Source organism: Juglans regia, chromosome 5 (genome assembly GCF_001411555.2).
Source record: "Juglans regia cultivar Chandler chromosome 5, Walnut 2.0, whole genome shotgun sequence".
NCBI classification, from domain to species: domain Eukaryota; kingdom Viridiplantae; phylum Streptophyta; class Magnoliopsida; order Fagales; family Juglandaceae; genus Juglans; species Juglans regia.
Window position 1 is genome coordinate 8,680,668 of NC_049905.1, and position 72,089 is coordinate 8,752,756.

The 72,089-nt window shown below is 33.4% G+C and overlaps 4 protein-coding genes and 2 pseudogenes across 4 annotated transcripts in view; all 6 read left to right on the top strand.

Annotated features, from left to right (window-relative positions):
• Positions 1 to 297, top strand: part of LOC109021963 (UDP-galactose/UDP-glucose transporter 5-like) — a 2,440-nt gene extending 2,143 nt beyond the window's left edge. Inside the window, exons 6-7 of the mRNA XM_019004718.1 lie at positions 16 to 86; positions 175 to 297. Coding sequence (XP_018860263.1) covers positions 16 to 86; positions 175 to 297 — 194 coding nt within the window. The remainder of the gene's footprint in view (positions 1 to 15; positions 87 to 174) is intronic.
• A 7,966-nt stretch (positions 298 to 8,263) lies between these two features.
• On the top strand, positions 8,264 to 8,932 carry LOC109021962. The gene has a single exon (XM_019004717.1). The coding sequence runs from the start codon at positions 8,264 to 8,266 to the stop codon at positions 8,930 to 8,932; it is 669 nt and encodes a 222-aa protein (XP_018860262.1).
• Positions 8,933 to 15,171: 6,239 nt separating this feature from the next.
• On the top strand, positions 15,172 to 18,993 carry LOC109021965 (licodione synthase-like). The gene is made up of 2 exons (XM_019004721.2): positions 15,172 to 16,065; positions 18,304 to 18,993. Exons 1-2 carry the CDS (start codon positions 15,172 to 15,174, stop codon positions 18,991 to 18,993), a joined length of 1,584 nt encoding a protein of 527 aa, XP_018860266.1.
• Positions 18,994 to 39,032: 20,039 nt separating this feature from the next.
• Positions 39,033 to 41,453, top strand: LOC108999708 (licodione synthase-like). Its single transcript, XM_035689996.1, has 3 exons — positions 39,033 to 39,161; positions 39,399 to 40,294; positions 40,478 to 41,453. The coding sequence occupies exons 2-3, from the start codon at positions 39,401 to 39,403 to the stop codon at positions 41,162 to 41,164; spliced, it is 1,581 nt and encodes a 526-aa protein (XP_035545889.1). The 5' UTR covers positions 39,033 to 39,161; positions 39,399 to 39,400; the 3' UTR covers positions 41,165 to 41,453.
• Positions 41,454 to 54,730: 13,277 nt separating this feature from the next.
• Positions 54,731 to 58,369, top strand: LOC108979186 (annotated as a pseudogene).
• A 10,414-nt stretch (positions 58,370 to 68,783) lies between these two features.
• The window catches only part of LOC108979178, a 9,632-nt pseudogene continuing 6,326 nt past the window's right edge, over positions 68,784 to 72,089 (top strand).

A 72,089-nucleotide genomic window follows, 5' to 3' on the forward strand; every position in this document is an offset into this window, starting at 1 on the left:
TTTCTTTGGTGATGAAGTTGATGAGTATCATGCTGTCATGCATCTGGTTCTTCCATCCCCTTAGCTGGGAACAGTGTATTGGAGCTGTAAGCATCAACATGAATTTCTTCACTCATTCGTTTATTTTTCATATTTTTGGAGTCCAACAACACTAACATTTGATATGTTGATCAGGTTATTGTCTTTGGTTACCTCTATGCAAAAAGCTACTTGAGAAAAGCACCTCAAAGATCTTCACCTTCAGAAGCTACAGAAAATGGAGCTTCTAGGCCGGGCCGGTGTAGTAATCGACGATGAGTACTGTCAGTCTTACGGCTACTATGAGATATGACACTCAACTCGGTCTCTAACTTTAATTTTAATTATAAAGCTGCATATTGGACACCAAAATGGATAACTTAAAACCCGGATCATCGCATGCACCCAAAATTATATTCTGAGTTGAAAGGATCCTACGCGGCCTCTCATTTGGATTATTTATTTATTTAATTGCTTTTTTCTTTAATAGGAATTACTGAAAACAATGTACATGTTTGCTTTTCCTCTCTCAAGGAGAATTAATTTAATTGGTTGATCTCACTCCTTTGGCTACCTCTACAACATTGAACATCAATAAATAGTCATGTGCCAATTAAACATCAGTTGCATTCAGAGGCCGAAACATGAAATGTTTGGTCACATCCCACAGTACTCTTTTTCAAATTTTAAAATAAAAATAATATTAAAAATTTATATTATAATAATATTTTATTCAACTTTCAATAATTATCTCATTTCATCTGAGCTGTGTAACCAAACGAGGCCTAACTCGGATGGAATAATCTGTCGGATAAATTGTGATATATAACCCAATTTCAGTTCAGACCGGATAATATTCAACCCACATAAACAGTCCTCGAGGATGGTTGGAACGATTAAATCGGATGGTATTAAAAAAAGTTAAAACAAAAGTTGAAAGGTATGTGATAAAATAAAAACAATTTAAAATATCATAATATATTTTTAGTTTATTTATAATTAAATATGGACATTTATTTAGGAATAAAAAATCTTTAATCAACTATTAATTTTATTATCGTATATTTTAAGTGAATTCATAGAAATGCTGCCATAAGTATAGAAAAGTGATCAGCTATTATAATAATAATAAAAAAAAGACTGGTGTTACATATAGTTAGACTAGTACCTGTATCGTGTTGAACTTGAGCCTACACTGTACCGTGTTGAACTTGATTATGGCTTCGTGTCGCGGAATTAATCCTCTGAGGTGGGTTGGGGTTCACACTTGCATTTGATTGCCTTGGACAATCTTTGACGAGGTGGCTATGCTTTCCACATCGAAAACAGCATCTGGTTTATCTTCTACATTTTCCAAAGTGTACCATATTGCATGAGTTACAGGGGTTATTTCTTTGATTGTCTTGAACTTGTCTTTGACCCGAGTTGCTCGCTACATACCTCCTCTTCCATGGTTCTCGATTCTCGCTAGAGGTGAACTCTAATGGTGTCGACCTCTTCCTCTGTTCTTGAAGATCAGCACTTCTCTTGAGGTTTCGCTCGACTATTGTTCCCTTATCTACTAACTCTGAGAAATTCTGGATCTGAGAGGCCACCACTCGCTCATTTATCTGGTTATTTAGTCCCTCCTCAAACTTCTAGGTCTTTTTCTCCTCATCGGGTATTATATATGAGGCAAAACGTGATAGTTCAACAAATCTGGCCGTATATTGGTGCACTGTCATAGTCCCTTGCACTAAGTCAGCAAAATCCTTGGCCATAGCGTTCCTATCCGATCTTGGAAAGAAACGGTCAAAGAAAATCTGCTTAAAGTGGGGCCAGCTAACCACTCCCCTCTCATCAGCTTCCTTGATGGTTCTCTCTGATATCCACCATCGTTTAGCCTCACCAATCAGCTTGAAGGCGGAGTACAATACTTTCTGTTTGTCAATACAATTCAAGACACGGAGTACCTCCGCAATGTCTTGGATCCAATCCTCAGCTAAGGTCGGGTCGCCACGACCATCAAAAGTGGGAGGATGCATCTGATTGAACTGCTCTATGGTGCATCCGTCCCCTTCATTTCTTGCATTCAAGCCCCCAAGATTTCGAATATGACGTCGAGCAGCCATCCTGGAAGACTCATCCTTGGTTAAACGTTTCAAAGGAAGAAAATAATAAAGTAATAACTGCGCGAAAAATATAACTACCAATTAATCTATAAGCTACGAATCAATAATCTATTTCTTGTAATTCGTAGAATTCTAAACCCCAATTCAAAAATTTATTTCCTAAAGTCCAAAATTTCAAGACCTCATATATCAGAGTCTACAGAACTTCAAACTTGGCTTTTGATCAAGCTTATTTACACTTATAAAATCTCAACATTAAAAACCGAGTGGATCTAAGACCTTAAACGTCATGAAGATCGGTTCTTGAAATTTACAAACTTTAATACCTCAAATTTTCTAGAATATATTCCCAAAAGCCTATCAGATTCTAAAACCTTAAATACAAATTTCATCATCTCTTAGTCCTGGAATTTCTACACCTCAAATATGAAGTTTCTTCCTAAACCCCACAGATATCTAAAACCTCAAATTCCAGCCAACTCCTTATTATAGTATGCAGAATCTCAAACTTAAATATCCACATGACCATCCTTAAATTCCTCAAGTTCCTACATTGAAATCTTTACATCCTATGAACCCACAGAAATCTAAACCTCCAAGGTTTATAGTATGCAGAATCTCTAACCTGTCTCTGATACCGACTGTAACGCCCCATCCCCAAGGGCCCGGAGAGTTAACTCTTATTCCTCAAGAACATTTCCAATAATCAATAATAAATAAACAAAAACTACATAGAATACTTAACTTATTTGTTCGATCCAAAAATTTGTATCCTTTCGCATAAATACTAAACAAAAACCTAAATATAACAAATAACATCTCCACAAAGACCCAAATTAATAATAACTTGACGTATCAAAATAACCGCTATAGATAAAACTACTAAATATGATCCTCCAAAATACTCGTACCCTTAGCACTCATTCATCTATGATCATCAGACTGTTCCAATACTTCATATTCTTGTTCTCCAGCCGGACCATAAAAATATCTGAAAAATGTTATGGAGATAAGGGGTGAGTTATCAACAGCTCAGTAAGTAGTGAACATATGCTAGTATGTAAACATGAGCATTTTCACAGAGTTCAGAATGCAGAAATAAAACATTTATGTTTTCAATATGCATATCTCAAAAATATATATTGTTAGAAAATCAGAGCGGCTTTTCAAACATTTCATATTCAGAAACCAACTTTTCATATTCAAAGACTCCTTTGGCACAACATGACTGAACAACTTCTTTTTATCATATCATATCAGAGCATCATATCAGAACAAAGACCATGTTTAACCCTCGTGGTAGGGTTGTGCATCATGCGGAAAGCCAAGCAGAACATAAATCACCATGTTACCAAAATGATTGCACTCAGAACAGAAAACCACTATTATATCCCGTGGCAGGCCGGAGGTCACTATTATCTCCCGTGACAGGGCCAGAGGTCACTATTGTATCCTGTGACAGGGCCAGAGGTCATTATTATATCCCGTGATAGGGCCAGAGGTCACTATTGTATCCCGTGACAGGACTAGAGGTCACTATTATATCCTGTGACAGGGCCAGAGGTCATTATTATATCCCGTGATAGGGCCAGAGGTCACTATTGTATCCCGTGACAGGACCAGAGGTCACTATTATATCCCGTGACAGGACCACATATTAGAGCAAAACAAAATCAGAATCACCATATCAGAATCAAAATCAGAGTCAGAACAGAATCAGAAAGTCATGCCAAAGGTTTTTCAAGTGCCACATCTTATCAACACAAAGTACTGAATATAATCAGATCACAAAAACATAACTTATACACAAAATTTCATATTCGCTCTCTTTTTCAAAGTTTAGAAATAGAATGTCAAAAATAAGCTCATGTCTACACCAGTCATGACAGAAAATACTTCTTCTTAAATAGAATCTCAAGAATAATGCAGAACAAATAACTGATGTTGTTTTCAGATTTCTTTTCATAGTAAAACATGCACATCTTCCAAAAAGGACCTCAGTTTATTTTATTTAATGCAAAGTATAACATAGGAACCCTGCTTACCTGGACTTCTTAGCTTTTCAAAAATTTCCTCAAAAGTGTCGAACGAATATTAATCTTCACCTATAAGATAATCACGTGAATTTACATAAATTTCCAATCAATTTCGTATTTCGATATTCAAGCCTAAAACTTCTAAAATACACCATTTTTAATTCCTCAAACCTGAACTTCTCATTATTCCTGAAATACTAACATCACTTCCTAACTCATCAGTATCCATCTTAATAGCTTCGACTAAAAGTATTTAATTCTAACTTATTTACGATAGATATCTTACTATAATTTATAATGCTAAATAATATAACTATATCGAAATCATCATAAGTAGGAAACCATATTTGTTTTCTACCATACTTGTGTTTAAATAAAAATATTCTTTAAAAATGATTCAAAATAAGATTTTTTGCACTTACCACTTAAAAAATTCATCAATATTTACATAAAAAATATTCCGTTAAAATATCAGTCTCTTATAAAAATCAACTGAACAATATAAATCCACACGTCTACATCCAAATAAAAAGATACTTTACAACTCACGTAATATACTCACGCTTTCAAACCCAAAGTACATAATATAAACTCTTTAAACTAAATACCCGAATCAAAAAGGTAAAAACTAAAACACCCTCTTCATCTTACTGGGTTCAACGATATATATACATATATCATATGTTTCTTATTTAATCCACTAACAACAAATAACAAAAAAATAACACACAGAGGCTTAATGGAAGCGGCGACAGAAACTCACCCACGAAGGACCAAGGCAGTGGCACCGTGGAAATGCGACGGAAGCTGGGCTGAGGTGGTGGTGATGTCTTCGACGGCGTCACACGGAGAGGGAGAGAGAGAGAGAGAGAGAGAGAGAGAGAGAGAGAGAGAGAGAGAGAGAGAGAGAGAGAGAGAGAGACGGTGAGAGAACGAGAGAGAGACCGAAAGAGAAGGACCATCAACCGGAAGTGGCGTGAGCTTACCGTGGGAAAACTGAGGCAACGTGCGGCGGACCGGGGTGATGGGAAGTACACGCCGGCAGTTTCTGTGGAGGCACCGCGCGGTGAAGCTCTCGGTGGGGGGAATTACAGCGGCTGAAGGTTGCTCTGTTTTGGACAGTTAAAACTGGGGATTTTCAGGGCTTGGAATGGAGGCTACGGAGGCGTTGGGAGGCCGCTTCGAGGTTGAGGTTCCGCGTGGACTAAGTCCGGGGGAAAGTAGTGACTAGTTGGCTGGGCTGGTGCTTTGTTTTTCGGTGGTGCAAATCCGAGGTAGTGTTTGCACGAAGAGGGTGATTTCACCGGCTCAAGGTGGCTGAACATGCTTAGTTTTTGGATACCAAAACAGAGCAGTCCGAGGCTTGCAGTAGGGGCTATAGGGTGTTGGGCTGCAGCTCCGTGTGGCTTGGCACGGTGGGAGGTCTGGATAGAGGTTCACAGTGGAGAGTGGATGAGTTGTGCGGCAGCAACGAGTGGGTACAATGGGTGATGGAGGCTGAGACGTGAAGAGAAAAATAATGGCAGTGAAACTTGCTAGCGCAGTGGAGTCTAGGGTTGAGGTTGCTTCACATATATATAGACTATAAATAGAAAATAGATCAAACCTAAATAAAAGGGAAGAAGAGCGTGCATGAAAATGGAAACGGCTTGAAGCCGTGCGACGAGAGTCTGGGCAACGGTTCCACGGGCTGGGCTCTTACGTCCAAAGAAAAAAAAAAAAAAAATTTAGCCCACGTCTTGGATCTTGAATTATTGCATGACTTTTACCTTTTAAGTCTCGGGCCTCGACTCAACCTAAAACAAATGCATTTGTCCCTTAAATTTTTCGAGTAAACGACCGGTCCATTCAAAGATTTTAAACCTAATTATCAAGCCTGTTAAATTATTATAATCTACCAAAAAATCTTAAGCTCAAACTCTCTAAAACAAATATTTACTCATAATCCCAAATATTTACTCATAATCGCAAATAATTTTTCATAACTATAAATCCAAAAATTTTGTAAAGCGGCTTGGTTGGCCGGGTGTTACATTATAAACACTTCTCGCTTCGGTGTTTGGATTCCCAAAACACTTCTCGCTCCGTAGAGGCTATTCAGCAGTACTTGAAGCACTCAACTCAGGTTTTTTTCCTTCTAAACTAAATCATACTCATATCACTTTGATTCCTAAGAAGAAGTGTGCTATTAAAATGGGTGACTATCGACCCATCAGTTTATGCAATGTGGCCTATAAACTTATTGCAAAGGTTATTTCGAATAGACTTAAATCTGTATTGCCAAGCATAATTAGTGAGAGTCAAAGTGCTTTTGTTCCTGGGCATTTGATCTCTGATAATGTGTTGATAGCTTATGAGTTGATAAATTTCCTAAAGCATAAAATGAAAGGAAAAAAGGGGTTTATGTCTTTAAAATTAGACATGAGCAAGGCATATGACCGAGTTGAATGGGGTTTTATAAAGTCGGTTATGGAAGTGATGGGGTTTCATTCGAAGTTTGTTGAGCTGATTATGTACTGTATTGGATCTGTCTCTTTTTCTGTTTTGATCAATGGTGAGCCAAGGGGTCCCATTTTGCCAACTAGAGGGTTAAGAGAAGGCGACCCATTATCTCCATACCTTTTTTTACTATGTATCGAAGGACTGATTTCTTTATTAAGAATCGCGGGGTTGAGAAATGAAATTTCTAGGTTGAAAATTTGTAGAGGGGCACCAACTATAAATCATCTACTCTTTACTGATGATAGTGTTGTCTTTTGTCGAGCGGAGGTGGAAGAAAACAGAAGAATGCAAGTGTTACTGGAGAGATATGAAGCTTTTTCTGACCAAAGAATTAATAAAGAAAAAAAAGCCATTGTGTTTAGTAGTAATGTGAGTGTGGAGAATCAAAATGAGATCAAGAATCTTTGGAGTAATGGTGAAATACAGCAGTATGAAAAATATTTGGGACTTCCACCTATTATAGGGAGGTCAAAGAAGAGTGCCTTTCAGTCTATTAAACAACGGGTATGGCAAAAGCTTCAAGCTTGGAAGGAGAAGTTGTTGTCACAAGGTGGTAAGGAGATTTTGTTGAAAGCAGTAGCCCTATCCATACCAACTTATACAATGTGTTGCTTCCTTTTACCTTCTAGTTTTTGTGCTGAGTTAGAATGCATGATGTCAAGGTTCTGGTGGGGCCACAAAGGAAATGAGAGGAAAGTGCATTGGTTGAGTTGGAACAAGTTGTGTCGGACAAAGAATTCTGGAGGGTTGGGTTTCAAAGATTTAAGAGTCTTTAATCTCGCTCTACTTGCAAAACAAGGGTGGAGGTTATCCCAAGATGAAGGTTCCTTATTGCATAAATTATTAAAGGCTAAATATTTTCCCCATACCTGTTTTATGAAGGCTGGTTTAGGCAAATGTCCTTCTTATACGTGGAGGGGGATATGGGAGGCTTGTAAATGGCTAGATGCGGGATGTAGGTGGCGAATAGGGAATGGGAGGGCTGTTAATATATGGCAAGATCAATGGATTCCAGGGCACTTCTCCTTGTTGGCAGAAGGGGTGGGCGGAAGTGAATGTATTAACTCGGGTTTGGTGGATTCTTTATTGGTTGGCAATGACAGAATGTGGGATATTGAAAAGCTTAGATCTCTCTTCAATCCAAGTATAGTCTCAGATATTCTAAAAATTCCTTTATGTTCTGATAATGTAGAAGATAGAAGGGTCTGGGCTTATGAACGTACTGGGTTGTTCAGTGTGAGAAGTTGCTACATATTTATCTATGCTCAGGTTGGATTTTAGTGTGCTGAATCTTCAAACATGCATGCTCAACAGAAATTGTGGAAGAACTTGTGGAAGATGAAAGTGCCAAATAAGATAAAATTTTTTGCATGGCGAGCATGCAAAGATGGCCTACCTACTGCTGTGAATTTAGTAAAGAGACATGTCTTAACAGATGCAACCTGCAGACTTTGTTTATCAGAAGAAGAAAATATCACTCATGCAGTAGTTTATTGTGGGGCAGTGCAAGGTTTATGGCGGTTTTATCTCCCTGAATTAATAATGAATAAGCAGTTGTCATTATTTGAGATGGCCCTGCAACTTTGTGAAAGGAATATGGCTGAAAAATTGTCTACGTTATTTGTTTTGGCATGGGGTTTCTGGTATCGCAGGAACAAATTTGTGAATGAACAGGAACTGTTAGTGTCTGAAAGAGCTGCCGAGAATGCCTATGTTCTGTTGAGAAGTCATGCTCAAGTCAGTATTAAGACACGAAGTCAGACTCTGAAACATTATAAATGGCATCCCCCTTCGGCTGGTTGCTTGAAATTAAATGTGGATGCTGCAGTATTTCCTGAGTGGGATAAGGCAGGTGTGGGGCCAGTGCTGAGAGATGAAAATGGCAGAGTCATCATGGCTCTTAGCCGTGCAGAAATTCCCATGGAGGGTTCAGAAGGAATAGAGCTCCTAGCCATTTTTAGAGGCTTGCAACAATGTGCTACTATGGGTGTTTCCAATATTGTAGTGGAAAGCGACAGTTTGTTGAGTATTGATGCGCTAAATGATGATAACATGACTAATTCAATGTTAGGTGTGCTTTATTATGAGATTAAGAAACTTGCTACTTGTTTTGATGCTTGTCTGTTTTCTCATGTATATAGGGAAGGCAATATGGTAGCTCATAAGTTGGCTAGAAATGCTTTTAAGATTGAAAGTATGGAGGTTTGGTGGAATTGTATTCCAAACTGTATTTCTCAAACCGTATGGTTTGATGAGTGTCTGTAATCGTTTGATTTCCGATTGATGAATGATATTATCATTTTCTATCAAAAAAAAAAAAAAAAAACAACATATGCTATGGGAATTAATTAGTACATATCGGTTCTCCCATTAATATCACTTCTTCTTGGCCAAACTTTTTAGGGACTTCCTAGGTACAAGTGGTTTAGTACATCAAACCGCGTACCAATAATATTCACATAGTTTTTTTTATTACAAAAAAAAAAAATTTTTTTTCAGAGAAAAATAAGGTCTTCTATCTCACGAAAGTCATTTTCATCTTCAATTCACATTATTTCATTAAACGAATGCCTTACATTTAACATTGGTGAGCGATTTGATACGGGAAATCACTTATAAGAAGACTTTTCAAATTAGGGGTTAATAGGTTCAGTTTAGTTTGGGTTTTGAAAAATTTTGGAATTGAACTAGTATGCATCGGTGTTGATAATTTAAAAATCGAAATGGACCATTTTATCACCAAAACTAGAACTTTTGATTTTTTCGATTTTGGTCTAATTTTTCCTGTTTACCGTTTACATATGTGGCACTACATAAATTTAGTATTATAATTTTTTGAACTCTCAATTAATTATTAGAATTTAGTATTTATTATTAGCAATGACTTATTTTTTAGTGTCTAATTATACTAATATAGTATAAGTAGTATCTAACATATATAAAATATTATATTAATTTCATGTTATAAGATTAATAGACTTGAATAATACAATTAAAATTTTATATTATATTAATTAACAATTTAGCATATAATATATATAATATAATATATATATTGATCTAGTTCGGTTCAAAACGATTTTTAAAATATGAAAACCATACAGCATACAGAATCGGACTGCTTACAATCAGACTGGTTCAACTATTTTTTCATTTCTTTTACACCCCTACTTCTAACCGCCTTTTGCAATTGTGAGTCTCAACGTACAATATCAGTGTCATATATTTAGGTGTCATAAATTTACTTCCAAGTTAGATTTGAATTAACTAATATAATCGAATATCTATAATTTGACACGATCCGAATTATCAGACCAAACCACTACCATAAAATAAACATATTTGAAATTTAATGCATCTTCTCCACCGCAAACCACAACTACTCGCCCTATTATATATGTATGTATATATATATATATATATATATCTTCTTATATAATGTATAACATGAACAGTAATAAAAAATTTTAAATAGTATTTGAGGATCTGCAAACACTATTTATATATCTTCCTATAGTGTTATATATTTTACTTCTTCGTTCGGTCACAATTTTTCAGCATCTGTAGAGCTTTCAGACTCAAGTGACTCAAGTGGTGGAAGGAAAAAAATTCTCCCGTGCTGTTTGAGAATTCTTCTTCTCGCCGTTGGTATGCAATAATTTTCTAATTTCACTTCTGCATCTTGTTTTTCTTTTAGTCTTTCTCACATGTTTGCTTTCTTTCTACGGCTCAACAATAGAAATATATTTGTTCTTCGTTTCCCTTCTTCCCTGTATGGTTTCTTCTTCATTTCAGATTTATTTTCGCATCTTTGTTTTCTTTCTTCTTCGTTTCTTTTTGGTTTGAAGAGAGAGAGAGAGAGAGAGAGAGAGAGTTGCCGTGAGAAATGGGTTCGTGCGTGCTAATGCCAGTGTGCGACGGAGAGGGAAATTGAGGTTCATGGTGGCTGGGTCTGCTAGAGGTTGTCGCCAATGTGAAGTGGTGGGACATCGGTGGTGGCTGGGTTGGTCGCCGACGCGAGGGGGAGTCACCGGTGATGGTCGTGACGCTAGGTGGCTGCGTACGGTGGCGCAAGTTGAGAGAAATGGGAGAAACCCATTTCGGATGAGTTTCTGCGGGGAAGAGAGAGTGCAGCGCGTGGGGGACATCGATGGTGGCTAGGTTTGTCATCGGCGTGAGGAGGACTTGCCGGCGGTGGAGGTGAGGTTGGCCAGTGCACGGCGGCGCAGGGCTGGGCTGAAGGAAAACGGGCCGTGGGGAAGAATCGGGCCAGAGGAGGAGAGAGATAAAGTGAGGAAAAAAAAATTAATAAAATCACTATAAAATCACTAAAAAAAAAAAAAGATCTATTGCTATATTTTACAATTTCTCATCTGAAAAAATATCTAACTACTTGTTATTAATAGATAATAGTAAATTCCTTTTTATTGGGGGTAAAACTGAATAGAACAAATAGTAAGAAAATATTATATAAAATCAAATTGGAAAAAATATCTTTAATTATATATATAGCTAATTATATATATATACACACACACCAATGCATGCAGTAATGTCACCATTGACCAGGATTTTCTCTTGATTACATTTGTGTGAAGGATCTTGCCTGGACCTTCACATGAACAAATTATTATTAATTTTGATGACACTGACCCTTCAATTATTTTTCAAATTATATTATTATTATTATTTTAAAATTTTGCTTTTGTTTGGCAAAATTATGACAATGACCTTGAAAGCTCTCGAATCTTAAATATTATATAGTCGTATTAATTAATCTAATAATCTAAAGGCATGCATATTGAGTACAAGGCTGACCTTCAACGATATAACTAATTAATTAATTAATTAACAAAGAAATAAAAATTAAAAAAGTTGAGATTCTAATTGGATGGAGAGTATTGATTAATTTGATCCATGCAACATGTTTAGCATACTTTTTATTGGAAGATAACATCATTAATGATCGAGATCAAGTGTAGTGGTGATGAGGTACGACGTATGTGATCATGATGATCAGTGATGATGAGTTGCATTGTTTCTTAAGCAAAATCTTTTTGTTCCAATCTCCGGCCAATATTATCCACTAATTTAAAGTGATTAGAAATTAAAGTTTATTTATTTATTTATATGTGTATTATTAATTAACCGACACCATGTTATAGTCTTTAGCAAGATTATGATACGATAAGACTGTAGTACACCATGTCAAATACATGTAGTACACCATGTAACTGTAGGTTGCAACTTGACTAAGCTATATTATTCTCATTTACTTGAATTTTTTTTCTTGTGCACTAGATGTTTATATTTTTGAACAATTTATTTTATAGTAATACAGGGCAAAGTGCCTCGCGCATAGCTCTACCGCTAGTATATATATATATATATATGTATATATATTCTTTCTCTGTTTTCTTTTCTTAAATGATGAATCCGATTTTATTAAAACAATTAAAAAAAATCAATTGCCTTTTAATAAGCATGATGATCATATTCGTCATCATCGGCATAATATATAGGTTTCGAGATGAAATTAAGGTTGCGTTTGGTTGTGAAACTCAATTAATCTCGGCTAACCTCAGTCTAATCTTAAGCTGAGTTTAATATCCAAACACCCAACTTCTCAAATTACTAAACTTATCTCAACTCAAAACCTCCTTAACTCTCTCTACTACTCAACTCACTACTATTCATAAAGAACTGAGCTCAGCTCAACATCCATACACAGCCTAAGTCTGATTGATTCTTGAGCATGCGTACTCTAACTTTGAATACTCAGTAAATGTGTAATGTAGGACTGCTGAATGAAATTTATATATATATATATATATATATATAGAATAAGATTGTCCTCTAGGTCGAGATTAGCATGCAAATGCAGTTGAGGATATATAAATAGGGCACTGTTATCTACTTCCCTTAAACAATATTTAGGAAGATGCTAAACTAGAGAAGTTTTACGTGAAGCCTTACACTACACATCTCTTCCAAATTAATATGTGATTTTCATTTTTTTCATTCTATTTTAATACTTAAATATGTGTGTGTTTAAATGAAATGGCAAAAATGATAAATTACATATTGGTTAGGGATGTGTGTTGTATAAGAGTTTCTTGTAGCATTTTAAAGCTAAAATAATACAACCAACAAGGATTAAAATTGGTGTACATCGATTTATCTAATTGTTAGCTGATTTTACATTTAACATAAGAGTAATATATACTAGATATAGTCCTATGATGTGTAAGATCAAAGTGAGTTTTTTCATGTGGATTTTGAATTTGTCTACTTTTGCCAAAGGAGATGCATGAGGCTTATATACTCTAGAATTGTACAAATCATTTCCCTTTTATGTATGTAATCCAATGCGAATGCTAATTTGTTACCCTTTTTGTCACTATGTGAATGTAGATTAATTCTAAACAAATGTAAAACAAATTTTCAATTTAATTTCACTGTAAAGCATTGCCCAATTAGATGATCATCATTCACATATTGTACATACAAATACAATCAACTAACCAGGAGATGCTTGGAGAATGAGATGAGATGAGATGAAAATTTTATGTATAGTAATAAGATAGTTTATGAATAGTAGCAAGATAGTTTGAGTTAAGTATTTATTCAGGAGTTTTGGAAAAGGAGAGAGAAAAAATTGAATAAAGAATATTATAAAGTTAAAAATATGGTTAGAATATAATTTTTTAAGATAATTTTTATTTTGAGATTTGAAAAAGTTGAATTAGTTTTTGTTTTTTGTTTAGAAGTTTGAGAAAATTGTAATGATTAGTTTGAAAAATTTATAATGATTAATTTGAAAGTGTTTATATTTGAATGATATTTGAGATGAAATGAAAATTGTTTCCAAACATCCCCTAAAAAAGATTACATATTCTGCATCATATAACATCAAAAGTGTTATATATCAAGAGTAATCCAAATTATATAAATTTTAACCGTGGACTAACCTTTGAATTAAGTCATGTACGGACTCCTTTCATCAAGCTGCTACATATAATTGCTAAATCCCAATTTCTTCTAAGAAAAGTACTATAACCACAAATAGATTATACAAAAATAAACATAGAAACTAACATGGTTTTATGTAATATATTATATCTATTTTATAATAAAAGTAGTTTTATAATTTAATATATAACATTAAATCATGTCAATTTATGAATTTACTTTTGTAACTAAATCAATTATCTTTTCTTCTAACAAAATGGCAATAATGAGAAACTACAAAAGAAAAAAGAAAAAAAGAAAAAGAAAAAATCAAACAAGAAATAGCAGGTCAAATAGGTTTTGATCATAGTTGTAAAGGTATTTCCCCCTCACTCATAAGCCCACTAGGCGCTTGGTCGAGAGTAATGAGTTTCGCACCGATACCCGACCCCAGTACCCAAACTTGCCTAAGAAGCAATTCGCCTGAGTAAGCAATATTAATGGTTGATGGGACAGACAAGCCTGACGCCACTCGGCCGCATCACACTCATGGGGACTCGTACAGGATAGGACGGAAAAGACGAAGAACTTTTGATCTTCTGACAAGAGAACATTGATGGACCACCGAAGACACTAGTAGAGTAAAGCAAATCAGAGAACCACGCTACATTAATGACACCACTATTTGAGCAACATGCCATATTAATGGTGCCATTGCAGGGGCACGCCGCATTTAAATGACTCTGACAAAAGGAATAGTAAAAATGACATGGGTTCTACGGGGGCAGGCACGATCTGTTCTCTCATACTCTCGGTATAAATTGCAATTTTCAGGAACGAAAAAGCTCTTGAGACTCTATCATTATTTACAAATTTCTAAAATACTTTATTGACTTTGGCAACAGAGAACTTCTTGGCTCGAAGACCGCCCTCTCCAATTTTTTTCTCCTTCGCTTTTGCATGCTCAGTTTTGAAGACCCGAGTTACTGAAACCTGACCTAAAAACGTAAAAAGATTCGGTGTTAACCATAGGTGTGGTTAATTAATCATTAAATAATTTCTGCTTCCCCTATGCAATTAATGCCCTACGTCAATTCCGTGACATTACTCACGATCATCATGCCTAGTACATGATGAGCTGCATATATAATATTATGGCCTGCAACTGTATATAATTAGGATTGGAATCCACAAATTATAATTGCATGCTAAGAATTATAAGATCGATCGAACAGCGCCTGGCCAACCGTCGAAGGCCTCAGCTCGAAATACTGTTCTATCTCTAAATTATCCTTTAATTAAGTGGTAAGCACTTATTTAAACTTGTTAATTTTAAAGATGTGCATGACATGGGGTACTGCATGGTTTATGATCATCATCATTGAAATTAATGATCATAAACGGATAAAGAAATTTTTCTACTGATTTTTTTATTTTCATTTTGTGAAAGTTATTTTAGTTTTTGTGTTCATGTGATCATCTTCTAAATTATGAAATTAAATTATATTGATGCAAAGTTTTTTGTTTTTGTTTTTGTTTTTTGTTCTAAAGCCATGATTCTAGATCAGCTCCTAATCCTCCCCCTCTTCCTTCTTTTTCTGATCTTAACCATTCTCTTTAAAATTTACCCATTTCAATCCAAGCTGCCACCAAGCCCTATAGCATTACCAATAATAGGGCATTTCCATCTCCTCAGCCCTCTCATCCACCATTCTTTCCACAAACTCTCCCTTCGTTATGGTCCTTTGTTTTCCCTCCGTCTTGGCTCAGTCCCATGCATCGTAGTCTCGACACCAGAATATGCAAAATTGCTTTTGAAATACAACGATCTTTCTTTCAGTTCACGTAAGCACACCATCGCCATTTCCCGCTTTACCTATAACTCTTCCTTGGTATTTGCGCCATATGGATCGTATTGGAAGTTCATCCGGAGGTTGAGCACAAATGAGCTCTTGGGAAGCCATACTATGAAGAACTTCCGCTCACTTCGAGAAAGGGAATACCGCCGGCTCTTGCAGGTTTTCGCCAGCAAGTCTGTGGCTGGTGTGGCTGTCAATTTTACAGAGGAGTTGTTGAAGTTGTCCAACAATGTCATCTCTGAAATGATGTTTGGTCGGGCTGAGGAGGCTATGTCTGTAGTGCGTGACGTGACGTGGATTTTGGGAAAGGTTAATGTGTCTGATTACATATGGTTTTGCAAGCATCTGGATTTGCAGGGATTTGGGAAGAGGATTGAAGACATTCATGGGAGGTTCGATGCTTTGGTGGAGAAAGTTATTGCAGAGCGTGAAGAGTTGAGGAAAAAGAAGGAAAATGGAGAAAGAAAATATATTGGTGATGGAGATCAGCCTCGGGTCAAGGATTTTATTGACATATTGCTTGATTTTTCAGAGGATGAAAGCTCGGAGATAAAGCTCACTAGGGTTCATATCAAAGCCCTCATTACTGTAAGTTCTTTTACGTACTCAAATGAGATTTTTGAATTCAAATTCTTTGAAGTTTGTTTCCAAATTTTACGGCCTACACTCGGAAAACTATATATATATATATATAGTCACATGAAATTAATCATAAAGTTAGGGACAAAGCCATAATTAATTATAAGTTTGGAGGGATCGGATATTTTTAGGTTTAAAATAAATAGTTGAATTGAAAATTTTTAGAATACCTTTAACAAATTGATAAAAAACCAAGAAAAAAATAAAATTAAAAAATAAAATTCAAACTTGCATTCTTCTGTAAATATCGATAATTTTACTTTTAACATTTTCACATGTTGAAATTAAGAGAAAGGGTTCAACTATGGAAACAATCTATATAGGACTAATAAAAAGGGGATAATATATGTAAACCATAAATTATGTTTTGTATTTTGTTGAATAATCTATAACTGTAATATCATATATTTAAAAAGCTTTGAAGTAGTACGATTGCATACTACGTAGTCAACATTCTAGTGACATGGGATTTTTTGTTAAATATGTTTGAAAGAGAAATAATCTAATGTGAATATTATATTTTAATTTAATTTCTTGAAATAAATAGAAAAATAAAATGTAGTTACGATAAAATTCTAAGTGAGACCAAATTCTAATCTAGTATATTTTGTACAATTTGCAATGCACCATTAAAACTGACCCTTTAAGGGTATTGGCTAGTGCCATTAATTATGAACTATGGATAAGAACAAGAACAAAAGTACAAAAAACTAAGAGAGAGATACAAATTACAGAGTTATAATATTATTATATATATCTCCCTTACATATAAAAGAGTCTATCAAGAAATGAATAGTGTAATTTTGTCCGACGGTTTTGTATTGCTATTTTTTTTTTATTTTTTTATTTTTATCTTCTCATCTTATTTGTTTATGAGTTTTTTTATAAATCAAGTAACGGTTCAAATCACACAAATTACATATAATATAAATCAATAACTGTTCATATCACATAAATTACATTTAATATGAAAATATAAGAATATTTTTTATAAAATATAAGGTATAGGATACTAAATAAAAAATAATTTTTTTTTTTATTTATACATGACACACTCTCTGTATCTATGCTACTAAAAAAGGCTATAGCCTCTGTCCCTCGGGAATAGTGATTTGTATTTAAGTTCACAATATCTCATTTGCACAATTACATTTTTGTGCTCTAAGCCTCTAATTCATTATTAAAAATACAATTAAATGCCGAGAAAAAAAAATAATTAAAATTTATATTATTTTAATATTAATTAGAATATAATAGTAATCAGAATGAAATATTAATATCTTACAAATAACTTCAATTGAGGATTTTTATATATTGAACATTTGCGGAACAAATTAGCAGCTTAGATTTTTTTTTATATTTCTCTTGAGTAATGCTACATACAGTTGTAAAATGCGTAGACGCCGTACAGTGGTTTTGAAAAATAATGCTACATAATTATTCATTTTTTTTCAAAGCGACTGCACAGCATTTACACACTCACGATTGCAAGTATCATTTCTCTTTCTTCTTAGATTTAAAATAATACTATTTTTTGCATATAATATTATTTGAATAAAAAAAATTATCTTAATATTATTTTTTATAGTAAATTTTCTATTAATTTAATATTAATTAGAATATAATAATAATAATAATAATAATAATAATAATAATACTAATAAATATATTTATAATTTACAAATAATCTAAATTGAAGATTTTGGTTTATTGAACTTTTGTGTAACAAATTAACCACATGGGATATTTTTTTATATTTCTTTTTAGATTTAAAAATAATAAATTTTTTTGTAAATAATATTATTTAAAAAAATAGTAGTTATCTTCATATTATTTTTATAGTGACTTATATAAATAAATCATATTCATTAGACTAATAATACTTTTAATTTACAAAATACCATTATTATTTTTAGGTTCCAATTTATGTATCAGTTTATGATTAGTGTTTAATTTATCATATTCACTCTTATACTCATGTAGTTTTATGAAATAATTAAAAATAATAATATTTTATTATTTTATTTATAATAAATTTTATTATTATTATTATTATTATTATTATTATTATTATTGTGTAGATGTCTAGCTGGTCTTATAACGAGTGGATGAATGCATATATATCCTATTATGATTTTAATCTAAACATTTGATTTGTTTAATATAACCTTTGTACAACCTTTCTAGGATTTCTTCTCAGCAGGCACAGATACAATAGCAATTGCAACTGAATGGGCATTAGCAGAGCTTATCAACCATCCCGAGGTGATGAAAAGAGCGCGAGAGGAGATTGAGGATGTTGTCAAAAGTAAAAGATTAGTGAACGAAACAGATGCTACAAATCTTCCATACATCCAAGCCATCTTAAAGGAAACCTTTAGGCTTCACCCACCATTGCCTTTGGTCACAAGAGCATGTGTACAAGATTGTAAGATTGGAAACTATGTCATCCCAGCAAAAACTTTACTGTTTGTGAATGTATGGGCGATTGGAAGGGACCCCACTTGTTGGGAAAATCCACTGGAATTTCAACTCGAGAGGTTTTTAAAATCTAATCATTGTGATCATAATCATGGTCAGAAGAATATGGGTCCCATCGATGTTAGGGGACAACATTTCCAACTTTTGCCATTTGGGTCTGGGACGAGGCTTTGCCCAGGCCTCAACTTGGTCATGCAAGAGTTGCCTACATTGCTTGCGGCTATGATCCAGTGCTTCGATTTTAAGGTGGTTGGGAAACATGGCAAGTTAATTAATGATGACGAACAAGATAATATTGCTATGGATGAGCGGCCAGAATTGACAGCCCCAAGAGCCTGTGATCTTGTTTGTGTACCAATAGCGCGCTTCAAGCAACTTAACATCCTTGACACATAAAGACATCATGATCTAATGTGGTGGTTGCTACGCCCTCGAGCGGCGGCGAAGTTGAAAATTCATCTTTGAAGTGGCGACCTTATTTTATAAGTCGTTATTGTTGCTTATGATTTATATTTTTCAAATATAATAATAATACAAAACTAATTATCACACAAAACATATATAATCAAAGATGTAACAACAAAATCAACACATATTCATGACTTGAATATGCGTGCATGCTTAAGGCATGCACGTATATCATGGTTGTAACAAATCATGAATTACAAATTATCACAAAAGAATTCCATGGGTATTGAATGCAAACCAATTTCACTTAGACAGAAAACCAGCTTGAAGCCACACCACTTCCTTGTAACCTTCTTAAGACAAACAAAGATCAAGCAGGCCAGCATATCACACTACAACACTATTGTTTTTTAGTGACAGTTGGAAAATTGTGACAGTCCCCAAACCGTCATTAAAAGGCATTTTCTGTGATGGTTGCTGGAAACTGTAACTAAAGACAGATGAGATTTTTTTTTTACGTTCCAAAATATGGGAAATTTTCGTTCGAACGTCACATATACTTTCGAACATTGTGGCCACTTACGTGCGAACGTTAGTAATTAACGTTCGAACGTAAAATGTTTTGCGCCAACTTTCGAACGTTAATTGTAAATTTAAATTAAATATGACTGTAATTTAAAAATTATGTGATTTTTATAGTGCATAATTTGTGAACAGGTCTAAAAAATTGACTTGTATATATTTATATATACACAACTTGTAATATATAAATATATATTTATGTTTATATATATTTGAAGTGTAGTGATTTAGAATTAAAGATGGAAAATATAACATTAAAGAAGATTAAGAATTGAAATTAAAAACCATAGAAATATTAAATAACATTTTCTTTACATATAATAAAGCAAAATACAAAATATGATCGAATTTCTTAAACAACATTGAGATGATAGCGTTGTTCGCAAAATTCGAACTCCGTACCCTCTCAGTCAAGGTATCAACCTCGTCATTGAGGATATCTACACGATGGGCGATCTCGGAGACAGATGCCTTTATAGCCACGGGCGATCAATCGATCTTACGATCGATATGCGCAGTCAGCTATAAGATCACCGCATCAAACCAAGTAGGCCGCGCATCTCTCTCAGATGTACTCGGCGGCTGCTGACTACTACTCCTCACATGACCTGGCTCAGGCTGCGTCGGAGGAACTAGATCCTCTACATGGGTGGCTGACGTCCCATCGCCTGTCCAATGCTACGTCGATGCGTGGTCATGTCGAGGGGGCTCATTTGATCTTTGACCAGCTCTTCTGGCTGGGTTGGCACTCCCCGTGTAAGTATAGTTGGCTGATCAGAACACCGTATGAGAGATTATCCGTGGAGAGCCTCGTAACGGATCCTCTCAAAGATGTGTAGTGACAAATCTATGGGATCTCCACGTGCCACTCGTATAAAAAACTATGCCCGAAGCCTACTAAATTTGGTTTTACGTGCCACAGGATCCACGTTTATTGCAATGATAAGGTGCAACATGCGAAAAAAAGGTAGCAGATGGTTCTGCTTGAAGGCGTTCTTCGTCTCGATCTACATGCGGTCCCTCCAGGTGAGGGTGTAGAAATCCTTGTCTCGGTCATCATCCCAAACCTCGAGGCCAGTATCCTCGGCCTCTGATCGATCTGCATCTCTGGCTGATGTTGGCTCAAATGGGCGGCCAGTAGATGATGCAGAAGTGCCTACATCCTCACGGGGTGTAGCATGTGCAGATGTCTCAACTCCTCGATGAATCCCGAGGTGCTCAGCGATGACATATGGTGAAATCTTAATGAAAACACTGCGTACAGTCACGGTGTGAGAGGATGCGACCTGAGGCATGTCACACATCCCCATATAGAAATTCTGAACCATTGAGGGTATACCTTCCCCCTCAATGTGCAAATATTTCTCCAGCATCTACTGAAAAAAACATCTCTCAGGTTCGTCTGCTCCCATGTGAGTTCGTCGAACTCATTAATCAGAACCTCTCGCTCTACCATAAAAGTACGAGCCCCGATACGAGCAATGTTCGGAGTGGCTCATTCCCTCCCTTGTTTCCTAGTATGCAGAGGATGAGCTATATCCTGAAAATAGAAAAGGAAAAAAAAATTATTTACTTTGATGCATTTTTTGTGTTAATTTTAAGCTGCTCTGCATTAACGTTCGAACATAGTAAAATAAACGTTGGAACGTTAAGATAAAACGTTCAGATGTATATCATTTACGTTCGCACGTAAAACACATATGTGCGAACGTATAACATACACATTTGAACGTAAGAAGTAAATAAATTTAAATGACGTACGTTCGGACGTTTATGTTATAAGTTCAAACATATGTGTTTTATGTGCGAACGTAAATGATACACATCCAAACGTTGAAGCATAAATAAATTTAAAAAGTAGTATGTTCGAACGTTACGACATAGAATGGCTGAGTCGACTCAGCCATTATTGAAATCTCAAAAATTAATCTACAAGGTTCTAAATGTTGAAATGTCACCGTAGAAATGAAGTATACACTTTAAGAAACTTTTCTACCGTGATTATTTGGCCAATGGCAAGTCGTGGTGGCCGGAAAATGGAGTTGAAAATTTGGCCACCACTTGGCCAATTTTAAACAAAATTGAACCCAAATCTCAAATAAAATAGGTGTTATTTGATTAAAGATGAAAGCATACCTTTTAGTAACGGTTGTGGCAGAGTTGGACGGCGGCAACGATGGAGGAGTGGTGGCGGCAAACAGGAACGAAGTTAGATAATGGTGAAAATGACATTTCGCTGTTCTGTTTTGGCCTTATATACACAAAACGTTCGAACGTAATTCTTAGCACATTTGAACGTTTTTCTATTTATTTTTCAAAATATTGACTATAATATATTATATTATTAATATAAATGTTATATATTATAATGTATACTATAACATATAGCATACTATATATAATATTATGTTATAATATATAGTATATTATAGCATACTATATATAATATTATATTATAATATATATAGTATATTATAGTATATATATACTGTGTATTATATATATAATGTATTATATAGTATATTATATATATACTGTATATAGTACAATATATATCTAATATTATATTATATATTATAATATAATATGTAATATATTATATATATATGATCCATTATAAACTAATGAAAACAACATTAGAACCACAAGCTCTTTTTACTAGCCCAAAATGATATACTTTATTATTACAATCTAGTATCCAAAATTCTAGTGTACAAATTCTTAAATTTATTAATTGGAATCAAATTGCTCTCCCTAATGAATGACAATTAGATTAATTGGTTTGTTTTGAATTTGTGAGTGTTAGTTATATTTCTAAAGTTTAGCAATATATTTGTATATGTTGTTGTGATTTTATTCTTACTCTTGAAATAATTGTGATTATTGTTTGTGAATTTTGTGAATAGTTTATGAGTTTATGGTGTTCATTGATGAATTAATATGTGTAGAAATATTGTTGTGATAATATTGTTTTTGTTGTGATATGTATTTGAAATATTATGATTATTGTTTTTGAATTTTTATTGAATATGTTTAATAAGAAAATTATAAGTTTAGGATCTTAATTTAAGTAAAGATTAAAGACGGGGCTGGCCGTTGAATCAGTAAATAGCAAGACAATTTTAGTGGGAGGATCGATCCTTTTTGTTTTCAAAGTAATGTTCAAACATCCTCCATGATTGTGTTACAAGTAATAAATATATAGAGGACTGACTAGCTAGCTAGCTTGGTGATCACGTTGTAGTTGCGTACCTTCATTTGTTGTGTTTGTGGCTATGAAATGAGCTGTACGTATCTTCAAACATCGATATAAGTGTCCATTAAGTGAGTCCTAGCCGTACGGGCCTCTGCTGATAGTCATGGTTACATTAAGTGTCTATGTCGATAGTGTTAAAATTTGTGTACGATAGGGTTGAATGAAGTTGAAAGTCATATATTTATGAACGGTATAGATCTGGGTTGGATGAAGTTGAAAGTCATATATTTGGATGAAGTTGAAAATCATACAAATTATGACCCTCAGATGATGTGATTCCAGAAAATCATTACTATATAGTATATATAGTGCATTATATATATAATGCACTATATATATACTATGTAGTGTATTATATACATATAAGTTTTGTTGTTAGTTTTATTAATTATATATTATTGATTTATATATATAGTATAGTATATATACTATATTATTATGTTTTCATTTAAAGTATTATGCTATCATACTATATATATATAATATAATATATATATATACACTATAATATAGTATCTTATATACTATATATAGTATACTATATATAGTCCAGATTACTCACCTTAGCATCCACCTCTCATAATTTTAAAAATGAACATTTATCTCCAACATACTCACAAGTGATTGGAGATGATGTCCAAATACACACATTGAGTAAAGAAGAATTTAATAAGTAACAAAGAATATCTCGAACAAGCGGGTTATATGAAAGAAGAAAATAGTGACAAAAAGTTAGTATTTTTCTCAATTTTTTTTAAAAAAAAGAGATTATATTGAAGAGAAATATTATGAGTATCTAGAAAAAAAAATACATATGAATAACTCTTATATTAACAAATACTAACTATTGAATAAAAGTAACGTTCGAACATGATTTTTTAACGTTCAAACTTTATAATGTATTCCCGCTGGATTTTTCTATATCTGTGATGATCTTTCCACGTTCGAACGTTAATGGAGGTGTATGAGAGTTCATTTTCATGTTCGAATGTACAATTATAATACGTGAGAACACGAGAAGAAAGATGCTGGAAATTTTCCGCTCGATTTAGGCATCTTTGTGATGATCTGAAATGTTCAGATGTAGAAAATGTACATTCGAATGTGAGAGTAAATGTTTGAACGTATATTTTCTAACGTTCGAACATGAAAATAAAAGTGCAAAAAATTCCCCGCTCGATATAGGTATTTCTATGATGATCTGAACGTTCAGACGTTGAAATTTTATGTTCGAATGTTAGTCGGTGAAAATCACTGGGAATTTATAAACGTTCGAATGCCAAATTTCTTAATGTTCGAACATGAAAATAAAAGTGAGGGAAATTTCCCGCTCGATTTAGGTATCTCTGTGATGATCTGAACTCGGACGTTGAAATTTTACGTTCGAATGTTAGTCGATGAAAATCACTGGGAATATATAAAAGTTCGAATGCTAAATTTCTTAACATTTGAACATGAAAATAAAAGTGCGGGAAACTTTCCGCTCAATTTCAGGCGCTATCATAGGAAGATACGTTCGAACGTGGATAGAAAACGTCCGAACATTTTTCGCAGAAAATTTATCCAATTTTTTTAACATTTGAACGTTATCTAAAAATTGTGCGGGATAATATAACGTTGGAACGTACAACTTAAACGTTTGAACGTTTTATTTAAAAATTTTATTATTGAATGAATACACTCACGGGAGGTAGCAAACTCATTTCTGCTGCTTCTCCCATGCGCACAACAGAGAGAGACATGATAGAGAGTCTTCGTGGGTTAGAGAGAGAGAGAGAGGGTTAGAGTGGGAGATAGTTGAGTGAGAGAGGGATGTGGGTTAGAGAGAGAGAGAGTTAGAGTGAGAGAGAGCTGAGTGAGAGAGGGACGTGGGTTAGAGAGAGAGAGTTAGAGTGAGAGAGTGTTAGAGTGAGAGTTGAGTTGAGCTTTGGTAAGGAAAAATTATTTTTCTTTTGTATTTTCTTGAATTTTATGATATTTGTCTTGTATTTTTGTTATATATATTTCTAATAAGTTAGTGTCGTATTTTTTTGAAGGATTGATTGTTTTGGCAAGTTGGAAGCTTTTGATTTATAGGAGGATATTGTGAGTGCTAGGTATATTTCTAAACTTTAGCAATGCGTTTATACATTTTATGCTTACTCTTGAAATATTGTAATTATTGTTTGTATAGTTTTTGATTAGTTTGTGAGTTTATGTTATTCCTTGATGAATTAACATGTGTATAAATATTATTGGGGGAATATTGTGAATATGTTGTGATATGAATTTGAAATATTGTGAATATTATTTGTGAATTTTGTTTGAATATGTTTATATGGTTAGAAATATATTGTCTTTAGGTTTTGGATTTATGTGAAAATTTTGATATAATATGTTTTGGTTTTGAAGAATTTGTGAGTGCTAGTTATATTTCTCAAGTTTAGGAATATGTTAATACATGTACATATGATTTTATGCTTACTCTTGAAATAATTGTGATTATTGTTTGTAAATTTTGTAAATAGTTTGTAAGTTTATGGTGTTCATTGATAAATTAATATGTGTAGAAATATATTACTGAGAATATTGTTGTTGTTGTTACGATATGGATTTGAAATATTGTGATTATTGTTTGTGCATTTTTATTGAATATGTTTATATGGTTAGAAATATATTGTGTTTAGTTTTTAGTATTTATGTGAATTTTTTTGTATTTTTTGAATTTGTTCTTTAACAAGCAAATTATAAGTTTAGACTCTTAATTTAAGTAAAGATTAAAAACATTTAATATACATTTAATGTGATACTTAATATTTAACATTTAATAAGTATATATAATATATTCATACTAATTTAGTTAGAATTTGATTATTATTCAAGTTATAAGTATAGTATAAAATTTAATTTAAAAAAGAAAAAGAAAAAAAAAGTATATAACTTAACTATATATAAAGTATAATATATACATACAATGACTATAATTAATAATTAGTTATTAAATATTCTTACCATTGTGAGGTTCCAAACCATTATATTATTAAATATATATATATATATATAAATAAAGAAAGTAAAATACTCTTCAAGAAAAAAGTGTTGAACCTACCAAATAAATAGAGAGTTGGAATAAATAAATATATATATTTATAATAAACTAGAGAATAAATAAATAATGATCAAATAAATGCTTATATAGAAATTATATACTTATTGTCTATATAAATAAATAACTCCATCAATTAAGTATAACAATTAAAATTATACTTTAGGAATAATAATAATAATAATCTTTAAAATTATATATAACAATTATAATAACAATTATAGAATAAGAATTAAAATTACATAGGTATCAATTAACAATGTCCTAAGATATATAATAACAATTAAAATTATAATTTAGGAATAATAATTCGAGATCAATCATTATAGTGTTTCGTATAGAATAGCCCCAGCCAATCCAAAATCACTATAAAAAACTTTGTTGCCTGTTGAGAAATTTGAAGTTTTGATTCCATAACTATTAATTTTTATTTTTTTTATAAATTAACAATGTCACTTTCGTATTGTGTTATATTGTTAAACTAGAGAGAGATGAAGGAATATGTGAACAGGTTTCGTGTCTTGTACACCCCGAGGAAGAATGATCTTGAAGAAATGTCTGTCAAATTGCTTGACTCTCAAAGTCTCTTCGGCCTTGAGAGTTGTTAAGGTCGGACAATTTGTGACAGTTAAGTAATTAGACTAAAATTTAGACATTTCTTCAAGATCATTTTCTCTCGTTGTGTACTAATAGGAAACTTGTTCACATAATCTTCTATCTCTCTCTAGTTTAACAATATAACACTACTAGAATGTGACGTTGTTAATTCAAACAACATTGAGATATTGTTTGTAGTGTTTTTTGATAGATATGTTATGATATTACATAAATAACCTTAGACCCATTTGAGAATTAGTTTACATTTATGTGTCCACTAATTCTTAAATTGTCCAGTGTGGCCAGTTTGAGATTATATTATGTGTATTGTACATTTTTGTTACTCCTACTTTTCACGTTTAATGTGAAGTTTTGGTGTCTTCCTCTACTGTTCTTCGGGTATACTGTTCGGAGGGTCACAATCCCTCTATTTGAACATGTATACTTGGAGAACTATGAGGAGGTGCTGCCGAAATTTCTACTAACGTGGAAAGTAGTAGAGTGACGAGATTTGTACAATATGGATAATATAATCTCGAATAGGATAGGACCAACTACCTTATCAAAAAACAATGAGAATTGGAGCATACATATATGTGAATTTTCAATGTACTTGTTATTAATAGATAGATGTTTTTAGAAATGGACAAAAATTGAATGCGTTTGGGAGATAGACTTGGAAAGGATTACGTACCCTATGCGCGTGGAGTAAGAACCTTCATTGATTTTGCATGGGCCTCTGCTGATAGTCATGGTTACATTAAGTGTCCATGTTGATGGTGTAAAAACTTATCTGCGATAGTGAATGGTATGTATCTGGGGTATACCTGATGGGTACTACATGGTGAGCCGTATGAACAGTTAGTAGATGTATTGGTCGATTATCACAATTATTTGCGGCACATGGATGATGATTATGAGGAAGATGAGATGGAGGAGATGTTGGGAGACATTGGAGCGGGGATGTTTATAGATGAGGTTGACGACAATGCCTCAAGTGGCGGAGGGACTGATTGTGAAAATTTCGTTTTAATGTGGGAAGATGCAAAGCGCGAGCTTTATCCAGGCTATACAAAACATTTCAAAATGTTGTTTATTGTGCGATTGCTTCACATTAAGTCATTGTGTGGGATGTCGATGAAAACAATAAACATGGTATTGGACTTATTAAACGAGGTGTTTCCCGAAGGGTCTGCATTACCCAAGATTTTTAATAAAGTGAAACAGTTGAGAAATGGATTAAGATTTGAGTACAAGTCCATACATGCATGCAAGAATGATTGTGTTTTGTTCTGGAAGGAGAACGAGGAGAAACAAGCATGTCCGGTATGTAGAGAGTGGAGGTGGAAGGGTAGAAAAATGTGCCGGTTAAGGTGTTGCGGTATTTTCCCTTGAGACCTAGGTTGCAAAGACTATATATGTGTAAGAAAATAGCTCACGATATAAGGTGGCACGAGGAGAAAAGAGTTAAGGATGACTCATATATAAGGCACCCAGTTGACTCACTTGCGTGGCAGTCTTTCGATAATCAGTTGTTGTGAAATGTTATGCTAAACCCACACACCAACAATGGAAAATAAAGTAATGGCAACACAATCAAGCACACGACGCACAATATACGTGGTTCGGGTGGGTTTGTAACATGTCTTTAAATGTGATTGGTGGGATCTAGGTGGTGGTCGGGTTTCGATACATAGGGATAATCACTTTACGAGTGTCAATACTGTATCTAAATGGTACGAAGATGATCCATTCGTATTGGTTTGTTAAGCTACCCTAGTCTATTACATGATTGATCCAATGAAAAGTGCTGATGAAGATAGTGGAGAGATAACTTGGCGAGTTGTACAAAAATTTGTCTCTCGAGTGCAGATTACGAGAATAGTGGAGATGAAGATGACACTCCGATTGTAGATGCATACCAAAAAAATGGAGAGGGTATTAACTTGTTTGTTGACGTCAGTGCACTCGAGTTGCTCCCATTGTGTAGAGATGATGTCCCACCTGTCCATCTCGACTCGTCCGTATTAAATGATCATTTAATTCAAGTAAATGAGGAGGAATAAGAAGAAGAAGAGTAAGAAGATGAAGACAAACCAGAATCAGGCCAGGAGCTGGATAAGGAGGATGAAGAAAAGGTGCATGATGATGATGAAGATGTTATTGAGGGAGATTCTGAAACAAGCATGGAAAATACATCTGAAGATGAAGAATAAAAGTACTAAATATTTTATTCATATAAGGGACTATAAAATATTTTGAATTTTTATAATTTTTTCTAATTAATTTTCTTTGATATAATTAATTATTTTCAAGAATGCCGCCAAAACGACAACGAAGAAATGTGCCTCCGCCAAGTCCAAGTCCTGAACCCATTGAGGACTCCCCACTCGAGGAATCCGCTCCTAAATATCAAGTTAACACGCAAGAGACCAACAACCAGTCGACACATAGCAGTAAGGAAATATTTTCGTTGATAATTAATTATATGGTTAATACTTTTGTCTCAACAACTATATAACTATAATTATACTATCTATTATCATGTAGTTGATGCATTTGCACGTCGCGGTCGTGGCTATACACGTGACATCTCTCTTGAGAAAAATAGAAGGCATGGAAAACTCAAAATCACCATTCATGATAATTCTACTAGAGGAGTGGATGATAGTGCAGCATCGCTTTCCTCCTATATTGGCACAGTAGTTTGAGCTTATGCTCCATTTTATGTGCGCTCATGGCGAGATGTTCCGAATGAGATTAAGGAGCACATTCAAAGTCGTGTGCTGGTGAGTTTACTTTGAGAGTACAATGTTTTCACCTAGATTAGTATATCATATTTTTTATCTGATTCACTTGTTAGGATGAATTCGACCTCGACTTTGGTCGTAGCGAGAATTTGAGAACCGTGAATGAGTTGATGGCTACACTATTTCGACGTCACAAGGGACGATGTCATGACCATTTCAAGAAGTTTGAGACGTTGGAAGAGGCTGTGCAATCTCCTTTCCAGGAGATAAAGTTAGATGATTGGAGAAAGTATTGTGATCTTTTCGCATCTCTAGATTATCATGTATTTTACATTTATATCTTTTAATTATTTATATTCTTATTCGTTCTATATATTACATGTATGCATATTACAATTAATGTTCTTAATATATTTTGTAGCACTTGAGTTCTACAAATGCACAAAATAGATCCGCTCCGACTGTCCACCATCGTGCCGATTCAAGGTCATTCCATTGCCTTGCTGAAAAAATGGTAATTAAAAAATTATAGAATTCATTTATTTTTCTGATATTTTTTTATTTAAGTACTAACATTATCTTTTTAAAATTGCTAATTTCGCTTTGTTAGAAACGTGGTGATCCTGAAAACTTTTCCCTAATTCATATATATGTTGCTGCTCACACTAATGAGTATAGTGAGTGAATGGATCCTGTCGCTGTAGATAATTATGTATGCAATGTTAATTTTGTTTAATAAATTATGTAACATGTGAATAATTTATTTTTTATTTCTATTTCTTTTAATACGTTATTTATTAACGATCATTACCTTTCAAATTGTGGAAAAAAATGATGGAGATGCAGTCGGTTTCTGGGGAATCCTCTCCTAGTAACATAGACATATTCACGCAAGTGCTCGGGCCGCAGTCTAGTATGGCAAAAGGTTTGGGACGATCTATCAAGCATAGATATTCATCCTCTTCAACCTCATCGACTTCACAAATTAATAATCTTACTAAAGATTTAGAAGCTGCACTGCGTGAGAATTAGTATATGAGGTCGAGACAACAAGAGTTATAGTTTGTCTTTGAATGACAGTCTCATTTAGAGACGCGTCTGTATGAAAACGTTCGAACTATAAACAACGAACGTAAACTTCTCTCATTCGAATGCCAATCGGTCGGGTTGCCATTCGAATGTTCAATTGGACGTCCAAACGTTATTTTCTATGACAGTTCTCAACCGTCACAAAAAAGGAAACTTTCGAACGTTCTTCCAAATGGAACACCTCCAACCGTCACTAAAAATATTTTTAGTGACGGTTCAATAGTAAACCGTCACCAACTTTTTCCTGTGATGCACATGATATGACGGTCGTGGTGACGGTTTCAAACCGTCACCAAATATCTTTAGTGACGTTTTGGCAATTTTTGGTGACGGTTTCCTCTATCACAAAAGACAAATTTTGTTATAATATCTTTAGTGACGTTTTGGCAATTTTTGGTGACGGTTTCCTCTATCACAAAAGACAAATTTTGTTATAGTGTAACAAAAATATCTTAAAGATTTAAAAATATCATAAGAAATTATGTTTCTAATAATTTTCATTGCTTAGATTTTTATGAGTAATTTGTATATGTATATATATATATATGTGTGTGTGTGTGTGTGTGTGTAATATGAGTTATACAAAGATATTCATGCGTACTCAAAGTTTACCTGTCAAAATTTGTACATAAAATTATAATATATACAATATAAAGAATCTACTAATTTTTAGAATTAAATAATTCATAGGAAAATTCAAGCTCGTTTGAAAACCAATAATAATTGTATGTTCAGCCATCAAGATCAAAGTTTTGAATATCATTTCAGTGACCGTTTCAGTTAAACCGCTGAAACGAAATATTTCGATACTGATACCATTTTGGGTATCGTTTTGGGATAGTCTATATATAGATAAATTAATTATACATATATAAATTATATTTTAAAATAACATCAATGCAAGTCTTAAAAATTTAAAACATATATTTATAAAACTCAAAAATACTTCTAAGTTCTCAATCCATACTCCCATTTTCATGATGAAGATGAGAGTATGGATTTAATTTTTAAATCTTGAAAAAATGAAATTAAAAAAAGTTAAGAAAATAATTTCGGATGTGAGAAGTGGAGTAAAAATTATGAAAATATATTAAAATACAAAATATCTGCCGGCACACAAAAAACTGACTGGTATTGATGAAAACATATCAAAATAACTGATATTTGATTAGGTACTAAACACCTATCTTGCCGTGCCTATTAGTATTCCGGCACAATAAATACCGTGCCGTAACAACCTTGATCAAGATATGCATTTAAGATTATTCCTTCAAATCAGAATTCCTTCTTTTAGATTTAAAAGACCCCCTGGTCCCACAATAATTGTCTTCACAGCCCATCAAGATAAGCATTTGACAATTGCCTCAAAGTCATCCTTCTTTAAGATTTACATGCCCTACTTTGGTACTCCCTCTACGCACAGCTATAAATTTATAGCTTCTTTGTTGGCAAGAGAAGCAAAAACTTTTAGTTCTTTTTTTTCTTTTTTTAATTTTTTAATTTTCCACTATATTTGACTTTATTTATTTCAACTAATTCCTGAATAATACCCTTTCCATTTAGAAATAATTTGTACATTTTTAAAATGAAAAATATTTTAATCATAAATAAATTAAACAAAATAATCTTATAAATTGAAGTGACATGATATGCATAGTTTGTTAGATTGTAAAGTTATTTTTATTATAAAGTAGATCTAACGGACTACATGGAGCTGTCACATCAATTTGTAGATTATTATTGTGTAATCTCTTTATGACTGTAAAAATATTACTTTTTTATTTTTTATTTTTATAATAGGCCTAACTTTTTTTTTCAAAAGAATTGTAGTAGATTTTTACATCTAAAAACTATATCTAACCTTACTTTTCCATTTATATAATCTAATGCTAGATCTTGGGGCTAAGAAAATTACAGAGCATGTGGGATTTCAACAAGAACATATACTATGGGAATTAAGTACATATCGATTCTCCCATTAATTTCACTTAAATCTTCATGGCCAAACTTGTTAGGCCTTGCTAGATACAAGCAGTTCGGTACATACCAATACTCATATAACTTTTTTTATTACAAAAAAAATAAAAAAAAATAAAAGAAAATTTTTTTGAGAGAAGAATAACGTCTTCTATCTCAAAAAAATTATTTTCGTTTTTAATTCGCATTGTTTCATTAAATGAATGCCTTACATTTAATAATGGTGCGTGAGTTGGTGCGCAAAATCGCTTGTAAGAAGACTGTTCAAATTAGGGCTTAATTGGTTCAATTTAGTTTGGGTTTGGACAAATTTTGGAATTGAACCAGTATGCATCGGTGTTGATAATTTAAAATTTGAAGCGGACCATTTTATCACCGAAACTGGATGAATTCGACATCGACTTTGGCCGTAGCGAGGATTTGAGAACCGTGAATGAGTTGATGGCTACATTATTCCGACGTCACAAGGGACGATGTCATGACCATTTCAAGAAGTTTGAGACGTTGGAAGAGGCTGCGCAGTCTCCTTTCCAGGAGATGGAGTTAGATGATTGGAGAAAGTATTGTGATTTTTTCGCATCTCCAGATTATCATGTATTTTACATTTATATTTACATTTATATCTTTTAATTATTTACATTCTTATTCGTTCTATATATTATATGTATACATATTACAATTAACGTTCTTAATATATTTTGTAGCACTTGAGTTCCACAAGTGCACAAAATAGATCCGTTCCGACTGTCCACCATCATGCCGGTTCAAGGTCATTCCACCGCCTTGTTGAAAAAATGGTAATTAAAAAATTATAGAATTAATTTATTTTTCTGATATTCTTTTATTTAAGTACTAACATTATCTTTTTAAAATTGCTAATGTCGCTTTGTTAGAAACGTGATGATCCTGAAAACTTTTTCCTCATTCATATCTATGCTGCTGCTCACACTAATGAGCATAGTGAGTGAATGGATCCTGTCCCTGTAGATAATTATGTAAGCAATGTTAATTTTGTTAAATAAATTATGTAACAAGTGAATAATTTATTTTTTATTTATATTTCTTTTAATACGTTATTTATTAACGATCATTACCTTTCAAATTGCAAAAAAAAATGATGGAGATGAAGTCGGCTTTTGGGGAATCCTCTCCTAGTGACATAGACATATTCACGTTAGTGTTCTGGCCACAGTCTAGTATGGCAAGAGGTTTGGGACGATCTATCAAGCATAGATGTTCATCCTCTTCAACCTCATCGACTTCACAAATTAATAACCTTACAAAAGATTTAGAAGCTGCACTGCGTGAGAATGAGTATATGAGGTCGAGACAACAAGAGTTAGAGTTTGTCTTAGAACGACAGTCTCATTTAGAAACGCGTTTATAGGACCAACAGAGAGACTAGGAGGAAAGAATACACAGTGAAGTCCAAAAGCAAGTGCAATGGGAGATGATGGTGCAAATGGAGCGTGTTATGTCGTTGCAACAGAATTGCGGTGGGCGAGGAAAAAAGAAAAAATAAATTTTATCAGTAGTGGTGGCTAAATATCTAATTTTAAAATTTTATAAGACATTATTATTTGTTAATTGATGGTATGCAATATGATACAATTGATATGCTTTTAAATTTTATGAAATTAGTATTTCTGATCTATACGTTCGAATGTAAAGTAAAAACGTTCGAACATTGGTTCGAGTTTGTTCGAACATTGGTTCAAACTCGAACCAATGTTCAAACATGAATGCATTAAATTGTTTAGTAACATTCGAACGTAGGCTTCTACGTTCGAACATACTGACCCTCAAACGAACAAAACGTTCGAATGATCAAGCGATTAACGTTCGAACAAACCTCCGAACGTACCACTTGCATTCCAACGCTCATTCGTTTACATTCGAAATAACGACCAAACGTTAAACCCGTTACGTTTGAACATTGGTTCGTTAACGTTCGAATGAAAATTTGAACGTTTATTATAATTAACGTTCGGACGCATAAACGTTTGAACTATAATCAACGAACGTCAACTTCTCTCATTAGAATGCCAATCCGTCTGGTTGCCGTTCGAACGTTCAATTGGACATCCGAATGTTATTTTCTATGACAGTTCTCAACCGTCACAAAAAAAGGGAACTTTCGAACGTTCATCCAAAAGGAACACTTCCAACCGTCACTAAAAATATTTTTAGTGACGGTTCAACAATAAACCGTCACCAATTTTTTTCATTGACGTACCTTAGGTGACGGTCGTGGTGACGGTTTCAAACCATCACCAAATATCTTTTGTGACGTTTTGGCAATTTTTGGTGACTGTTTCCTCTGTCACAAAAGACAAATTCTGTTGTAGTGTAACGAAAATATCTTAAACATTTAAAAATATTAGAAGAAATTATGTTTCTAATAATTTTCATTGCTTAGATTTTTATGAGTAATTTGTATATGTATATATATATATGTGTGTAATATGAGTTATACAAAGATATTCATGCGTACTCAAAGTTTACCTGTCAAAATTTGTACATAAAATTATAATATATACAATATAAAGAATCTATTAATTTTTAGAATTAAATAATTCATAGATAAATTTAAGCTCTTTTGGAAACAAATAATAATTGTATGTGCAGCCATCAAGATCAAAGTTTTGAATATCATTTCAGTGACCGTTTCATTTAAGCCACTGAAACGAAATATTTCCATACTGATATCGTTTTGGGTATCGTTTCGAGATAGTCTATATATAGATAAATTAATTATATATGTATAAATTATATTTAAAAATAACATCAATGCAAGTTTTAGAAAGTTAAAACATATATTTATAAAACTGAATAATACTTCTATGTTCTTAATCCATACTCCCATTTTCATGATGAAGATGAGAGTATGGATTTGATTTTTAGATCTCGAAAAAATGAGATTAAAAAAAATTAAGAAAATAGTTTTCAAATATGAGAAGTGGAGTAAAAATTATATAAAAATACAAAATGTATGTCGGCACACAAAAAACTGGCTGGTATTGATCAAAACATACCAAAATAACTGGTATTTGATTAGGTACGAAACACCTGTCTTGCCGTGCTTATTAGTATTCCGGCACAATAAATACCGTGCCGTAACAACCTTGATCAAGATATGCATTTAAGATTATTCCTTTAAATCAGAATTCCTTCTTTTAGATTTAAAAGCCCCCCTGGTCCCACAATAATTGTCTTCACTAGGGGTGTAAATTTAAACCAAAAAATCGAAAAACAAGTCCGAACAAGATATGCATTTAAAACAAGTCATATTAAAATTTCATATTATATTAATTAACAATTTAGCGTAAAACATATATAATATAATATATATACCTGTCCGGTTTAGTCTAAAACGATTTTCAAAATATGAAAACCGTACAACATACAGAATCAGACTGGTTATAATCGGATTGGTTCAATTATTTTTTCGATTTTTTTTTACACCCCTACTTCTAACCGCCTTTTGCAATTGTGAGTCTCAACAATATCAGTGTCATATATTTAGGTGTCATAAATTAACTTACAAGTTGGATTTGAATTAACTAATATAATCAAATATCCATAATTTGACACCATTCAAATTACCAGCCCTGATGTTTATCGTACCAAACTTAGTAGGAGGTGCTGATAATTAATTAATATAATCGAATATCACGGAAACTTGAATAGGAGTAGGTGATAATCAATTCGGTGATATGCATGGCGCAGCTCATGTGGCCAGAATATTGTTCTCATATTTGATATTGTTTTTTAGATGATAATTGAAGCGCCGAAATCTTGAAGAAATGTTACGATAATCAATTAATTAATTCCAGACCATACCACTACCATAAAATAAACATATTTGAAATTTATTGTCCACCGCAAACCACAACTACTCGCCCTATTATATATCTCTCTCTGTTTTCTTTTCTTAAATGATGAATGCGATTTTATTAAAATAATTAAAAAAAAAATCAATTGACTTTTAATAAGCATGATGATCATATTCGTCATCATTGGCATAATATATAGGTTTCGTGGAGAAATTGGCTGCATTTCATTGTAAGACTAATATGAGATCAGTTTAATTTTAAATAGAATCTAACATTCAAATACTTAACTCTCAAATTATTAAACTCATCTCAACTCAAAATCTCTTTACACGTGAGACTTACAACCTTTTTCAAATTAACATATTTTTATATATGAGATTCACAACCTTTTTCAACTTTCTATAAAAAAGTATTAAACTCATCTTAACATCCAAACACACTTTAAACTCAATTTAGATAGACTCCACATAACTCCATTCACTACTAAGCTCAGTTCAACATCCAAATGCAGTCTAAAAACCTGATTGATTCTTGCGCATGCGTATGCTAACTTTCAATACTCATTAGATGTGTAATGTAGGACTGCTAAATAAAATTTATATATATATAGAATAAGATTGCCCTATAGGTTGAGATTAGCATGCAAATGCAAGTGAGAGGATATATAAATAGGGCACTGTTATCAACTTCCCTTAAACAATATTTTGGAAGATGCTAAACTAGAGAAGTTTTACATGAAGCCTTACACTACACATCTCCACCAAATTAATATGTGATTTTCATTTTTGTCATTTTATCTTAATGCTTAAATATGTGTGTATTTAAATGAAATGACAAAATTGAAAAATTACATGTTGGTTAGGGATGTGTGTGGTATTAAACTTTTTTGTAGCATTTTTCAGCTAAAATAATACAACCAACAAGGATTAAAATTGGTGTACATCGATTTATCTAATTGTTAGCTGATTTTACATTAAACATAAGAGTAATATATACTAGATATAGTCCTGTGATGTGTAAGACCGAAGTGATTTTTTTCATATGGATTTTGAATTTGTCTACTTTCGCCAATGGAGATGCACGAGGCTTATATACTCTAGAACTGTACAAATCATTTCCCTTTTATGTACATAATCCAATACGAATGCTAATTTGTTACTATTTTTGTCACTATGTGAATGTAGTTTAATTATAAATAAATGTAAAACAAATTTTCAATTTAATTTCACTGTAAAGCATGCCAATTAGATGGTCGTCATTCTCATCGTGTACATACAGATGCAACCAACTCACCAGGAGATCATGCTTGGAGAATGAGATGAGATGATCAGAATTTTATGAATAATAATAAGATGGTTTATAAATAGTAGTAAGATAGTTTGAGTTAATTTATTATTGAGTTTTGGAAAAAGAGAAAAAAAAATTGAATAAAAAATATTATAAAGTTAAAAGATTGTTAGAATATAATTTTTATTTTAGGATTTGAAAAAGTTGAATTAGTTTTTATTTTTTTGTTTAGAAATTTGAAAAAATTGTAATGATTAATTTGAAAAAATTATAATGATTAATTTGAAAGTGTTTATATTTGAATGATGTTTGACATGAGATGTAAATTGTTTCCAAACATCTCCTAAAAGAGATTACATATTCTGCATCATATAACATCAAAAGTGTTATATATCAAGAGTAATCCAAATTATATAAATCTTAACCATGGACTAACCTTTGAATTAAGTACGTACTCCTTTCATCAAGCTGCTACATATAATTGCTAAATCCCAATTTCTTTTAAGAAAAGGATTATAACCACAAATAAATTATAAAAAATAAATATACAAGCTGACGTGGTTTCATGTAATATATTATATCTATTTTATAATAAAAGTATTTTTACAATTTAATATACAACACTAAATCATGTCAATTTATGAATTTACTTTTGTAACTAAAACATTTATATTTTCTTCTAATAAAATGGCAATATTGAGAAACTACAAAAGAAAAAATCAAACAAGAAATAGTAGGTCAAACAGGTTTCAATCATAGCTGTAAGGGTATTTCCGCCTCACTCGTAAGCCCACTAGGCGCTCAGCCAATAGTAATGGGTTTCACCCCGATACTTGACCCCAGTGCCCAAACTTGCCCAAGAAGCAACTCGCTTGCAAGGGAAAGTAAGCAATAATGATTGATGGGACAGACAAGCCTGTCGCCACTCGGCCGCATCACGCTCATGAAGACTTGCATAGGGTAGAACGAGAAAGATGAAGAACCTTTGATCTTCTGACAAGGGAATATCGAGGGACCACCGAAGATACTAGTAGAGTAAAGCAAATCGGAGAACCACCCTGCATTAACGACACCATTATTTGAGCAACACGGCACATTAATGGCACCGTTGTAGAGGCATGTCAAATTTAAAGGACTTTGACAAAATGAACAGTAAAAATGATATGGGCTCCACAGGGGCAGGCACGATCTGTTCCCCTAGACTCCCAATATAGATAGCAATTTCTAGAAACGAAAAAGCTCTCGAGACTCTCTCATTATTTAAAAACTTATAAAATACTTTACTGACATTATCATCGGAGACTCCCCAGCCGCAAAGCTATCCTCTCCAGCTTTTTTCTTTTTCATTTTTGCAGGCCCAGCTTTAAAGACCCGAGTTGCTAAAACTTAGCCTAAAGACGTATGAAACACGACGTTAACCATAGGTGCAGTTAATTAATCATTAAATAATTTCTGCTTCCACATATGCAATTAATGCCCTATGTACATTCTGTGATATTACCGTCACGATCATCATGCCTAGTACACGATGAGCTGCATATATAATATTCAAGCCTGCAACTGTATATAATAAGGATTGGAATTCACAAATTATAATTGCATGCTGAGAATTATAAGATCGATCCAACAGCAACTGGCCAACTGTCAAAGGCCTCTCGAAATACTATTCTATCTCCAAATTATCCTGTAATTAAGAGGTAAGCACTTGTTTAAACTTGTTTTAAAGATGTGCATGCATGGGGTACTGCATGGTTTATGATCATCATCATTGAAATTATTGATCATAAATGGATAAAGAAATTTTTCTACTGATTTTTTTGTTTTGATTTTGTGAAAGTTATTTTAGTTCTTGTGTTCATGTTAAAATCTTCTAAATTATGAAATGAAATTATATTGATGCAAAGATTTTTTTTTTTTTGTTTTTTGTTCTAAAGCCATGATTCTAGATCAGCTCCTAATCCTTCCCCTCTTCCTTCTTTTTCTGATCTTATCCATTCTCTTTAAAATTTTCCCATTTCAATCAAAGCTGCCACCAAGCCCTATAGCATTACCAATAATAGGGCATTTCCATCTCCTCGGCCCTCTCATCCACCATTCTTTCCAGAAACTCTCCCTTCGTTATGGTCCTTTGTTTTCCCTCCGTCTTGGCTCAGTCCCATGCATCATAGCCTCGACACCGGAATATGCAAAATTGCTTTTGAAATACAACGATCTTTCTTTCAATTCACGTTTGTACAACATCGCCATTACTCGCCTTACCAATAACTCTTCCATTGTATTTGGGCCGTATGGACCGTATTGGAAGTTCATCCGGAGGTTGAGCACAAATGAGCTCTTGGGAAGCCATACTATGAAGAACTTCCTCTCACTTCGAGAAAGCGAATACCGCCGGCTCTTGCGGGTTTTCGCCAGCAAGTCTGAGGCTGGCGAGGCTGTCAATGTTACAAACGAGTTGTTGAAGTTGTCCAACAATGTCATCTCCAAAATGATGCTTGGTCGGGCCGAGGATGTTATGTCTGTAGTGCGAGACGTGACGCGGATTGTGGGGGAGTTTAATGTGTCTGATTACATATGGTTTTGCAAGCATATGGATTTGCAGGGATTTGGGAAGAGGATTGAGGACATTCATGGGAGGTTTGATGCTTTGATGGAGAAAGTTATTGCAGAGCGTGAAGAGTTGAGGAAAAAGAAGCAAAATGGAGAAAGAAAAGATATTGGTGGTGGAGATCAGCCTCGGGTCAAGGATTTTATTGACATATTGCTTGATTTTTCAGAGGATGAAAGCTCGGAGATAAAGCTGACTAGGGTTCATATCAAATCCCTCATCAGTGTAAGTTGTACTCAAATGAGATTTTTGGATTCAAATTCTTGATATGCATATTAAAATTCATATTTATCTCTCTCTCACACACACACACACACACACACACACACACACACACACATATCAAGAATGCATTGGTAGGGTATATTAAATTCATATTATTAATATACCTTTGTACAACCTTTCTAGGATTTCTTCATAGCAGGCACAGATTCAATAGCAATTACAACTGAATGGGCATTAGCAGAGCTTATCAACCATCCGGAGGTGATGAAAAGAGCTCGAGAGGAGATTGAGGATGTTGTCAAAAGTAAAAGATTAGTCAATGAAACAGATGCTCCAAATCTTCCATACATCCAAGCCATCTTAAAGGAAACCTTTAGGCTTCACCCACCACTGCCTTTGGTCTCAAGAGAATGTGTACAAGATTGTAAGATTGGAAACTATGTCATCCCAGCAAAAACTTTACTGTTTGTGAATGTGTGGGCGATTGGAAGGGACCCCAGCTGTTGGGAAAATCCACTGGAATTTCAACCTGAGAGGTTTTTAAACTCTGATGATCTTGAGAAGAAGAATATGGGTCCCATAGATGTTAGGGGACAACATTTCCAACTTTTGCCATTTGGGTCTGGGACGAGGCTTTGCCCTGGCCTCAACTTGGCCATGCAAGAGTTGCCTACATTGCTTGCGGCTATGATCCAATGCTTCGATTTTAAGGTGGTTGGGAAACATGACAAGTTAATTAATGATGACGAACAAGATAATATTGCTCTTGTTGATATGGATGAGCGGCCAGGATTGACAGCCCCAAGAGCCCATGATCTTGTTTGTGTACCAGTAGCACGCTTCAAAGAAGTTACCATCCTTGACACATAAAGACATTATGATCTAGTGTGGTGCAGGTTGCTACCCCCTCGAGCAGTGGCGGAGTCGAAAATACATCTTTGAAGAGGCGAACTTATTTTATAAGTCGTTATTAATGTTTATGATTTATATCTTTCAAATATAATAATTATAATAATACAAAACTAATTATCACACAAAACATATATAATAATCAAAGATGTAACGACGTCAAAATCAACACATATTGATCATGATTTGAAGATGCTCATGATATTCATTTCTTTTAATAGATTTGTTCTATTCTAAGATCTACTATCTCATTTGGTTCACTTAATATGATATGTATGAAATTATTTGGAATTAATTATTTTCTTCTTTTGCTTTTACTATAAATGCTTATAATATTTGTTATGCATATATGTTGCCATATATACATATCTACTCACATCCTTAATACGTTTTCAAATATTTTTTAGATTACGCTAGGAAATCGACACAGAATTAACAACCTTGATCAAGATATGCATTTAAGATTATTCCTTCAAATTAGAATTCCTTCTTTTAGATTTACAAGCACCCTTGGTCCCACAATAATTGTCAGCACAGCCCATCGAGATAAGGATTTGACAATTCCCTCGTCATCCTTCTTTAAGATTTACATGCCCTACTTTGGTGTTCTCTCTATGCACAGCTATAAATTTAGAAAAAATTTAAGTGTAAGCGATTCTGTACATTAATACGTGCATCTATTTAATATAATTGATCAAAAAATAAATTTTATTAAAAATAGTATTAACTTGAATTTAAAATATGAAAACAATAACATTAATACGCAGATTGATATACAAACTTGTTTGTATATAATAAAATTCATAAATTTATAGCTTCTCTGTTGGCAAGAGAAGAAAAAACTTTTAGTTCTTTTTTTTTATTATTTTTTTATTTTTCCACTATATTTGACTTTATTTATCCCAACTAATTCCCGAATAGTACGCATTCCATTAAGAAATAATTTGTACATTTTTAAAATGATGAATACTTTAACCATAAATGGATTATATAGAGTAATCTTATAAATTGATGTGACATGATGAGCATAGTTTGTTAGATTGTGAAGTTATTTTTATTATAAAATAGATCTAACGGATAACATGAAACTGCCACGTCAGTTTGTGGATTATTTTTGTGTAATTTCTTTGTAGCTATAATAGTACTAATTTTTTATTTATTTTATTTTTTATTTTTATAATAGGCCTCACTTTTTTTTTTTAAAGAATTGTAGTAGACTTTTACATCTAAAAACTATATCTAACCTTACTTTTCCATTTATATAATCTAATGCTAGATCTTGGGGCTAGCCACAAGAAAATTACAGCGCAAGTGGGATTTCAACAACAACATATGTTATGGGAATTCAGTACATATCGATTCTCCCATTAATATCACTTAAATCTTCTTGGCCAAATTTTTTAGGGACTTGTTAGGTACAAGCGGTTTAGCACACCAAACCACGTATCAATACTCACAAAAATTGTTTTATTACAAAAAAAATAATAATAAAAGAATTTTTTTTAAGAGAAGAATAAGGTCTTCTATCTCATGAAAATCATTTTCGTCTTCAATTCGCATTGTTTCATTAAACAAATGCCTTACATTTAACATTGGTGTGCGATTTGGTGTGCGAAATTGCTTGTAAGGAGACTTTTCAAATTAGGGGTTAATAGGTTCAATTTAGTTTGGGTTTGGACAAATTTTGGAATTGAACCAGTATGCATCGGTGTTGATAATTTGAAAACCGAAATGGACCGTTTTATCACTGAAATTAGAACTTTCGATTTTTTCAATTTCGGATTGGTTCAACTATTTTTTCGATTTTTTCTTACACCCCGACTTTTAAGTTATAACCGCCTTTTGCAATTGTGAGTCTCAACAATATCAGTGTCTTAGGTGTCATAAATTAACTTACAAGTTGGACTTTCTTTTTTTTTTGATAAACAAACTTTCATTAATAAGGAAATCAATACATGGAAGCTTGATCAAACCAAAGGGCATGATCTACAAAACCTGGGATAGAGTCCTACCACATAATAATATCATCAACATTCCAAGCAAAACATGCCAAATTATGAGCTACCCTATTACCATTCCTTTAAACATGCTGAACTTGTAGTTCTGGAAAATGCCTCATCAATTCCTTTGCATCCTGAATCAGATTTCTGTTTGGAGAGAAAGACTCTTGACAACCTTGTAACTCTTGAACCAAAGATAAGCAGTTTGTTTCTATAACCAGATTTGGAATACTGAGTGGTAGACACACCTGTAAGCCTCTTAACACAGCAATCAGTTCAATAGTAACGGGTGCATCCACATCATCTTCAACTTTAGTCGCTGCCCAGACCATTTTACCATTTTCATCTCTCAAAACGAAACCAACACCAGCTTTCTTGCCATCTGTAAAAACAACACCATCTACAAATATGTTGCCTCTCATTTTCACTGGAAAGTTGCAGCTGCATAAAAACTCTATGAAAGGAAAGCGCATGATTCACTGCTGCCATAGGGTCTATCACAAAGATCCCCATAACCATCTTCTTCCGTCTAAACCGTAAACTCCACCCAATCAGAAAAAACATAGTGAACTCCTCCACACTTCCTCTTTCCATTACCCACATAACAGTGTCCATGAAATTGAGATTGCTTTGTACTGACTGCAGCAAAGGGAGAAAATGCTGCCATACACTTCTAATCTGAGGACAAGATAAATGACATGTTCCACATCCCCTCCATTTGACTGGCAGAAGCAACAAACATTAGCAACATCAATACTTTTATTTCTCAAGTTCCTCAGAGTTGGCAGGATATTTTTGCAAGCTCGCCATGCAAAAATTTTAATTTTCCTTGGAACTTTCATTTGCCATATACCCTTCCATATCCACTTCTCAGCCATTAGAGATGAGCTCTCCCCGCTAGCACCATTACGTAGATTTTGAATGAGACGGTATGCACTCTTCACAGTAAAGTTCCCATTCGATTCTTCATTCCAAATCCACTTATCCATACAAACATTCCCTGACAACCTAATCTGTAAAATCTGGTCTGCCACATTTGGATTGAAGAGAGATCTAACTTCACTTATCTTCCACGTTTTTGTAGTCTTGTCAACAAGAGAAGCTATTGTTGCATCATGTTGTGAATCAGCAACTAAATTACCATCTAGAGGTGACTGTAAACATCTATGGCCTGGCACCCAAAAGTCCTTCCATATTTTTATACACTCCCCATTCCCAACTCTCCACCGACACCCTGCCCATAACCATTTTTTAGCTTCAATTATCCCTCTCCAAGCGTAACAAGGATTGCGACCTAGCTGAGCTTGGAAGAAAGGAACTTGGTGAAAATATTTTGCTTTGTAAATTTTTTGGAGCAAAGAACTAGTATTCTACAGGATCCTCCACCCTAGTTTTGTTAGCAAAGCCATATTGAAAGATTGTAAATTCTTAAAACCAATTCCACCTCTAAATTTGGACATGCACAGCCTTTGCCAACTCATCCAATGCACTTTCCTCTCTTCTTCCTTTTGCCCCCACCAGAATCTAGCCATCATCCGTTCCAAATCTCGACACAAACCCATCGGTAACTTGAAACAACTCATGGCATAAGTAGGGATGGATAATACTCCAACTTTAATAAGAACCTCTTGCCCTCCTTGAGATAATAATTTGCCTTTCCAGCTTTGCAATTTAATCCAAACTTTCCTTTTTATATCCTCAAATGCTCTAATTTCCGACCGCCCGACTAGGTTTGACAAACCTAGATACTTATCATATTGCTAAAAAGACTTGACCCCCCACAAAGCAAGAAGCTCCCTTTGCCTTATCTCAGTAACATTTTTAGAAAATACTATAGCAGTCTTTGTTTTGTTCACTAGCTGACCAGAAGCTAACTCATACTGATCTAGTAAAATCTAGATGTGTGAAGTTGTTTAGAGATCGGCTTTGCAAAAAATAAGACTATCATCCGCAAAGAGAAGATGATTTACACTTGGAGCTCCTCTACAAACTTTTATGCCTCGTACTACATTATTTCTCTCAACATCCCTCAACAGAGCAGTAAGTCCCTCGGTGCACAAGAGAAAAAGGTAAGGAGATAATGAGTCCCCTTGCCTAATACCTCTAGTAGGAGAGATGTGCTCTTGAGACTCACCATTCAGTAAGATGGAAAAAGAAACTGTTTTAACACACTCCATAATCAAGTTGACAAAAGAAACAGCAAAACCCAACTTCAACATAATCTTTTCTAAGAACATCCACTCCCCCCGATCATATGCTTTACTCATATTCAATTTGAGGGACATATAACCCTTTTGACCCTTTCTTTTATGTCTCAAATAATGTACCACCTCATGTGCCACCAATACATTATCATTAATTAGTCTACCCCCCACAAAAGCACATTGAGTGATGGGAACCAAGGTGGGTCTAGTCTTAAAGATATGTTGCAAGTTCCAGATGATCCAATTAAATGTTCAAGGGCTTAAAGGATGAAGATTCAATTTTGATTCATTTGATAAGTTATGGAAAGGGCAACAACATGACTTAAAGGCTTTGGGCACTTGAAGGCTTTCAACTTGTTTAATTCATTTAAAAGTTTTATTTTATTAGTTTCGAATAATTGGGTTTATTATGGGAAGCACTTAAGGGGGCCTATCCAAGGGCATGTTGAGAAAGTTATTATTTTATTGAACTAGGGTTTCAAGAGGTTACTTTAGCCCGTCACTGTTCATCCAAGGGCGTTTTGGTAAAAGGGACTTTATTTTAGCTAGGGTTTTAATTAGGTTTTTGTTTAAATACTCTTTGTAGCCTCATTTTCAGAAGTTAATGAATTTTGATGAATTTATTCATTGTGAGTTGAGTTTTACTCCTTTTGTTCTTAATTGAACTTCTGAACTTATCAAAGGTAAATCACAACTTTTGTGGCGTTCCTCCTTTGTAATCTAGGTTCTTGAGACGGGTTCTTCAACGGGTCTAGATTTTAATATAACTAGGTTCTTGAAACGAGTTCTCATCGGGTCTAGATTCTCCCTCTATTGACTTGAATTTGGCTTTCTTGGGGAGTTTTCAAATTGATTGTGGGTTCAAGGGATTCCATTCCCGCGGATTCATATCATTTGGTATTAGAGCAAGGTTTCCAATCAGATCTATTTCTATCTTTTATTTCTTGCATATTTCATTCTAGGGCTTCGTTGTTCTAGGGTTGCAAAAAAAAAATGAAAAACAAAAAACAAAAACAGAAACCAAAAGTAGGCTGCCGAAATTCTTAGAGTTTTTGGATTGGCTGAAATTTGCATCACCTAGGGTTTCAAAATTTTAGGGTTTCTTGCATCTCTAAGTTTGTCAATTCCTTGGAGGCACTGTTTCATTGTTTTCTCTTCTACTTCATTGTCAATTCTTGTGTGTTTGAATTCAATTGCTTGGTTTTCATAATTGAATATTGTTGTTTGTGGTTGAATTAGAGAAAAGAAAAGAAAGGAAAGGAAAGGAAAAGAAAAGAAAAGAAAGGAAAGGAAAAGAAAAGAAAAGAAAATTTGAAAAAAAAAACAGAAAGAAGAAGAAGAAGAAAAGAGAAGGTGGCGTATTCAAAGTCGCTACATAGTTACAATAAAGAAAAAGCAATTATTTGTTGATTGAGCTTTTATCATCATAAGAGCTGAATACATCTTTCTATTTGGTATTTTGTTTTATAACTACTCTTTCCCTCGTATAAATTCCTTGAGTCTCGTGTCATTTTATTCATTCCTTGTTTTTTGGATCGATATTACTGGTTGAAATAATACAAGGTTGAATTGTCTTGATTTAGTTCAATTAGATCTTAAAGAACTTGAGCGGGAAAACTATTGAGGTAAAAGGTAAGAGAGTGTGAGACTATTATCGGGAAAAAGCCAACTAAGAGTGAAACACGAGTAGAGTGCCATTATTTGAGTGTAAACACGTAAGGGAGTGTGTGAGGTTTTCCACTAACATTCTTTTTGTGCAGCACATTATGATGTCCCATAGTAGTGACTCATCACCAAAGAGGATGGTAGATAACTCTTCCTTTCTGTTGCAAGCCATGCAACAACAGTTTGAGAAGTTGAACATGGTGTTGGGTGAAGTGAGAGATAGGATGGATCATCAAGATGCGGTAATTAGAAACCTTCATGGCAGGAGAGATAGGAGGCATCCTGAGTTTAGTATTGAGAATGAGTATGAGAAAGAAGAGTATGCTGAGTCTCTTGTTGCCAGGCGAGCACTCAATACACAAATTAAGATGAATGATACAGAGCAGCAGAGTGAGGATATTTTTCATACTAGATGCCACATCAACAACAAGGTATGTAGTATGGTCATTGATTTAAGGTGTTGTATTAATTTGGCTAGCACTACTTTAGACGAGAAATTGAATTTACGTACGTTGAAACACCCTAGACCATACATGTTGCAGTGGTTGAGTGATTGTGGGGAGGTTAGGGTAAATAAGCAAGTGCTAGTTTCTTTTTCAATTGGGAAATACCAAGATATGGTCCTTTGTGAAGTAGTACCGATGCATGCTGGTCATTTTGTTGGCGAAGCCATGGCAGTATGATAGGAAGGTTATCCATGATGGGTTAAGGAACATGTACAGTTCTGAAATGGATGGAAAAACAATCAAACTTGCTCCTTTAAAGCTAACACAGGTCGATGGGGACCAATTGAAGCTGAAAAGTGAGGTTGTTCAAAAAAGAAAAAGTGAAAATGAGAGTGATCAAAAAATAAAGAGTAAAAGTGAGAGTGATCAAAAAAGAAAAAGTGAAAAGGAGATTGAGCAAACAAGCAAGAGTGAAAGTGAAAATGAGCTAAAAAGCAAGAGTGAAAGTGAGATTGAGCTAAAAAGCAAAAGTGAATGTGAGATTGAGAAAAAAACAAATAGTGAGGCCGAAAAGGAGAAAGAGAGAAAAGTGAGAGGGAAAAAAGAAAAGGGTGAAACTGAGACCTCAAGAGAAAGAGAGAATGAGTTAAAAAATAATTGTCAGGTCGAGAGTTCAAAACAAGATGAAGGAAAAGAGAGTGATAGGGAAAGAGAGAGTGAAGAAAGTGAGAGAGAAACAAAGAGAAAAGTGAGAGTGAGTTTTTATGCTAAAACGAGTCTTAATACTAGCGAACTTGAAGTATCTTTACCTAGTGTTGTTGTCTTTTTGTTGCAGGGATATGAGGTCATGTTTCCTAGAGGTCTGTTCAGTGGATTGCCACCTATTAGGGAGATAGAGCACTATATTGATTTTGTGCCAGGTGCGACAATTCCTAACCGACCTTTCTTTGAAGAATATAAGTCATTGACGCACTTGAAGGGACAAGGTAAGTCCTTGACGATAATGCATGCTAAGTGTGAGGATTGTATTGAGACGTTTCCTCTTGAAATCAATTACACACAAGGTAAGGAAAATTTTGTAGTTAATGCTTTATCAAGAAGGTATGTCATTGTCTTCATTTTATATGCAAAATTATTGAGATTTGAATATGATGAGGATTTGCATGCTAATGATGATGACTTTGCTAGTGTGTATGGAGCGTGTGAGAAGGCATCGTTTGGTAAGTGCTATAGACTAGATTGGTATTTGTTTAGAGAGAATAAACTTTGCGAGCATATTAGTATTATGCATGAGATGGTATAGAGTGCATGGATGTGGATTGTTGGGTCATTATGGTGTAAAATGGATTTTAGACGAGGTGCATGAAAGTTTGTGGAAATATCATTTACCAAGTGACGTGTTGCATGAACGTTTGTGGGAGTATCATTTGTCATTCAATGATGTGTTGCATGAACGTTTGTGGCAGTATGATTTGCCATTCATTGAAGTGTTGCATGAACGTTTGTGGAAGTATCATTTGTCATTCATTAACGTGTTGCATGAACGTTTGTGGGAATATTGCTTGCCATTCATTGAGTTTGCATATAATTGGAGTGGTTATTTTGGTGTAAGGAAAGTTTTAAATGTGTTTTATGAACATTTGTGGGTGTATCATTTGCCATTTATTGACTTTTTGCATGAACGTTTGTGGAAGTATTATTTGCGTTTCATTGAGTTTTCATATAATTGGAGTGGTCATTTTGGTATAAAGAAGACTTTAGATGTGTTTCATGAACATTTGTGGGAGTATTGTTTGTCATTCATTGAGTTCATGTATAATTGGAGTGTTCATGCTACTACTAAATTTTCACCTTTTGAAATTGTGTATAGACTTAATCCATTTACTCCTTTAGATTTAATGCCTTTATCTATTGACAATAGGAGTAGTTTGGATGGAATTTTTCAAATTCTTGAACAAATTAATGATAATGCATATGAAATTAATGATAATATTACTAACATTTTTCCCTTTGATCCAGGTGGAGATTCGAGGTCGAATCCTTTTGAGGAGAGGGGGAATGATGGGAACCAAGGTGAGCCTAGTCTTAAAGATATGTTGCGAGTTTCAGATGAGCCAATTACATGTTCAAGGGCTTAAAGGATGAAGATTCAGTTTTGATTCATTTGATAAGCTATGGAAAGGGCAACAACATGACTTAAAGGCTTTGGGCACTTGAAGGCTTTCAACTTGTTTAATTCATTTAAAAGACTTATTTTATTAGTTTAGAATAATTTGGTTTATTATGGGAAGTACTTAAGGGGGCCTATCCAAGGGCATGTTGGGAAATTTATTATTTTATTGAACTAGGGTTTCAAGAGGTTACTGTAGCGTTACTATAGCCGCGACACTGTAGTCGCGGCACTGTTCATCCAGGGGCGTTTTGATTAAAAGGAGCTTTATTTTAGCTAGGATTTTAATTAGGTTTTTGTTTAAATACTCTTTGTAGCCTCATTTTCAGAAGTTAATGAAATTTGATAAATTTATTCATTGTGAGTTGAGTTTTACTCCTCTTGTTCATAATTGAACTTTTGAACTTATCAAAGGTAAATCACAACCTTTGTGGCGTTCCTCCTTTGTAATTTGGGTTCTTGAGACTGGTTCTTCAACGGGTATAGATTTTAATATAATCTAGGTTCTTGAAACGAGTTCTCATCATGTCTAGATTTTCCATCCATTGACTTGAATCTGGCTTTCTTGGGGAGTTTTCAAATTGATTGTGAGTTCAAGGGATTCCTTTCCCGCGGGTTCATATCATTGAGTCTTAGATAAAATAGCAGACAACAAACATTTCAATCTATTCACAATCACTTTTGCAACTAGCTTATACACAACATTACAGAGGCTTATGGGTCGAAAATCAGAGACCACCTCACAATTCTTCTTTTTCGGAATTAAGCAAATTAAAGTATGATTGAGGTCTTTTGGAATCCTTCCCGAATATAGAGAGTGCAACACAGCTTGAGTTACAAAATGTCCAACAATATGCCAATATTTTTGGAAAAAGAGTGGAGACATACCATCAGGTCCCGGTGCCTTGGTTGGGCCTTGGTTGGGTGCATTTGTTGAAGTGTCGTCTTCACCTCCTCGGCTACATAAGGCTTTGTGAGTTGCTGATTCATATCCATTGTTATTCTTCTCTCCACAGAGTCCAAAACACCATCATGTCCACTCAAACCAGATGTAAAAAAAAGTTGTTGAAAAAATTGCAGAATCATATCTTTCCTTTGTGCTCCTTCTACCCAAATGCCTTGCTCATTTATGAGACCTTTTATCTAGTTTCTCTTCCTTTTCATATTAGCTTGGGAGTGAAAGCAACGAGTATTTTGGTCCCCTTCATGTAACCATTTCACACGAGAGCGTTGTCTCCACATCACTTCCTCTCACTCAAGCCATACTTGCAGATTCGCTCATGCTTTATATAAACCCACAGGGTCAGATTGCTCACCATCTGTAGCTAGGATGCTTTCAAGGTTACGTCTAGCAGCAACAAGCTCCCTTTTTATGTCTAATAGAAGTTTTGTTCCACCAAGCCAATTGCTCACCACACTCTTTAATGAGTCTATTACACCCTCCAAATTATAACCGACGCCATCATTAGATTTCCAAACATTCTCAATAATCTCAATGCATTTTTCACCACCCCTTGAGGAAATAAGCCAAAAAAGCTGCTATTAATAAGAAAGCGATCAAGTCTCTCACTGATTGCACTGTTGCCTTCCCTCCCATTCACCCACGTAAACTTAGGGCCATGAAAACCTATATCACGCAAGGAACAATCAAACAGCACATCCCTAAACGCCTCCATTTGATCCTCATGTCATAATCTTCCTCCCCGTTTTTCATTCAACTGCAAAATTTCATTGAAATCCCCCCCAACAGCCAGGGCTTATCATCAAGGGTACTTAAAGTGCGAATTAGGTCCAGGTCACAGATCTACTCGCAATGTGGGGACTCCCATATATACCCGTAAACCGCCATTCACAAATATCATCTTCCTTAACAATAACATCAATGTGATTCTGGGAGAAAGATTTTAACTAGATCGAAAAATTCCCTTTCTAGAGCAAAGCCAATCCCCCACTCTTTCCTATGCAATCGACAGTAAAACAAGAAGAAAAACCCAATTTGTACTTACACAGTTCCATGGTCCGAGTCTTCAGCTTCGTCTCCTAAAGAAACACCATCGCGGGATCTTCTCTTGTGATCAAATCAAGCAGAGCACGAATTCCCTGTGAGTTCCCAAGCCCACGAGAATTCCAACACATGGTTTTCATGGCTGTCGGCAGGGCTAGGATCCAGCCTCTGCCGATAGATCAATTTGAACTTCATGTAACTGCTCCTTCGCACTAGCCCCCAGAGACACCCGCTTCCGTCGTTTTCCCCCTTTTGAAGGAGACCCATTTTCAGCAGATGCCGCCTTTTGTTTTATGGCATGACCCCTGTTCAACGAAGACGACGGGTTCTTACGCGCAACAGATGGATGCTCTTTCTTCTGTAACCGAATGTCCCTCTTTCTCCAGGTATTAGTCTGTGTTTTGGTCTCTTGGGCCTCACTTAGTAGAAGCCCTTCAAACACTGAGCCTTTGGGCCTGAAACGGTTGAGTCCACATCCACTGAAGAAAAATGAGTCTCTGAGTTAGGCTTTGAGTAAAACACTGGAGGGACAACCTGTGGACTAGGACCCTCCCTTGATTCTCTCCCAGTCCTTTTCGAAATTTCGTCTCTCTCACACCCCATCCCAATTTTGAATCCACCTCCAACGGCCTCCACAACATGCTCCGTAATCGCCGTTTGCAAGACAGGTAACAACTCAGGATTACCCAGTTCCGCTTGTGGAATATTTTTCGCCGAAATCTCCTCATGCACAACCTCATCCCTGCGTGTATCGCCAGACTTGGGGTGCTCCAACGACGACTGACGTCGGCCATTAGCCCCCATGGCGAAACTTCCACGCTCCACTCCCCGCAGCCACTAACCATAAGGAAAGGGAGTGTTCACTTCATCAAAATATTTCGCTTGTAAATGCTCGTAAGAGAACCGGACCCAGTAGGGTACTCTAGAACCAATACAAAGTTTCTTCCCTCTCAACAGAGGTTGTGTAATGTCAATGCATACTCGAATCTACATAAATTCACCCCAAGCAATCTCTCCATCATCGTTGAAGGGAAGACTTTTCTCCCCTTTTTTCTGTCATTTTCTTCCAGTCGTCCAAGACAAATATAGCCAAAGTTAGAAGCTTATCAAATTAATATTTGGATATAAATAGATAATTGGGATTATTGTTGGTTTTTACAGCTACTGATATTCCGAGTTCTGATCGATCTTTTGCCTCCTCAATTGCGTAAGAGATCATAAAGATTCAACAGAAAACCGAGATAATGGAGTAGCTAGCTAGCCCCACCGGAAAACCTGTAATATTGGAGTTAATTACCATCCACCTGTCGTTTGATCATTTGGGGATGACACGTTGATGCGCCAAAAGTTGCATTCTAAAAATAAAGATTAATTCTCCATACGTACAATATTTCTGTCGCATTTTCACGTCAACGTGGCCTTTTTAAAAAAAAATTATATTCATTATTATGATATCACACATTACATATAATTTTTTTTTATTTTTTATTTTATTAAATATTTTATTAAAGACAACCGAACCCTACATTATATGACAGGAACGGAAGAAACCAAAACCTCTACACGTAGGAGATGAGAGAGGACCCCTTGTATTAGAAAAGTAAAGGTTTAAAAAAAGTGGGTACGTGGCTTTAGGTACCAGCAGGCAGCAACATTAATTAATTTAACTTACAAGTTGGATTTGAATTAACTAATATAATGAATATCCATAATTTGACACGATCCGAATTATCAGCCTTAAATTTTACTCGCACGAAACTCGGTAGGAGGTTCTGATAATTAATTAAAGCTGTGGCCAGAATATCACGGAAACTTGAATAGGAGTAGGTGATAATCAATTCGGTGATATGCATGGCGCAGCTCATGTGGCCAGAATATTGTTCTCATATTTGATAAAGTTTTTTAGATGATAATTGAAGCGCCGAAATCTTGAATAAATGTTACGATAATCAATTAATTAATTCCAGACCAAACCACTACCATAAAATAAACATATTTGAAATTTCATGCACGCACGCCACAACTACTCGCCCTATTTTATATATATATATATATATATATATATATATTCTCTCTCTGTTTACTTTTCTTAAATGCTGAATGCGACGCGATTTTATTAAAATGATTAAAAAAAATCAATTGACCTTTTAATAAGCATGATGATCATATTCGTCATAATTGGCATGATATATAGGTTTCGAGAAGAAATTAAGGCTATGTTTGGTTGCAAAATTCAGTTGAGCTCAGATTAATTTTAAACTGAGTATAATATCTAAACATCCAACTCTCAAATTACTAAACTCATCTCAACTCAAAACCTCATTACACGTGAGACCCGCAACTCTTTTCAACTTAACACATTTTTATACATAAGATCCACAACTTTTTTTAATTTTTCATAAAAAGTATTAAACTCATCTTAACATCCAAACACACTTTAAACTTAGTTTAGATGGACCCCACATACCTCCCCTCACTACTCAACTCACTACTACTCATAAAAAATAGAGCTCAGCTCAACATCCAAACGCAGTCTAAGCTTGATTGATTCTTGAACATGCGTACGCTAACTTTGAATACTCAATAGATGTGTAATGTAGGAATGCTGAATAAAATTTATATATATATATATTTATATAAAATAAGATTGTTCTCTAGGTCAAGATTAGCAAGAAAATGCAGTTGAGAGGATATATAAATAGGACACTGTTATCAACTTCCCTCATACAATATTTTGGAAGATGGTAAACTAGAGAAGTTTTACATGAAGCCTTCCACTACACATCTCTACCAAATTAATATGTAATTTTCATTTTTATCATTCTATCTTAATTCTTAAATATGTGTGTGTTTAAATAAAATGACAAATTAGTTGTTGGTTAAGGATATGTGTGGTATAAGACTTTCTTGTAGCATTTTTCAGCTAAAACAATACAACCAACAAGGATTAAAATTGGTGTACATCGATTTATCTAATAGTTAGCTGATTTTACATTTAACATATATAAGAGTAATATATACTAGATATAGTCCTATGATGTGTAAGATCAAAGTGAGTCATTTCCATCTCCTCGGCCCTGTCATCCACCATTCTTTCCAAAAACTGTCCCTTCATTATGGCCCTTTGTTTTCCCTCTGTCTTGGCTCAGTCCCATGCATCGTAGCTTCGACACCAGAATATGCAATATTGCTTTTGAAATACAATGATCTTTCTTTCAGTTCACGTAAGCACACCATCACCATTTCCTGCCGTACCTATAACTCTTTGTTTGCATTTGCGCCGTATGGACCGTATTGGAAGTTCATTTGGAGGTTCAGCACAAATGAGCTCTTGGGAAGCCATAATATGAAGAACTTCCTCCCACTTCGAGAAAGGGAATACAGCCGGCTCTTGCTGGTTTTTGCCAGCAAGTCTGAGGCTGGCAAGGTTGTCAATGTTATAGAGGAGTTGTTGAAGTTGTCCAACAATGGCATCTCCGAAATGAAGCTTGGTCGGGCCGAGGAGGCTATGTCTGTAGTTCGTTAAATGACGCGGATTTTGGGGGAGTTTAATGTGTCTGATTACATATGGTTTTGCAAGCAAATGGATTTGCAGGGATTTGAGAAGAGGATTGAGGACATTCATGGGAGGTTCGACGCTTTGGTGGAGAAAGTTATTGCAGAGCGTAAAGATTTGAAGAAAAAGAAGGAAAATGGAGAAAGAAAAGATATTGGTGATGGAGATTAGCCTCCGGTGAAGTATTTTATTGACATATTGCTTGATTTTTGAGATGATGAAAGCTCAGAGATAAAACTGACTAGGGTTCATATCAAAGCCCTCATTATTGTAAGTTTTTTTACGTACTCAAATGAGATTTTTGGATTCAAATTCTTTGAAGTTTGTTTCCAAATTTTATGGCTTGCATGCACTCAGAAGATATATATATATATATATATATATATATATATATATATATATATATATAGTCACACGATATTAATCATAGAGTCGGGGACAAAGCCATAATTATAAGTTTGGAGGGATTGGATATTTTAAGGTTTAAAATAAATAGTTGAATTGAAAATTTTTAAAAATACCTTTAATTTGAAATTGATAAAAAACCGAGTAGAAAATAAAAAAAAATAAATTTCAAACTTGCATTAATCTTCCATAGATATCGAGAGTTTTACCTCTAACATTTTCATATGTTGAAATTAAGAGAAAGGGTTGAACTATGGAAACAATCTATATAGGACTAATAAAAAGGAGGTAATATATGTAAACCATAAATTTATAAGTTTTGTATTGTTCTAATTTAATTAAGAGAAAGGGTTGAACTACGTAGCGAACATTCTAGTGAATATTATATTCTAATTTAATTTCTTGAAATAAAATAAAAAAACAAAATGTAGTTACCATAAAATTCTAAGTGAGACCAAATTCTAATTTAATATATAGGAAAGATATATTAACTTTCTTTTGAAAATTTGCAATGCACCCATTAATACTGATCATTTAAAGGTTTTGGCTAGTGCCATTAATTATGAATTATGGATTAGAACAAAAACAAAAGTACAAATGACAGGGTTATAATATTATTATATATATAAAAGAGTCTATCACGAAATGAATATTGTAATTTTGTCAGGACAAAATTATAGTTTTGACGTCTTGCCTGTTTTGGCTTTTTTTTTTTTAGTTGTTGTCGTCGTCTTCTCATCTTATTTGTTGATGAGTTTTACTCTAAATCAGAAATTATTTACATCACACATCCTATATAAGATATGAAAATTTATTTTTATTTTTATTCATAAGATATTGTATTATTTTTATTCACTCTCTCTGTATGTATTCTACTAGAAAAGGCTATAGCCTCCGTCCCTCGGGAATAGTGATTTGTTTTTGAATTCACAATATCCCATTTTTGTGCTCTAATTCATTATTTAAAATACAATTAAATTTTATGTTATTTTAATATTAATTAGAATATAATAGTAATAAGAATGAAATATTAATATCTTACAAATAACTTCAATTAAAGATTTTTATGTATTGAACATTTGCGGATCGAACAAATTAACAGCTTAGATTTTTTTTTTCTTCTTAGATTTAAAAACAATAGTATATTTTGCATATAATAGTATTTCAATAAAAAAAATTTATCTTAATTTTATTTTTATAGTAAATTTTCTATTTCTCTAATATTAATTAGAATATAATAATAATAATAATAATAATAATAATAATAATAATATATAATAATAATATTTATAATTTACAAATAATCTAAATTGAAGATTTTGGCTTATTGAACTTTTTGTGGAACAAATTAACAACTTAGGATATTTTTTATATTTCTTTTTAGATTTAAAAATAATCATATTTTTTGTAAATAATATTATTTTAAAAAATAGTAGTTATCTTCATATTATTTTTATAGTGATTTATATAAATAAATCATATTCATTAGACTAATAACAATTTTATTTTACAAAATAAAATTATTATTTTAAGGTTCCAATTTATGCATCAGTTTCTGATTAGTCTTTAATTTATCATATTCACTCTTATACTCATGTTGTTTATGAAATAATTAAAAAATAATAATATTTTATTATTCTATTTATAATAAATTGTTATTATTATTATTATTATTATTATTATTATTATTATTGTGTAGATATCTAGCTGGTCTTATAACGAGTGGAGGAATGCATGTCCAATTGTGATTTTAATACAATGAGTTCTAAACATTTGATTTGTTATGTGTTCAATAACTTTACTTTTTGTGTTTCCTTAATTTTTTTAACTACAATTATAATCATTTGTAAAATTTATTGCATAGATTTATGATTATTTTTACCTTTATCATACTTCTTGTTCTAATTGATATGCATATTAACATTCATATTTATCACATATATATATATATATATATATATCAAGAATGCAGAGGGGCAGGGTATATAAAATTCAAACAATTAATATACCTATGTACAACCTTTCTAGGATTTTTTCTCAGCAGGCACAGATACAACAGCAATTGCAACTGAATGGGCATTAGCAGAGCTTATCAACCATCTTGAGGTGATGAAAAGAGCTCGAGAGGAGATTCAGGATGTTGTCAAAAGTAAAAGATTAGTGAACGAAACAGATGCCCCAAATCTCCCATACATCCAAGCCATTTTAAAGGAAACCTTTAGGCTTCACCCACCACTGCCTTTGGTCACAAGAGCATGTGTACAAGATTGTAAGATTGGAAACTATGTCATCCTAGCAAAGACTTTACTGTTTGTGAATGTGTGGGTGATTGGAAGGGACCCCAGTTGTTGGGAAAATCCACTGGAATTTCAACCTGAGAAGTTTTTAAACTCTGATGATCATGAGAAGAAGAATATGGGTCCCATAGATTTTAGGCGACAACATTTCCAACTTTTGCCATTTGGGTCTGGGACGAGGCTTTGCCCTGGCCTCAACTTGCTCATGCAAGAGTTGCCTACATTGCTTGCGGCTATGATCCAGTGCTTCGATTTTAAGGTGGTTGAGAAACATGGCAAGTTAATTATTGATAACGAACAAGATAATATTACTCTTGTTGATATGGACGAGTGGCCAAGATTGACAGCCCCAAGAGCCTGTGATCTTGTTTGTGTACCAGTAGCGCGCTTCAAGCAACATAACATCCTTGACACATAAAGACATCATGATCTAATGTGGTGGTTGCTACGCCCTCGAGCGGCGGCGAAGTTGAAAATTCATCTTTGAAGTGGCGAACTTATTTTATAAGTCGTTATTGTTGTTTATGTTTTATCTCTTTCAAATGTAATAATAATACAAAACTAATTATCACACAAAACATATATAATCAAAGATATAAAATCAAAATCAACACATATTCATGACTTGAATATGCATGCATGCTTAAGGCATGCACGTACATCATGGGTGTAACAAATCATGAATTACAAATTATCACAAAAGAATTCCATGGGTATTGAATGCAAATCAATCTTCACTTAGACACAAAACCAGCTTGAAGCCACACCACTTCTTTGTATGCTTCTCAAGACAAACAAAGATCAAGCACGCCAGCATATCATTTGTTCCTATATATATATCTATATATATATATATATGTATATACACACTTGGATATGTTATTTTAAGTTATTAGCAATTATCGTGATTCTTCTTCAAATAGGAACCACGAATATACAAATTTTATTATCTACAAAATTTAGTGACTGCATGGCACTTATAAATCTTTCCATGGATTTGTTCTTTGGCCTCTTTCACCAATCAAACTGCCTATGGTACCAATTCACTAGGCACCTACGGCGACGGCAGGACCCGAATCCACTAGTATGGAATATTTTAAATATTCTTTTCCAAAATTTTAATAGATCAAGATTTCAATAAAACTTCTCAAATTATTTTAGTTTTATAAAAATCTATATTTACTTTTTAACTAGACTTTTCGAAAAATCTTGTATTTTTGTCTAAATTACTAGAGTTGGGGTTATTTCTCTTTTGAATTAGAGTTAGTTTATATACAGTCCCTATTTAGTCTCCAAATAGGGACTGTTCATGCAAGCCAATATAGTTATGTTTAAAAAAATTTTAAAATTAGAATAATATCACTTTTAAAATAATGATTTTTTCCTTTTTACCCTCATTCATCAATAGGACTCCACACGCAGTCCCTCACTCAGGACTACAAATAGAATTTCTCTTTGGGGAGATCGGGTGGATATTTGAGATTTTGCAAGATTTTGAGGTATTAAGGGTTATTTTAAAATAATAGAGAATGGTTTCATTAAAACAGATTTTGGCTTTTGCAACGGATGAAACCGTCACAAAAAATAAGCAAACCGCCACGAATAATTTGTTGTGACAGATTGAGACCGTCACCACAACCGCCACCTAAAAGGTGTCCCAGAAAGTTTTTTGTGACGGTTGGTTTACTATTCAATCATCACAAAAAGATTTTTTGTGACTGTTGGAAGTCTTCTATAGATGTAACGTTCGAATGTGATACTTTTATGACAGCTAAAATCCATCACAGAAAGCAACGTTCGCATATAGAAAGTAACGTTCGAATGTTAACCCGAATGATTTACATTCGAACGTAAAAACCTAGACGTTCATTTTTTTGCTTCACATGATTAATTTTTACGTTCAAACGTAACAACATTGTTACGTCCGAACATTTGCTCATATACGTTTGAATGTAGCATTCGGATGTTAATGGAGAAGCTTTCGAACGTATCTATTCTAATCATTCAAACGTTTAGATCATTTATGCATGGAAATGTTCGAACATAGTGACTTGCGTTCAAACGTTTTGTTGGAATTCGGTGGTATTATGTTCGAACGTTAGTTCGAACGCTTGTTCTTTACATTCAAACGTTCTGATCAGAAATAGTGATTGCATAAAATTAAAAAGTATACAAATTGTATCATATTACATCATAAATTTAACAACTAATATTGTCTTATAGAGTTCCAAAAATAGACAATAAAAGTTTCATAAATAATTTTAAAACTTTTTAGCAACAGGAGAGAGTTTTTTTTTTTTAAATATAATTTGGAGAGATAGATATATCATATTGGAATATTATATATATATGACATCTAACTTTGTTCATATTATAAGATTTTCGAATAGAATAGATTTTTTTTAGAGTACTTGATGTTATGTTAATCTATTTATATTAGATTATCGAATAAGATCATAATTTTAAAAAAATTAAGTTTTACATTGATCTCTCTATGTTTCTCTCTCACACACCCACTTATCGTGCACATACCCAGGCGAACCAACACAACCCATGCGCGTGCACACACACACCCGCACCACACACCCACACCCCTACATATGTGCACACACACATCCACCACTTGCCACACACCCACACCCCACACACATGCACACTACAACACAATTACTTTTTAGTAACGGTTAAAAAATTGTGACAATCCTCAAACTGTCACTAAAAAGTCTTTTCTAAGACGGTTTCTGGAAACCGTCACTAAAAATAGATGAGATGTTTTTTACGTTCCAACTTTTGGAAAATTTAAGTTTGAACGTCACATATACGTTCAAACATTGTGGCTACTTACGTGTGAACGTGAAATGTTTTGGCGCCAACGTTCAAATGTTAGTAATTAATGTTCGAACGTAAAAGTTTTGCACCAACATGAGAACGTTAATTACTAACGTTCTAACGTTGGCTCCAATTTTAATTAAATATGACTCTAATTTAAAAATTATATGGTTTATATAGTCCATAATTTGTGAACAAGTCTATATAATTGACTTATATATATTTATATATACACAATTTGTAATATATAAATATATATTTATGTTTATATATATTTGAAGTGCAGTGATTTAGAATTAAAAATGGAAAATATAACATTAAATAAGATTGAGAATTGAATAGTGAAAAACCATAGAAATATTAAATAATACTTTTCTTTACAAATAATAAATGCAAAATACAAAATATGATCGAATTTCTTAAACAACACTCAAATGATAGCGAATTTCTTAAACAACACTCAAATGATAGCGTTGTTCGTGAAATTCGAGCTTCATACCTCCTAATAAAGGTATCAACCTTGTCGTTGAGGATACCTACATGATGGGCGATCTCAGAGATAGACGCCTCTATAGCCGCGAGCGATCAATAGATCTTACGATCGATATGCACAGTCAGTTATGAGATCACCACATCAACCCAAGCAGGCCGCGCATCTCCTGTAGATGTACTCCCCACATGACCTAGCTCAGACTGCGTCGGAGGAACTAGATCCTCTACTGGGGGTGGCTGACGTCCCCTTGCCTGTCCAATGTTACGTCGATACATGGTCATGTCGAGGGGGCTCATATGATCTTTGACCCACTCCTCTAGTTGAGTTGGCACTGCCTGTGCAAGTAATAGTCGGCTGATCAGAATATCGTATGAGAGATTATCTATGGAGACGATGCTCGCCTCGTAACGGATACGGATCCTCTCAAAGATGTGAAGTGGCAAATCTATGGGATTTCCATGTGCCACTCGTATCAAAAACTACGCCAGAAGCCGACTAAATGTGGTTTTATGTGCCACAAGATCCACATTTGTTGTAAGAATAAGGTGCAACATGCAGAAGAAAGGTAGCAGATGGCTCTTGTTGAATGCATTCTTCCTTTCGATCTGCATGCGGTCCCTCCTAGTGAGAATGTAGAAATCCTCGTCTCGGTCATCATCCCGAGCCTCGAGGCCAGCATCCCCGGTCTCTGATCAATTTGCATCTATGGCTGATGCTGCCTCGAATGGGTGGCCAGTAGATGATGCAGAAGTGCCTACATCCTCACTGGGTGTAGATTGTGCAGATGTCTCAACTCCTCGACGAGTCCCGAGGTGCTCGACAATGACATTTGGTGAAATTTTAATGGAAACACCGCATACAGTCATGGTGAGAGAGGATGTGTCCAGAGGCATGTCACACATCCCATATAGAACTCCTGAACCAATAAGGGGTATACCTTCCCCCTCAATGTGTAGATATTTCCCCAGCCTCTACTGACGAAAACATCTCTCAGATTCGTTTGCTCCCATATGAGTTCGTCGAACTCATTATTCAAAAACACTCGCTCTACCATAATAGTACGAGCCCCAATACAAGTAGTGTCCTAAGTGGCTTCTTCCCTCCCTCGTTTCCTAGTATGCAGAGGATTAGCCATATCCTAAAAATAGAAAAGGATAGAAAATTATTTACAATGATGCATTTTTTGTGTTAATTTTAAATTTCTCTGCATTAACATTCGAACATAGTAAACTTAACGTTCGAACGTTAAGATAAAACGTTCGGACGTGTATACTTTACGTTCGCTCGTAAAACACATACGTGCGAACGTATAACATACACGTTCGAACGTAAGTAGTAAATAAATTTAAATGACGTACATTCGCATGTATGTGTTTTATGTGTGAACGTAAAGTATACAAGTTCGAACATTTTATCTTAACTAAATTTAAAAAGTATTACGTTCGGACGTTATAATTAAACATTCGGACGTAAATTTTATGAAAAATAACGTCCGAATGTAAAACAATGCACGTTTGAACGTAGAAGCCTGAACGGCTATGTAATTGAAATGCCGTATGTTCGAACGTCTTGGTAAAACGTTCAAACTTTACGACTCAAAATGACTGAGTCGCTTAGCCATTATTGAAATCTCAAAAATCAATATACAACGTTCTAAATGCTGAAATGCCACCGTAGAAATGAAGTATACACTTTAAGAAACTTTTCTACGGTGACAATTTAGCCAATGACAAGCCGTGGTGGTCGGAAAATGGGGTTGAAAATCCAGCTACCACTTAACCCGTTTTAAACAAAACTGAGTCCAAATCTCAAATAAAATACATGTTATTTGATTAAAATATGAATGTCTACCTTTTAGTTACGGTTGTGGCAGAGTTTGACGGCTGTAGCGAAGGAAGAGTGGCGGCATGCAAACAGGAACAAAGTTAGATAACGGTGAAAGTGACGTTTCGAAGTTCTGTTTTTGCCTTATATACACGAAACATTTGAACGTAATTCTTATTATGTTCGAACTTTTTTCGATTTATTTTTCAAAATAATGACTATAATATATTATATTATTAATATATGTTATATATTATAATGTATACTATAGTCTATAACATATAACATAATATATAATATAATATTATAATATATAAATATATTATAGTATATATAGATATATACTATGTATTATATATATAATATTATATAGTATATTAATACATATATTATATAATAAATTATTATATATAGTGTAAATTATATGACAAATATTATATTATATATTATAATATAATATATAATATATTATATTATATTTATATATGATCTATTATAAACTAATGAAAAGAAAATTAGAACCACAAACTCTTATTACTAGTCCAAAACGATATACTTTATTATTACAATCTAGTATCCAAAATTCTAGTGTACAAATTCCTAAATAGATTAATTGGAAACAAATTACTCTCCCTAATGAATGACAATTAGTGAATTTGTGAGTGCTAGTTATATTTTTAAAGTTTAGCAATATGTTTATACATGTTGTTGTGATTTTATGCTTACTCTTGAAATAATTGTGATTATTGTTTGTGAATTTTATGAATAGTTTGTGAGTTTATGGTGTTCATTGATGAATTAATATGTGTAGAAATATTGTTGTTGTTGTGATATGGATTTGAAATATTGTTATTATTGTTTTTGAATTTTTATTGAATATGTTTAATAAGAAAATTATAAGTTTAGGATCTTAATTTAAGTAAAGATTAAAAATGGGGCTAGCCATTGGATCAGTAAAAAGAAAGGCAGTTTTAGTGGTAGGATCGATCCCTTTTGTTTTCAAAGTAATGTTCAAACATCCTCCATGATTGTGTTACAAGTAATAAATATATAGAGGATTGACTAGCTAGCTAGCTTGGTGATCACGTTGTAGTTGCGTACCTTCATTTGTTGTGTTTGTGGCTATGAAGTCCATTAAGTGAGTCCCAATCGTACGGGTCTCTGCTGATAGTCGTAATTACATTAAGTGTCCATGTTGATGGTGTAAAAATTTGTATGCGATAGGGTTGAATGATGTTGAAAGTCATATATTTATGAACCGTATGGATCTGGGTTGGATGAAGTTAAAAGTCATATATTTGGATAAAGTTAAAAATCATACAAATTAGGACCCTCAGAAGATGTGATTCCAGAAAATCATTACTATATAGTATATATGTATTGCATTATATATATAATGCACTATATATATACTATGTAGTGTATTATATATATATATAAGTTTTGTTGTTAGTTTTATTAATTATATATTATTGATTCATATATATAGTATAGTATATACTATACTATATTATTATATTTTCATTTATATAAAGTATTATGCTATCATACTACATATATATATATATATATTTATATACTATACTATAATATAGTATATAATATACTATAAATTACTCACATTGGCATCCACCTCTCATATTCTTAAAAAATGAACTTTTATTTTCAACATATTCACAACTGATTGGAGATAATGCCTAAATACACATCTTGAGTAAAGAAGAATTTAATAAGTAACAATGAATATTTCGAACAAGCAGGTTATATGAAAGAAGACAACAGTGACAAAAAGTTAGAACGTGAAAAATGTGGCACTAATTTCCTGCTCAATTTAGGCATCTTTTTGATGATCTGAAATCGGACGTACATTTTTAACGTATGTACATTCTCAATGTAAACGTTTGAACGTAAAATTTTCTAATGTTCGAATGTGAAATTAAAAGTGCGGGAAATTTCTCGTTCGATTTAGGTTTCTCTCTGATGAACTGAAAGTTCGGATGTTGAAATTTTACGTTCGAACGTTAGTCGCTGAAAATCATTGGGAATGGTAAACGTTCGAATGTAAAATTTCTAACGTTCGAACATGAAAATAAAAGTGCAATAAATTTTCCGCTCGATTTAGGTATCTCTATTATGATCTGAATGTTCGAAAGTCTTTCGTAGAAAACATGCCCGATTTTTTTAACGTTCGAACAGTTACTAAAAAATTGGGCGGGATAATATAACGTTCGAACGTTTTGTTTAAAAACTTTATGATTGAATGAATACACACACGGGAGGCAACAAATTCATTTCTACTGCTTCTCCCGTGCGCACAACAGAGAGAGACTCTTCGTGGGTTAGAGAGGGAGAGTTAGAGTGAGAGAGAGTTGAGTGAGAGAGGGACATGGGTTAGAGAGAGAGATAGAGTGAGAGAGTGTTAGAGTGAAAGTTAAGTTGAGCTTTAGTAAGAAAAAATTATTTTTCATTTGTATTTTCTTGAATTTTATGATATTTGTTGTGTTTTTGTTATATATATTTCTAATAAGTTAGTGTTGTATTTTTTTTGAATGATTGGTTGTTTTGGAAAGTTGGAAGCTTTTGATTTGTAAGAGGATATTGTGAGTGCTAAGTATATTTCTAAACTTTAGCAATATGTTTATACATTTTATGCTTACTCTTGAAATATTGTAATTATTGTTTATAAAGTTTTTGAATAGTTTGTGAGTTTATGGTATTCATTGATAAATTAATATGTGTATAAATATTGTTGTGAGAATATTGTGAATATGTTGTGATATGGATTTGAAATATTGTGATTATTATTTGTGAATTTTGTTTGAATATGTTTACATGGTTAGAAATATATTGTCTTTAGGTTTTGGATTTATGTGAAAATTTTGATATAATATTTTTTGGTTTTGAAGAATTTGTGAGTAGTTATATTTCTCAAGTTTAGGAATATGTTAATACATATACATGTGATTTTATGTTTCCTCTTGAAATAATTGTAATTATTGTTCGTGAATTTTGTGAATAGTTTGTGAGTTTATGGTGTTCATTGATGAATTAGCATGTGTAAAAATATTTTTGTGGGAATATTATTGTTGTTGTGATATGGATTTGAAATATTGTGATTGTTATTTGAATGTGTTTACATGGTTAGAAATATATTGTGTTTAGTTTTTAGTATTTATGTAAATTTTTTTTGTGTTTTTTGAATTTGTTCTTTAACAAGAAAATTATAAGTTTAGACTCTTAATTTAAGTAAAGATTAAAAACGTTTAATATACATTTAATATGAGACTTAATATTTAACATTTAATAAGTATATATAAAATAGTCATACTAATTTAGTTAAAATATGATTATTATTCAAGTTATAACTATAATATAAAATTTAATTTTAAATAGAAAAAAAGAAGAAGTATATAACTTAACTATATATAAAGTATAATATATACATACAATAACAATAATTAATAATTACTTATTAAATATTCTTACTATTGGGAGGTTCCAAACCATTATATTATTAAATATATATATATAAATAAAGAAAGTAAAATACACTTTAAGGAAAAAATGTTGAACCTACCAAATAAGTAGAGAGTTGGAATAAATAAATATACTTATTTATAATAAATTAGAGAGTAAATAAATAAGGATCAAATAAATGCTTATATATAAATTATATACTTATTGTCTATATAAATAAGTAACTCACTTAATTAAGTATAACAATCAAAATTATACTTTGATTATGATAATAATTAAAATTATATAATAATCTTTGAAATTATATATAACAATTATAATAATAATTATATAATAATAATTAAAATTATAAGTTAGGAATAATAATCCAAGATCAATCATTATAATATTTCGCATAGGATAGCCCCAACCAATCCAAAATCATGTGTTGCCTATTGAAAAGTCTAAAGTTTCGATTCCATAACTATTAATTTTTAATTTTTTTTTATAAATTAACAATGTCATATTCGTATTGTGTTATATTGTTAAATTAGAGAGAGATGAAAGAATATGTGAACAAGTTTCGTGTCTTATACACCCCGGAAAAGAATGATCTTGAAGAAATGTTTGTCAAATTGCTTGACTCTCAAAGTCTCTCCGGCCTTGAGAGTTGTCAAGGTCGAACAGTTTGTGACGGTTAAGTAATTAGACTAAAGTTTAGGCATTTCTTTAAGATCATTCTTTCCCGTTATGTATTGATAGAAAATTTGTTCACATAATCTTTTATCTCTCTCTAGTTTAACAATATAACACTACTAGGATGTGACATTGTTAATTCAAACAACATGGAGATATTGTTTGTAGTGTGTTTTGATAGATATGTTGTTACATTGCATAAATAACCTTAGACCCGTTTGGGAATTAGTGTACATTTATATGTCCACTAATTTCTGAATTGTCCAGTGTGGAGAGTTTATGATTATATTATCTGTATTACACATGTTCGTTACTCCTACTTTCCATGTTTAATGTGAAGTTTCGGTGTCTTACTCTACTGTTCAGAGGGTATACTGTTCAGAGGGTCATAATCCGACGTCACAAGGGACGATGTCATGAACGATGTCATGACCACTTCAAGAAGTTTGAGATATTGGAAGAGGCTGCACAGTCTCCTTTCCAGTAGATGAAGTTAGTTGATTGGAGAAAGTGTTGTGATTTTTCCGCATCTCCAGATTATCAGGTATTTTACATTTATATCTTTTAATTATTTACATTCATATTCGTTCTATATATTATATGTATACATATTACAGTTAACATTCTTAATATATTTTGTAGCAGTTGAGTTCTACAAATGCGTAGAATAGATCCGCTCTGACTGTCCACCATCGTGCCGGTTCAAAGTTATTCCATCGTCTTACTGAAAAAATGGTAATTAAAAAATTATAGAATTCATTTATTTTTTTGATATTTTGTTATTTAAGTACTAACATTATCTTTTTAAAATTTCTATTGTCGCTTTGTTAGAAACGTGATGATATTGAAAATTTTTTTCTTATTCATGTCTATGTTGCTGCTCACATTAATGAGCATAGTGAGTAGATAGATCTTGTCGCTGCAGATAATTATGTAAACAATGTTAATTTTGTTAAATAAATTGTGTAACATGTGAATAATTGTTCTTTTTATTTCTATTTCTTTTAATACGTTACTTATTAACGATCAATACATTTCAAATTACACGAAAAAATGATAGAGATATAGTCAGCTTCTGGGAAATCCTCTCCTAGTGACATAGATATATTCATACTAGTGCTCGGGCCGCAGTCTGGTATGGCAAGAGGATTGGGACGATCTATCAAGCATAGATGTTCATCCTCTTCAACCGCATCAACTTCACGAATTAATAATCTTATCAAAGATTTAGAAGCTCACGGCGTGAGAATGAGTATATGAGATCGAGACAACAAGAGTTAGACTATCTCTCAGAACGAAAGTCTCGTTTAGAGATGCGCTTGCAGGACCAACAAAGAGACCAGGAGAAAAGAATAGGCAATGAAGTCCAAGAGCAAGTGCAATGAAAGAAGATGGTGCAAATTGAGCATATTATGTCGTTGCAACAGAATCGCAGTAGACGAGGAAAAAAGAGGAGTTGTTGAAGTTGTCCAACAATGTCATCTTCGAAATGATGCTTAGTTGGGCCGAGGAGGCTATGTTTGTAGTGCGTGACATGACGCGGATTTTGGGGGAGTTTAATGTGTCTAATTACATATGGTTTTGCAAGCATATGGATTTGCAGGGATTTGGGAAAAGGATTGATGGCATTCATGGGAGGTTCGATGCTTTGGTGGAGAAAGTTATTGCAGAGCGTGAAGAGTTGAGGAAAAAAAAGGAAAATGGAGAAAGAAAAGATATTGGTGATGGAGATCAGCCTCGGGTCAAGGATTTTATTGACATATTGCTTGATTTTTCGGAGGATGAAAGCTCAGAGATAAAGCTGACTAGGGCTCATATCAAAGCCCTCATTATTGTAAGTTCTTTTACGTACTCAAGTGAGATTTTTTTATTCAAATTCTTTGAAGTTTGTTTCCAAATTTTACGGCCTACACTCAGAAAGCTATATATATAAATATATATATATATATATATATAAATAGTCACATGAAATTAATAATAGAGTCAGGGACAAAGCCATAATTATAAGTTTGGAGGGATCGGATATTTTTAGGTTTAAAATAAATAGTTGAATTGAAAATTTTTAAGAATACCTTTAACAAATTGATAAAAAACCAAGTAAAAAATAAAAAGAAAAAATAAATTTCAAACTTGCATTCTTCCATATAAATATCGATAATTTTACATCTCACATTTTCATATATATGTTGGAATTAAGAGAAAGGGTTGAACTATGGAAACAATCTATATAGGACTAATAAAAAGGAAGTAATATATGTAAACCATAAATTAAGTTTTGTATTTTGTTGAATAATTTATAATTGTAACATTATATATTTAAAAGTTTTGAAGTAGTACGATTGCATACTATGTAGCCAACGTTCTAGTGACTTGGGTTTTTTTTGTTAAATATGTTTCACACAGATAATTACAAATTTTGAAAGAGAAATAATCTAATGTGAATATTATATTCTAATTTAATTTCTTGAAATAAAATAAGAAAACAAAATGTAGTTACGATAAAATTCTAAGTGGGACCAAATTCTAATTTATTGATATATAAGAAAGATCTATTAAACTTTTTTGACAATTTGCAACGCACTCCTTAAAATTGACCATTTAAGAGTACTACTGGCCAGTGCCATTAGTTATGAATTATGAATAAGAACAAGAACAAAAGTATAAAAAAGAGAGAGCTATACAAATGACAGAGTTATAATATTATTATTTATATATATATATATATATATATCTCCCTTATATCTCCTTATACTTAAAAGAGCCTATCGCTCTATGAATAGTAATGAACAATGACATCAACAATGACATCAACGGCAAAATCACAAAACATCCTCGAAGCAAAACGGCAGATTCGCAAAACATCCTCCAAAATACACGGCAAAATCACAAAACCAAAGCAAAATCATCATAAAATCATCACAAAAATACACGGTAAAATCAAAAAACCACGGCATCCTCGAAGCAAAATCACGGCAAAATCACAAAACATCCTCGAAGCAAAATCATCGTAAAATCATCACCAAAATACCACAAATTAACAAAATCACCGCAAATTAACTATAAATTCACAAGAAAAATACCATAAAATAAAAAAAAAATACCACAAATTACGGTGGTGGAGGTGGTCTAAGGGGAAGTGGGCGTCCGTGAGGGAAGGTGAGCATGCATGGTGGCTCGGCTGGGCGTGAGGACAGCTACGAGAGGTGGTCGGTGGCGAAAGGAAGTCCCGGTGGTGGTGCGGTGGCCAGAGGAGGTGGAGCTCCGTCGTGGGTGTGGAGAACCCGTGCAAGAGAGAGGTAGATTTCGTAGGAGCAAACGATAGGGAGATGGAGGCCGAGCTCGCTGGAAGGGGATGGCCGGTGGGAGAGGAGGCTACCGTGGAGGTGGTGGCGCCGGAGGATGGCGCACGGCGGCGCAGCAACATCAAACCCATTCGGGCTGTGCACAGCTGAGAGAGAGGAAGAGAGAGCGTGAGAGAGGGAGACCGGTGTGGGGGGACTCGCCGGACTGAGGCGGTGCCGGTGGAAGAGGCGGTGAGGCTCACCGACGCAGGGTGGCGTTGGGCTGGGCAGAGGAAGATTCGGCTGGGAGAGGGGCAGCGTACCGCATACGCGTGAGCTGAGGGAGGAGAGAGAGAGGGGAGGGAAAAGTGAGGAAGAATGAAGAAGTTATAGGCATTTATCCAGTTCATTCGTCATGGGATCTTTAAAATGATTTAACAATAAAATATTTAAATACTGATTTAAATATACATAAATATTAATTTAATTTAAAATATTGAAATAAATTAAATAAATGATGAAATTTTATTAAATATTTCTAAGAAATTAATCTCAATCATTCATTTTAATTTCTTAGATTTGATCTAATAATAGAAATTTAAACATTGATTTAAACTAATTTAAAATTTAAATAATTAATATATAAATATCATATTATACATAAACTATCAAATTTAATTTATTAAATACTAATCCAACCCTTCATTTTACCATTTCTCATTTTTTTTTCTTTGCTTCGATTTATGCAGTGAAGTACTATCACTATTACAAAAATTCTCCACATCTCTTTTCACTTGTTAGGTGCAGAAATTGAGTTCATAAAAAATTCTCTATATATTACTTATTTTACTTATGATTATGTTTTTTTTTAACCCAAAACATATTTATATTTTACAAAATAAGTTATTTTTCAACAGGGCAAATGTGCCTCGCAATTACCCAACCGCTAGTATATATAAAAGTGTCTATCAAGATATGAATAGTGCATTTTTGTTTGATGGACAAAATTACAGTTTTGTCTTGCCTGTTTTGGTTGTTTTTTTTTTTTTTTTTTTGTCTTCTTATCTTATTTGTTCAAGTTTTGCTACAAATCAGCTGCTGCTCACATCACACACCTCATACATGACTTGGAATTGTTTTTTCATAAGGTGTGGGGATTTTATTTATAATAAAATTATTATTATTATTGTGTAGATATCATATCAAATTATGATTTCAAAACAATGAGCTCTAAACATTTGATTTGGTATGTGTTCAATAACTTTACGTTTTATGTTTCCTTCATTTTTTTAAGTACAATTATAATCATTTTTAAAATTTATTGCATAGATTTATGATTATTTTTACATTTATCATACTTGTTGTTCTAATTGATATGCATATTAAAACTCATATTTATTATATATATATATATATATATATATATATATAAATTCTATACACCATACTACTATCTCATTTTCATCCCACTAAATAAGATGTGGCACACTTATCACTATTAAATAATCATTTATTGCATGTTTCTTTATCATCTAATGGTGTTGAATGTGCCGCATATT

What these genes read in the sequence shown, in the direction of transcription:
- LOC108999708 (XM_035689996.1), top strand. Translation starts at nt 39,401, where the DNA reads ATGATTCTAGATCAGCTCCTAATCCTTCCCCTCTTCCTTCTTTTTCTG. An exon ending in ATATCAAATCCCTCATCAGT is followed by an intron (nt 40,295 to 40,477) that starts GTAAGTTGTACT and finishes CAACCTTTCTAG; the next exon opens with GATTTCTTCATAGCAGGCAC.
- LOC109021965 (XM_019004721.2), top strand. Translation starts at nt 15,172, where the DNA reads ATGATTCTAGATCAGCTCCTAATCCTCCCCCTCTTCCTTCTTTTTCTG. An exon ending in ATATCAAAGCCCTCATTACT is followed by an intron (nt 16,066 to 18,303) that starts GTAAGTTCTTTT and finishes CAACCTTTCTAG; the next exon opens with GATTTCTTCTCAGCAGGCAC.
- LOC109021962 (XM_019004717.1), top strand. Translation starts at nt 8,264, where the DNA reads ATGGCTGAAAAATTGTCTACGTTATTTGTTTTGGCATGGGGTTTCTGG.